Genomic DNA, 72,089 nt, shown 5'->3' with positions numbered 1-72,089 from the left:
GTTTGACTTCGATAACCCTCTCCGCCAGGCTGTCAGATGCGAATGTAACGTTTGAGCCGCCGGCGCTACTCATGTTGTTCGCGCAGGCATCAGCCATTTTTCTCTGCGCGATGCATTCTGGGTCGAGGGAGTCGGCGGCGCCGGCACGTGAATGGCGCAGGAGCCGAATCAGCGCCGGGCTAGATGGGGCGCTCTGCCAGCCCCCAGTTACGTCGGCGCGGCAGTGCGTCGGACTAGAGAAGTTATTTTCGCCAACGTAACGCAGCGTGTGCGAGCGCGCGAGCGCGTTACGTCGCACTAAATTCACGCCTTAAGGCACTTCTCGGCGGGCGTGCTCAGGGCGGGCGCTTGAGCGACCAGCACGCACCGCGACGCGAATCGAAAAGTGGCATGCACCTCCATGCTCCCGGTGCTGGCTCGCTCCCGCTCGCAAGCCTACTGAAATAATGTCAAGTCGTGAACAAAAAATGGTTGGGGAGCTGCAAGGATTCCAAGAAAATTTGGGGGAACCTGAAACAGCTTCCAGCCATTAACAATAGAGCCCACGAGAGCCCCACAGTCCTCCGATTGTTGTAAACCGGAGCCCGCTTCTGACGCGCGCGCTAGCGCCCGTGCGCATGCGCCGACATCTGGCACTGTCAGATGCGAGCGTCGTGGACGCGCTCGGCGGCGGCCGACTTTTGCACATGCGCAGAGTTCTTGTGGCCGACGCGTGGGCACCCAAGGGCGCAGGACGCAAGCCGAAAAGCGCCGACGGAGTTGGGCCTTTCGTTCGTCGCGACGCCGCGGCAACTTCGTGAACGCAGTCGCCGCCCTACTACCACAGCCCGCTTGTCCCCCCTCCACCAGGTGCCGCATCGGGCAGCATTCGGATGCGCCGAGCGTCTGCTTGAGGACGCCATGTTTTAAGGGTACCATCGAATGTTATCGCGCACACACACACATAGACGGGCTGTCAGTCAACTGGGCAAGTAAAGCCTTCGCCTTAAAGAGTTTGGTTTGTTTTGTTTATTGGGGCCTAACGTCCCAAAGCGACCCAGGCTATCAGAGACGGCGTAGTGAAGGGCTCCGGAAATTTGGATCACCTGGGGTTCTTTAACGGTCACTGACATCGCACAGTACACGGCCGTAAAGGATTTCGCCTGCATCGAAATTCGAATTTCGGCTGCCGTGGCCGGGATTGAACCCGCATCTTTCGGTCCAGCAGCCGAGTGCCGTAAGCACTGAGCCACTGCAGCGGGCATTCGCCTTAAATAACACCATCTGCTGGGCTAGTTGGTTGTGATCCATATGTATCTCTTTAGATTCTTCTCCTTCTTCTTCCTGTGTTGTGTTCGCGCTGCTGATACATAAGTTTCGGCTTAAAAATTGAGTGAATAATTGTCAGCTGCAGTTGCCACATACGACGTCCTATTTTAAACTACAAATACATCGCGCGACAATGCACAAAGAAGGAAAGGCAGGCGCTATTCACACCTGAAAGTTTCTTGGAAAAGGCATCGATATTTTCTTTTTTAATATATACTCTTGGCCTCACTTTGAGGTCATAGATGGCCTACTGCACGCTTAGTCTACAAACAGGAGCGCATGTGCTTTCTCAACAAGATACAGAATGCGTTACTGATGGGAACCCGGGTACATTATTTTGTAGTCATGAATAAGAACAACAGTGCGCACGTATATGTCGCTGTTTTTGTGAATATGATATACCTCACATAATTCTCTTGTTAACTGAATTTTATGCCTATACAGAAAAAGAGTGACTGCATTTTTATTTGAGGAACTGGAACTGTTAAGACAACAATCTGTGCAATACGAAGCTAGGTTGTAAGAACGAGAACCTTTTAAATATGTGTTGTGCTGGCGTAGTCGCGTGTTTTCACATTTCTCGGATTGCCCCATAGTGTTCTTGCTTCCAGTAAGAGAGACGAGATCGACCACATTTTCAGGCTATGGTGGAAACTGCGACTCATGTTTTAATTGGCACGTTCTTTTACTTATTTTTTTTTTGTTCTGTGTGTGTTCTGTCAATGATAACGCGAATTTTTCCTGGTTTACTAGGAGCCGAAAACAACACTTCTACCCCATATCTACTGTTTACTTGCTTTATCCGGTGGGACAGCTGATGAATGTACGGTACTGCCGCACACTTCTTCTGTCTATTGGAAGAAACTGGTGGTTCAATCTCACCAAAAGACATAAGCATTCACACCGGCTAGAAGATGTAGGCTCCATTTAAAGGGTAGAAGACTTGCATTTGGCTCTTAATAAACTAAGAAAAATTCCCGGCTATATTTGGCAGTAGAAGCAGAGATCACAAATAAGAAACAGTAAAAACGTGTAAAGTAAAACATGAGTTGCAGTTTGCACATTGTGCGGACCCTGTGGTTTATGTCGCATCTTTTATTTCCGGCAAGAACCATACAGGACAACCCGTGAAATGCTTAAACACGCCGCCAAGCTTGAAGATTTTAGCCTGGGCATCAAAAAGAGTGCTCTTTAGTGAACCATGGCTAATGAAAGGAATCCCCCACAAAAACTTGCGCATATCGTAAGAAGCAAGAAGGCAACAGAGAGCCTTAGACTTTTCCACTTGAACGCCAGCTCTGTCCCAACCAAACGAGAGAACATGCTGAGGATTTTGGATTCCTGTGGTAATAATTTTGATGTGCTGATGCTCACCGAAACTTGGTACAATGAAGATTCTGAGCACTTGGTGCTCCTTGGACATAGACAATTCTTTTTGAATCGGCAGGACAGCCGAGGCGGGGGTTCGTCATTGCAGATACATCTTTCAGGATTCCAGCTATTTAATGAACTTAATACGGCTACTTTTGACTACGAAATTTTGTGCATTTCAAGCGGCAAAAATATGCTTGGAGTCGTATATAGACATTGAAATGGTAATATTCCAGTGCTTCTTGATTTCCTTAGCAATTTGCTATCGTACGCAAATGATAATGGGTATACACTAATTTTAAGTGGCGATTTGAATATTGATGTGCTAAAGTACTCAGGACCCTGTATTGATCTACTACTAGTTCTAGAGTGTAACGGTTTTCGGAATGAGATGACATCGACAACACGAATTACTCCGTCATATGCATCTTTACTACACATATTCATTACTAATTCTCGTGTCGAAGAAGTTATTTGCAATCTTAAGCTCTGACTTTGGCGATAATATGCCCATTGTCTGAATGATTGAAAAACTAACCTATCCAGAAACTTGAAGCTGCAGAGCTAACTCATCGTGATATATTAACACTCACGTTGGAAATTTTTAGGGAGAACGAAATTGCACGTTGATTAGAGCGAGTCGATTACAGATGCCAATGCGTTATAAGACAAGTTCGTACGTACATTTGTAATGTGTTTCCGATTTATTTAATATTGCGTTTTATTACCGGTGAATGTATTTCCAATGAGTCCACTGCTGATGGGCGGATGGAGCCTAGTCAAGCTGTAGTGCAGCAGCTTTTTCTCCGGCCACCTTTTTCGCCTTGTAAAGTTGCGAAATAAAGTTCCTTTGATTTATTGAAAGGATGCTTTTTCTTCCAACCTAGCTCTGCAATAGAAAGATTGTTGTCTTAACAATTTCAGTTCCTCGAATTAAAATGCGTGGACTCCTCCTTTAAATAAAACTGAAATTCTGCCTTCTTTTTCGTCCCATGTCGCTGCGCCATGTTTTTAGACACGGAATGTACCAACTAGCTCAACTCTCTATTATACTACATTATCGCAGCCTTAATATTCGTGCCAACAGAAGGGAATACTAAAAGAAACATTCCGGAAGTCTAAAAATGCACTCACAACTTTTTTATTGAAAAAACAGCGGTACGGAGGGGTAAAAACTTTGAATCATTACAGGCCACACATTTATAGGCATCGTCAGCGTTTAACAACATCACTTCGAGCACAATTCTGTAAACTTTGCAATTTTGTCATGATGGAACGTATACAGGCACTTGAAACTAGATGACACGTGCTGGTTTCAAGTGTGTTTATACTACTGCTACTGGAAATGTGTGCCATAAAACAAGCAACAAATTCATTTTAGCGACCGTTCTAGCTGGCAGTATTTGCAGACACACAAGCTACTCTAACCAAAAATACTAGATCCGCCAAACAGGATTCTAAGTTCGCGCTATAACCCCGAACAAAGCCGAAAGATATATTATAGGGGAAGGAGGTGTGCTGAAACAACTTCAGCGAGGGCAATCTTTCGCTTCAAAGACGTACTCAGTGAGGGCGCACGAAAGTGAAACCTTCGATGTGTTCACGATAGCGAAGCAGCTGAGGCTAAGCAGGAGCAGAGTTTGAACATCAAAAGGGGCATCTTTTGTACATCTTTTCAAGTCGGCACTAAAAGTACGCAGCTGAGGTTCCTAGTCCTGAACTGCTAATTTCACGTCTACCAGATATTTAGACGCCTGAGTAGCCTTTGTTTATCGTCGTCAGATAAAGGTGGTAAAACAATTACCGTGACGGCGCCTGAAAATGCTAATCATTTTATTATCAGAGCTGCAGCAGTAAAAAGCAAAGAAAGAGCAGAATAGACCTTCAATGTTCTTTGTCGTACACTTAAGAGAAGCTAAAAAAGACGCATATAGAGCCTGGTCGGAGCCTTGCCGTTCAAAAGAGCTAAAAATGCCGCGGCCGTTGAAAAGAAGCACGACATTGCATCATCAAAAACCTATCTTCCAGGTTACTATTTGATGACAAAACATGGCTGTACTTTCGTGGTTCAGCATTGGGCGACAACACTTTACGGTGGCATGGATGAGGGCAGTACTGAAGGCGACGTCTTCCGCCATATGCTAGTGGCTGCGGGTTTAAAACCGATGGGGTCCGCAGTTGTGTGGCCTCTCAGCAGAAACGAGATTCCGCGTATCGCAGAGGACAATTTGGTCGGCGGAACGCGCAGGCTCCAGACGGAATAACCCGTTGCCGATGTCTGGCTCGATGGCGCGGGACACGCAAGCTACGACGGGCGCTGACCCCATTCGGGACAGCCATGTGTGTATGTGAATGATCTCGGCGGTCGGGAAGAGACGGCTCAGAGTATCCATCAGGTCTTGCCACTGGTTCGACGCAATCCCGATCGACGTAATGCACAAACGGCACAGCCGCGATGCCCTCCTGAGCCCTCGCCCGAGGAAGGACAGGTCCAGGGGCACGATGAAGCTCTCCAGCTTCAGGCTGTACACTTGCTCCATCATCTGTGAGGCGCATTGCGGAAATCGTGTGTAAGCATTTTTGAACGCAGTTTATAAGCGAAATTATTTTTCGTACCTTGTAAGATTCCACTATAACGATCTATATATGCGCAGATCTCCCGTCAACAGGCTTGCATTTTTTTCCTATTAATCTTCCCGCGATCTCCAAAAGCGTTTCCCACTGGTTTTCTATGGCAGTCTTAACTAGTCCGTGCGAGCGATATAAAAATATATCGCAGCTGATAACATGAAGGGACCATTACCATCAACTTTTCCATAACCGTACCTACACTTTTACAATAGTTAAAATTTTTGTCGGAGAATGTTGGATTTGTGAAATTTGATAACAACACGGCGAAATACTTGGTATGCCTCACAACCTTTGAGGCATGGTAAAAGCCATCATGAGGGTCACCTCGATCCAATTGCTTGCAATGAAGAAAAAAAAATGACGGTGAAAATGGTGTAACTTCTTTTGAAATCAAGTAATGTTTACGACCCTGTCATACATAAGATACTTGGTGCTACATTCGCGTACCTGCAAACGGTCGTGTATTGGTTTATAACGGTTTAACGTCCCGAAGGAACTCAGGCTATGAGCTTCGCCGTACTGAAGGGCACCGGAAATTTCGACCACCTGGGGTACTTTAATGTGAACTGAAATTGCACAGCACATAGGCCTCTAGAATTTCGCTTTCATCGAAATTCGGCCGCCGCGGCCGGGATCGAACCCGCGTCCTTCGTGACAGCAGACGAGCGCCGTAATCACTGAGCCACTCCGGCGGGGTAAATCGTTGTGTATTTCTCAGCAATAGCACTATTATAATAACCAGCAGTTATTCATGCAGCGCTCCAAATAAACGGATATTTCGGAATTCATCTCCTGTAACCTAATAGTATGACAAAAACAAGAGAGAGTGGGAAAGACACATTAAGAACATTTAAACATTTACCAAGTCCAGCTTGAAGCTTTCATGAGTCAATGTACCCAACAAATCTAAACGCCATTCTTTGTCTACAAAATTATGCCAAATCTGTCTCTTTGTGCACAGAGGTGCCCGAACGTATGGAAAGAGCACGCAAATGTTGTTAGCTTAATTTTATAGCGTAGTGCTTTGGCACAGATCTATAGCTTTAGTCTGGCCAAATTTCTACCAGCGCTTACCTACGTCAGGGCCGCTGTGGATTCTTCACCCGCAAAGCCCGCAAGGACAAGGTTCCGGAGCCTGGGTTCACAGGAAAACGCAGCCCCTGAGAAAACGAAGGTCCTGGACGTTCGGCAGATCGCACAAGGTGAGACGCTTCAGAAAGCTGAGAAGGTGCAGAGACTCGAACATCTGTTCGTTGCATGTGTAAGGAGCGTTGCAGACGGCGCAAGTCGATGACCGTGCGTTGACATCGGCACGAACGTTTAGCTCCTCCATCCTGAAGCGCGCCCTTGCAAGCTGTTCGAGGCAGCCTCGTCGACGTAGGGCACACGAGGGTAGGGCAAGTGCGCGCAGACCGACGAGGCCGGCTTCGGCCAGAGCAGAGCAGCAATCGACGTTGGGCTTGAAATGGAACGAAGTGAGATTAAGCTCTCTCAGGCTGACGCATCCTCTGAGGAAGGTTAGGAAACACGCGGCATCCACGGCAGTTGCAGCACATGCACTAGCCACTGTGTGTGCCGGCGAAGACACCAACGTCAACGCTCGTATGCTTTTATGCCAGTCGTAACGAGCTGCTACTTCGAGAGCTGCAAACGCGTCATCTCGGATGACAATGAACAGATTGCAAAAGTTTTCTGGGACAAGATGTGCCGGTCTCCTGTCTAAGACAACGGAGTTCGTTGCCGGCTTTGGGTTCTGCCTAACGATCACGCTCCAAGACATCTTGAGGCTTGCCTCGAACACGCCGAGTAGACTTCAGGGGAGGCGCTGTGGAGTTGCTGCAGCTACTAACGCCATTATTTCCGTTCTGAGGGCCACAGAGGTGAAGTCGTCGGTGAAGGTGAACGTCTCGAAGTTTCCAGCCGTGCCGTCGTGAAAGCTCCCGAGCGCCCTGCATGCAGCTATGCCAAGAGCCCTAATTCGCGTATCAGTCCTACACTCGTTGAAATGCAGTGTTCGAAGGCTTGAACAATGCTTGAGCAAAAAGCACATAAAATTGATGCAACGTTCGCTCGATATCGCTTCCATGTACATGCCTCTCAGGGATTCCGGAAATATTGATCTTGTGTCATAGTCTGGCAGCCTGCGTAGAAAGCTGCCTATATCCGCCTCCGGAAGTGCACCTCCGAGGATTGACCACTCGAGGTACTGCAGACATTGTAGCCTGTCTCGAAGGAGGCGAATCATCGCTGTGGGCAGCAGGCGGGTGTTCACACGGCGTAGTGTAGTGATATTGACGCAGGCATAGGCGCACCACTCCAATGTTTCAGAATTGGCGGCCAGGAAATCATTCAAGTCGAGCTCTGATATTGGCATTGCTCGGCTCTCGTCAAGGTATTCTCGAAGAGAACCGGTCGAGTTGCTCCTAAGGAACCTCGTCGTTCGCAACAGGCACGCGACTCGAGCAAGTGTTTCCAACTCACGCGAACTTCTTTCGACCGCCATCAGGTCTTCGGGACGCAGGAACGTCAAGATGAGAGTAAATATCTCTCTCGGCAGCCGCATAAGGTTACAGGTCTCACTGCAAGGTGCCATTCCGGCAAGCGTCACGGCTTCAGTGGTTTGGGTGTAGTTCACTTCCCTTGCTGGCGATATTTCGTTACCGGCCCAGTGAAGGCAGAATACTCGGGGGCGAAGCGTGTGTTCGCCTCGCGCGTATGCAGAACTGGAGTTAAGCCAAGCTTGTCAGCGAGTACAAGATATCACGGTTCGGCACATGCGTTGCCTTGCAATCGAGCAGCAGCAGCCTATGAGGCAATGTGCAGTAAATGAGCCGGGAACTTAGCGAAGTGTATTTTCGGTTAATGGTATAAATCACATTAATTACCTCGTAAGGACATAACCAGGCCTAGTATTATTGGTTTCGCTATAAAATATGAGTTTAGTTCGGCACAGAAAATTAACCGCGTAGTGGAGAAATGCGTTGACGGTTAGAGCACTTTAAAACGGGGTGATAGCAACAGCCAGAAGGCTGTAAAAAATAATCGCATATATTCGTAACTTCTTTTCTTAACCCTGGCAGATAGGTCTTTGCTATTCTTGTTGCAATGAAATGACACAAGCACCAAAAATCTGACGCTGTGGCAGAAGAGAATTTCATCGCTAAAGTCCTCCCCTCAGATCAGTTCTCTGCTTTGACGCCACGAGTCTATTGTTGGTTTTTACGTACGTTTAACGCTGATACGTTTACCTTGCCTTAGTTGACTAAGCTAACGAAAAATATTGAATTATTTCTTGAGCTTTACTTAACAGTATACATGAATCACCATACTGGCCTATTTCATTTCATAAGCCGCTGTGTTCTCGTATAAAAGAAAACGGTACTGCCGGCTGAATTATCATTAAATAATAATTTATATAGTTCTTATTTCTTTTTTTTATTCAAGCCCGCATTCAGATCCTTTTTTATTGAATTGATCGCAGCATCCTACCCCTCGACTCGGTTTTTAGCCCTCTTTATTACCCGTTCGGGTTTCCCACATTTGTATTAGTTAGTGTTAAATTTCTTTCTCGCCGCTGCTCTCCATTAGTCTTTCCGTGGAAATCCTTAAATGTGTTTGTGGAGTATCAGGCCAGGGCCATGTTACCACCGGCCGACCTCTCCACCTTTTCCTTATTAAAATTCCTTTCTCTCTCTTAAATGTGTTTGCTGTCTATCCATTTCCTTCAGTGTTGTTTAGCCTCTCCCCATTCAAGAGTTCACTCTGTGCTCCCCGCACATGGTAGGAGAATTGACACCAGGGCTCTGAGAGCAGCATTTTCAGCAGAAGAAAATGGAGTTTTTTTTTGCAGCCACTTCGAATACTCTAGCAGGGAAACAGAGGTTTGTTCGGGATCTTTTGGCTTCTGCAGTTTGAGAAATGAAATGTCGTGGTGAAATTTGAGACTGAGCACAACACTGTTCAAATTTTACTCTTAACGACCCTTTGGCGCAGGCATGACGCAGAAATAACTAAAACTCGACTTTGCGGCAACATACGGGGGAATTTGCCATTTGGTGCAGTTAGGTGTAAATGGCGCAAGAATTCCATCACTACGCCCTTGATACGGTGTGCACCACACGGCGCAGTGCGCTGCCCCGTACTACCGGCAGAGCCTAAGCTAATCTCCCAGAAGATATCTTTCCTTATCAGCCAAGAATACAATATCGTCACCATGAATTAAACTGCAACCTCGGTTGCACTTCTCATCTTATGCGTAACACTTCATGCCGGAGGCCATGCGCTTGAAACACTGCACTTTTCAAGATATTCGCAAGCACTTCATGTCTAGTCTATTCCCTAAGCACCCTGTGGGTTATTTTTATGGTTTTTGCGTCTTGGTAGTCTTCTTCCCTCCCCAGGCATATATTTACCTCATTTACCTCAAGTATATTCCGACTTTATTTCTCGTGTGGGGGTTACATGAAACTAAATAATGGGTTGCAATATTACATAAACTTCGTCCCACATAAGATGCAGATGGAGCAAATTTTGCGATTTTAACAGTTAATATTGTCGCGTCGTGGTGGCGGCATGAATGCACTGAGGAAGAAAGCGCATAAAGGCTTCCAGAAGAAACTGTTAATAGGGCTGACGTGCGCCCACAATCAAATGAATGACTCAGCGGCGACGAAAACAAAGGACAAAGCAGGAACAGCTGGTGTGAATGGGTGGCAAATGGAAACGACTAATTTCGTTGGAGGAATCGCTGTTCTATTCGTTCAGGAATGATGGAATTCGGTGTATACGTCACCCCAGACCTAATTTATCAGACCCCCGTTATAAACTTTCCAAGTTAAACCCCACACACGGGGCTGATTCTCCGCTGGTGGAGCTTCTAGCCTTTACTCAATTCCATGTACCATGCGTGAAGAGGTTAATCAGTGCATTCTTAAAAAGGTTAAGCTTCCATCGTCTTGTAGGAATGTGAGATCTGGATGACACCACCAGTCATCCGCCACCCACAGCGCATTTCCGGCTCTCTGCCCGGCAACCATGGCGTCCACCGACGTCATCAATCACGGGACGTGATCGCTGGCTACTTAACCGTCAGCAACCCGCCAGCTGCTTGGGGCATGACACCGCCAGTCACAGGATGTTCATCAACCTGCTAACTTTCCAGGTTCGTTACCTCACAATTTGTAAAGAATTAAGGAGTGATGATAGATTCCTTGTTGCGGTGTCGTGCCCCTACGACTTGAAGCGCTTTTTTGTCAGTCTTCTCCATATTTGCTGTACCACGTTTGCCTTTGATTTGCTATGCCAGCTTATGTTATTGCTGTCCGGCGATGTCGAAGAGAACCCTGGACCTCCCTCTAATAGCGACGACATTGAAATCCAGGAAGCCATCAAGCGCTTAGAGATCAGCCTTACAGCGATACACGCTGAGCTTGAGCAAATTAAATCGATTCAAAATGCACAAGAGAAGCGGATATCTGACTTTTTAAATAGCACAAATAATTTTGATGCAGATAAACAAAGTGTCTCGGGCAATGTATTCAACGCAGGAGTGTCACATAACCTGGAACGTGAAATAGCCGCCTTGAAAGCAGCAAGCGTTGATACGAGCAATCGAATGCGCAGGGCAAATCTTTTGTTCTTTGCGATCAACGATTCCTTCAATGAGCAATGGAAAGATTCCGAGGAAAAAGTTCTGTCGCTCTGTGAAAACAATCTAGACCTAAAACTTGATCCTTCATGCATAAAGCGTGCACACCGTCTTGGTAACTTTTCAACATCAAAAAAGCGCCCTATAATCGTAAAATTCGCTCATTTCAAGACAAAAGAAACCATACTGAGTTGCGAACGTAAGCTCAAAGACAGAGAGTTTGCAATTAGAGAGGACTTCGCTGCTCCCACGCGGTTTGCACGCTCAAAATTTTTGGCTTTCATCCGGCCGCTGAAATGTGCATTTAAGCTCAGCTTTGATAAACTGTACGTAGGAAGCAAGTGCTACTTTTATGACCCCGCATCTGATAGTGTCAAAGAACACACCATGCCTCGCCCCATACGTCACAACGCCGCACCACCTGATAGCATCCATGACAATGGCAATTGACGTACTGCCACACAACCCACCCGGGCTCCCTTCAGCACTCGGCCGCGCTCTTTTCTGGATTTAAACATCACATTTACTAACATACGAAGTGTAATGCCGAAACGTGAAGAACTTCTCTGCTTTATCGAGGACAGCAATACAGACATCAGTCTACTCACTGAAACGTGGCTACACGAGGACATATACGACCACGAAATTTTCCCTCCAACGCTAACTTAACACTATATCGTCGCGACAGACTGGGCAAAAGAGGAGGAGGAGTACTTCTAGCCGTGAAAAGCACCGTATCATCATCGCTCATTAGCCACGACGATATCATAGAACTGACGTGGGTCTGCGTACAATGTACAGGTATCAAAACAGTTTTCGGTATCTGCTACCGTCCTCCTGGAAATAGCCCATCATTCTGCCGTTCCCTCCGCCTTTCACTGACATCGATTCGGAGCAAGCTACCCAACGCGCCTATCTTTCTTTTTGGTGACTTCAACTATCCGACTATCAACTGGCCTCTGCTATCAGAACCTCACAAATCACAATCAAACGAAGCAAAACAGTTCCTTGATTTAGTTCTAGATTTCAACTTACATCAGGTAATAACATGCCCAACAAGAGGCGACAATACACTGGATCTTTTACTGACATCTAATCCAGACGACATTAAAAGCATAATATATTACCGGGCTTCAGCGATCATAGCCTACTTCATATATGCATCTCATTACCTATCAAAAAGAGATCCCCTACCTAAAAGCTTATCACTGATTATAAGAGAGCGGACTTTGAAGCAATTAACCGGGAACTTGAACAGTTTTATTAACACTTTAGTACTATACACTCATCTCGCTCTGTCAACACGAATTGGTAATTATATAAAAACATGATACTTAATTTACAAGCTTCTTACATTCCCACCGTCCTTATAAAGACTGATTTAAACAACCAATGGTTCAACAACCGTCTTAAAAGCCTCCTTAAGAAGAATAAACGGCACTACAGGCACGCGAAACTAGTTAATAGCTGCACGGCATGGGAGCGATACCGTCTTAGTGCAAATAATTATGTTAAAGAATTGAAGGCGTCTAAAAAGAATTTTTTTTCTTCTGATCTGCTATCAATATTAAAGTCAAACCCAAGTAAATTCTGGCGAATTCTTTCCCCCAAAAGCCATACTAAGCAGTTCGAACTCTCAGGAGATGATGACTAACCGGTCGAGGTAGAACAATGCGCGACGGCTCTTAACAAGTATTTTTCTTTAGTGTTTTCTTCCACTAACGCTATTGTTCCTTCCATGCATGACTTCCAGTGACTTCAATGCCAGAAATCGAAATTAATGTCGATGGAATAGCCAACTTAATTAACTCCATCAAACTATCGTCGTCAGCTGGATGTGACCAAATTAGCACCAAAATGTTAAAGAATACTACCGCAATATCAAGTAAAATACTATACCTGTTGTTCTCACAGTCCCTAAGTACCGGCGAAGTTCCTCACGATTGGGAAAAAGCAAAAATAATTCCTATTTACAAATCAGGAGATCGGTCAAAACCAGACAACTATCGACCAATGTCGCTCACCAGCTGCCCGTCCAAACTCCTTGAGCACGTTATAGCATCAAATTTAATCGCTAATCTTGAATCACTAAATTACTTTTACCCGCACCAACATGGCTTTCGAAAACTACTATCATGCGAAACACAGCTCGCCGAATTCACTCACGACATCCTTCAGTACATGGACAATCGCCTACAAATTGATGCCATCTTTCTCGACTTTTCTAAGGCATTCGACCGTGTTCCGCATAATCATCTGCTAGCTAAACTTGCTTTACTTGGAATCCCGCAAACATTACTTATCTGGCTCGAGCACTTTCTTAAAGGGCGCGTGCAATTTACATTCGCCAACTGTTGCAGCTCATCGCATACTGACGTCACATCAGGTGTCCCCCAGGGCGCAGGGTTATCACCGTTGTTATTCTTAATCTACATAAATGATCTCCCATCTAACACAATAACCAAACTTCGACTTTTTGCGGATGACTGCGTCGTTTATAACATCATCCATGCCCCTGAAGACACCATTAAGCTACAAAATGATATAGACATAATTGCATCATGGTGTGAAAAATGGCACATGCCAAATAACCTAGACAAATGCCAACTCATGTCCTTTTCTCGTAAAAAAACCTCTATTAACTGCACATACCATATTAATTCAACTCCCATTGCCCGAACATCCTCTTGCAAATACCTTGGCGTTCACCTGACATCATCCTTATCATGGGTCACTCATATTAATTCAATATGCTCCCAGGCCTCACGCACTCTTGGTTATCTGCGACGAAACCTAACATCAGCACCACCTGAAATCAGACAACTAGCTTATCAGACATACGTACGCCCAAAGCTTGAATACGCCTCATCCATCTGGAACCCTTCACAAGCATACCTTACAAATGAATTGGAAGCCGTTCAAAATCGAGCTGCACGGTTTATCATGTCACAGTACTCGCGTGATAGTAGTGTCACTGCATTAAAACGAGCCCTTTCCCTCCCAAGTCTCCAATCACGTCGCACCGTATCACGCCTATGCCTCCTTCATTCCTTTTTCTACCGCCCTATTAACAGGCACCCTTTGCTGCAGCCGCCATCAAGAATATCCCCTCGCCTAAACCACACTCATCCCATAGCTCCCATGAAAGGCCGCACATCAGCTATGAATGATTCATTCTTTCCAGATGCAATAGCCCGATGGAATGCCCTGCCTGATAATATTGCTTCTTGCACAGATCGAGCAATTTTCCGCACTTAATTAGCGAATCACCTGTGTCTTACGTGATGTATTCGGCTTCATCAAATAATCTGATCCTGTATTACTGTCTCCTTTAATGGTTTTTGTTTGCTCTGTTTCGTTTCATTGCTTTTTTGTTCTTGTTTTTGTTGAGCTGGTACTACATGTTACACACTGTTCTTGCCCCCGCCTTATGTAATGCCCACGGGCCCTTAAGGCTTCAATAAATGAAATGAAATGAAATGTGTTTCAAGAAAATTAAGACGCAAGACACTCTTCCACGCTTCTGAAAGCAGGGATGAAGAAGAAGACGTAAGACCTTATTGAGTGACCATGCCAGTCTGGTGAAAATATTTTAATTAAACATTTTTGTATAAACGTTGCTCATCCTCACAGGGACACATAAGCCAGCAGCGCCTTGTAGAAAGTCGAGAATCTGGTGCAAAATCAGCGAAACGTGAACAAGACGTTGACTGACACCTTCCTGGACTCCATGCTTCTGCGAAGTCGAGCAGTGATAGACGGAAAACACTTGCGCGTGAAGTACTAAGCATTAGATTATTATGAAAAGGCATTCTTGAATTTGTTGCCTCAATCCTTAATAAAAAATTCTAAAATAAACGTAACTTCCACGCAGTGCAGAAAGCACTTCTTCAGTAAATTTTCTGGGGGGGCACACTGTGGCTGAATACGATAATAAACATTCGCTGGTATTGGAGTTTGACATTGTCGTCACAGCAGCCTCAGGCGTAAGTTTTGAGTGGGGTAAAAAAATGGCAGGATTTTCACGTGGTAAAACCGAGTAGACGTGTGAAGGCATGCGCTTAGGCCGATCGGATCATGGTTTTGCTTTGCTGTTGTCGGCAAGTCTGTCGGTAAGTCTGGTGGTCTGATGACAATATTGGACTCAGGTTAAGCTTTGATCGAGGTTATGCTGATCTGATCTGTTCACGCAGCAGATGGAAGTTGATGAAGACGACTATGTGCAGTGCTCTGCGCGAGAGTGTGTTGCAGTTAAGCACGAGGCGTGATCGTCCGCGGCGTTAGCGTAACGCGGTCGTGCAGTGGCCAGAGAAACTGATCTGCTTGCGCCGCCGCCTTTTCTAATCCCAGCCGCGACAATATTTATTTTATTAATGCGAGAGCATTATATGGCCGAATTTCGTACGTAAAACTTGTCCGCAAATTATGTCCGCGCGGTGACGTCACTGTGTTTGAATTAATGTTTAAGAGTTTAATAGTGTTGAGGACTGGATTAATGAATCTTGTATGTGATGTAATAGAAACGATGACGTCAGAATGCTAATTACCGAATTAATTAAACTAAATATCTAATTAGGAAATACAATAGAGAAAGCTTTGATTAGTGAGTTACTACGACTGAGTAATGTTACTACAAATCAGCGTGACTAATTAGCGACTATTAATGAGGGTGACTAATTAACAACTACTATTAGTACTGATTATTAACTAATGCTAACTAATGTGAATAGTTAACACATTTTAATTGGTGTCCCCAATAAACAATTACTAATTAGTGTAAATTCGGCGATGACGTCCCACCAATATCAGGTGACATGACGCAATATTTTGTGATGACGTCAGACCCGAGCTGGGTAACAATCACTGCCCTGTACACACGGGAGGGAAGAGGTGCGATACAAAAAGACAAACGACGCAAAACAGCGTCCGCCGAAGCGACAACGCTGGTTTGAGCAAGAGATATCGCAGGTGCAGACGAAATGCCAAGCGATGTCATCACTGGTTGACCTCAATGTGGTCAGGCAGCATTCCGTTCGTCATGCAACATTCCAGGTGGTGTCATAGCATAAGATGCTCAGATAAGATATTCAAGAATTTTCACGGAAACAGCCTTGGCTGACAGTGGACAAACAGGACCAGAAAAGTAACCAAAAGACATGCTGAAAGCCATATGCGGACATTAAAGAGCGCTAAATGAAGGCACAAAGCGGCAGAAGAAGCGATGAATTGGATGAAAAAAAGAAATCTAATCCTCACACAGAAACAAAGGAGTAAAGAGAAATCGCAAAGGAATTCCTTGATTGTAACTTAACCGTCCGTATTGCGTTTTTTCCATCGAACTTATGTTGCTTCGAAAGTGCACCAAACAAAAGTATGGCCAAGTTTATGATTCATGCGCAGTATAGAGTAGCTTTGAAGATATGGTAGCCTATATATTTTTTTAGAATGTAACACCGTCCATTGAGATGGCAAATATACAGCGCAAGCCACAACACACAGGAACAGAAAGAGTAAAAGACACAGGAGCGCTTTCAGCCGCCGCGGTGGCTCAGCGGTTATGGTGCTCGGCTGCTGACCCAAAAGACGCGGGTTCGATCCCGGCCGCGGCGGCTAGAATTTCTTTGGAGTAGAAATTCTAGAGGCCCGTGTACTGTGCGATGTCAGTGCACGTTAAAGAACCCCAGGTGGTCGAAATTTCCGGAGCCCTCCACTACGGCGTCTCTTATAGCCTTAGTCGCTTTGGGACGTTAAACCCCATAAAAACCAAACCTAAAACCAAACAGGAGCGCTTTCAGTCTTTCTTTTCATACGTGTGTGCCTTGCTCTGTACATACGCCATGCATAACCAACTAGCATGTTAACTCACTCTTGTAAAATTCATGCAGGTGTCCATGTTAGTAAGACGGTATCCTGGACTGCTTGGGTTACGAGTAAAGAATGTTGATGTAAGCGCATCTTCGGCAGACGTGACTAAAAAACAAGAGGACTGCCGGCAACAGGATTTCAGAAGTCATATCCGATGCAGCTATCCATTTATTGGTAGTTGTAGCTTTAAAAAAAATATCCGAAAAGATAACAAAATACTCCACGCCTTCAATCCGCTCCTACCGTGCAATTTAAAATTGTTCTTATCATCTACGCGAGCCGCCGCGGTGCCTCAGTGGTAATGCTGCTCGGCTGCTGACAGGGAAAGACGCGGGTTCGATCTCGGCCGTGGAGATCGAATTTCGACGGAGGCGAAATTCTAGAGGCCCGTATACTGTGCGATGTCAGTGCATGTTCAAAAATCCCACGTGGTCAAATTTTATGTAGCCCTTCAAAACGGCGTCTCTCATAGCCTGAGTCACTTTTGGACGTTAATCCCCATAACACTAACCAAAACCAACCTAACATCCATGCATTTGTTTATTTATTTATTTACAAATACTGCTAATCCCAATTGGGATTGTGGCAGGAGGGCTTAGTAAGGTTAACAAAACGCGGTCAAGCATAATCGGAACATTCAACTGGTCAGCTTGTTAAGAAAAACAACAAACGGTAAAACGAAAATATAACCGAGCTGTGACGAAAACAATCAAATAACACATAAAATAAGCATTATACAAAGAATAACAAAATGTTGAAATATTGCTAGTTGTTATAATACGCAGACAATAAGTAAACAGTAAATATTATAAGCGTGCACTGCAAAGGCATTAATAGTATAGGTGTTTAGTTTATGTAACGCTGCATAGTTTCACAAAAAAAAGCTTGCACATAAAGAAAAACAAATAACCATGGGTATAATAATAACAGAACGCAAGCAACCAGGAATGAATAACTAATAACATGACATACTCTCAACTGCAGTATTAAAATTTGTCAATGATGAACAGTTAGTAATGGATGGATCAAGGCTGTTCCATTCTCGAATTGCTAGTGGAAAAAAGGAATTTTTAAAGCAGTTAGTATGGAAATGATACTCACTTAATATATGGGAATGTTTATGACGCGTTGATCTTGCTTCGGAAAGGGAAATATATTTAGTGGTGTCGAGTTTTAGATGTCGATTTATTAGTTGAAACATGAGTTTTAGTCGTGCAACTTTTGCACGGGTCTGCAATGATTTTATTCCTTCAGTTTTCATTAATTCAATAGGCGAATCGGTTGTTTTGTATTTGTTAAATATAAATCTGACTGCTTTTCTTTGAACGGCTTCAAGTCTGGTTATATCTTGATTAGTATAAGGAAACCAAACGACGTTAGCATATTCGAGAACAGATCTAACCAAAACACTGTAGGCTAAAAGCTTAGTTTGAAAAGGTGCTAATGTGAGGCGTCGTCTAAAAAAAAAGAGTCGTTTCAAAGCTGTTGAGGTGATTTTGTCCACGTGAGCGTTCCATCTGAGGTCATGGGTTATTAGTACGCCAAGATACTTATGATTAGTCACTACAGTAAGTAGTGTGCCATTTATAGTATACCGAAAGTCGGATTTATGTTTCTTTCTAGAAACTGTCATAACAGCAGATTTAGTAGCGTTGAGTGTCATCTGCCAGTCAGTGCACCATTTTGCTATAGAATGTAATGCGTTGTTAAGAGCTTCATCATCCTCTATTGTATTAATTTCGCGGTAAATTACACAGTCATCGGCGAACAGTCGTATATTAACGTCAAGATTAGTCGTCAGATCATTTATAAAATTCAAGAAAAGAACAGGTGCCAAGACACAATCCTGAGGTACACCAGACACAACATTTACTACGTGGGAGGCTTGATGATTAATTTCTACAAATTGTGTTCTGCCTGATAAGTAGTTGCTAATCCAATTAACTATAGAGCCATGACCTAGAGTTGATTCTAGTTTATTAATTAGTTTAATGTGTGTAACCCGATCAAATGCCTTTGAAAAATCTAGTAGTATTAGATCGGTTTGCTTTTGTCTGTCTATGCTGTGGGATAAGTTGTGGACTAATTCTAATAACTGTGTTACTGTCGAAAGGCCTTGGCGGAAGCCATGCTGAAATGGGGAGAGTATGGTTTCATTTTCAAGGAAGACGGTTATGTGTTTTAGTATGATGTGTTCGAGTACTTTAGACACTGAACAGGTGATAGAGATGGGTCTGTAATTAGAAACATCTGTCCTGTTTCCTGATTTGTGTATCGGAATAATTTTGGCTATTTTTCATTCCTTTGGAAGGGTACATTTGCGAGGGATTTATTGAAAAGTAAGCACAAATACTTAGCCATCCATTCGGCGTATCTTTTTAGAAAGGAATTTGGGATGTTGTCTGGTCCTGGTCCCTTTTTTGTGTCTAGATCTAACAACAGGTTAAGTACCCCAGTCTCAGTTACAGTTAGTGATTCAATGTGTTTCGTTGTTCGTGGGGTCTGATGAGGGACTATACCATTATCGTTAGAAAAAACTGACGCGAAGTAATCATTCAGTTCGTTGGCTATCTCAAAGCTTTCTTCTTTTGAGGGTGGGTTTTCAGGTTGTCTTTTAGGATTAAGGTAGCTCCAAAAATTTGACGGGGACGTTCTTATAAAGTTATTGAGGGTGTTATTAAAATAATGTAATTTAGAAGCCTTTATTCGATGTTTCATGCTTTGTATTGCAAGGTTAATATTGGTCCTTGTTTTAGTGCTGGGGTTCACCTTGAGGGCTTTTTTACGGCGATTAACTTTGCGCTTAGCGTGTATAACTTCGCGGGTGATCCAGGGGTTACGTCTTTTTATTTGCTTCCTTCTACGTGGGACGAACTTATGAATACAATATGAGACAGTCGTTTTAAAGCTGTGCCATAAGGATTCAATGTCAGAAGAAGCATCGCTTGCAAGTTCTTTGTATGTGTCGAACTCGAAGAAAAGATGATCTAGAATACTATTATCGTCAGCTTTAGTGAAATCATGAACAAAAGTTTGCGGTCGTGGCGAAGAAAACGTGCTACTGATAGGGACACTGCATAAGATTAGTTTGTGATCGGAGATTCCGTCTAGTATTTCAGTTTTAGTTTTATGAAGTGGAAAGTGGTGACTTAGAAATACTAGATCAAGCGTGTTACTCGAAGATCCTTGTAGACGTGTTGGTTGATTTACAATCTGAATGAGATTAAACTGTAGCATAATATCTAAACGATAGTCTGAAGAAGCGGAATGATGTTGCACTGTGAGCCAGTCAATATCCGGGAGGTTAAAGTCGCCAAGCAAGATTAGTCTGGTACCAAGAAGATGACATTGCATATAGCGATGTAATGCAAGCATGAAGTCATGATCACTTGATGGGCTGCGATAAACGCAACCCACCACTATCGAGCAGGAACCAAATGTCAGTTTGGAAAGGATTGCCTCTACGCCTTCGATATCGGGAAGTACAGTGACTTGTATTTTTTTGTTAAAAAAAAAATGGCTACGCCGCCACCACGAGTTTTTCTATCCTTGCGAATTACCGCGTAATTTGGGGGCGTAACCTCGGTGTCCATGATATCGGACGTGAGCCAGGTTTCAGTCACGGCCATAAAGTCGGGTTTTATGCCAACAAGTAAGCTTTCCAAAGAATCAAGTTTGTTTAGAATGCTGCGAGCATTTATGTTAGCAAAAGTTATTTCTGTTTCTGCTGGTGACGGCGTGGGCGTAATGTTTTTGCATCGCTTTGACTGTTTTTTGGGGGACTAGTAGGACTGACTTTGGTTTCCATTGGCATTACACTGTTCAGCTCATCATCCCAGTAAAAACTCACCGTTAATACGCAACTTATGAAAGACAAGAACAACTTTGTCTCCGTTGTCTTTGTGCTCCTTCGCAGTCTCCCATAATTTCTTTCGTATGCTACGTACACGGGCCGAGTAATCCTCACTGACTGAGTACTCCGATCTCTTCAGCTTTGTACAGTTCTTTAGTATTTTAGATTTGTCCCGTGAGTACACCAGTTTAAGGATAACAGGTCTGGCTTTTTTCGTATTCGTAGGCCGGCCCAGTCTATTAATTCTTTCAATGGTAACGGGCTCTATTTTTAAGATGTTCTGAACAATTCTTCCATTGACTGTTTTTTCCAGTGTGTCGCTGTCCTCACTTTCATCCTCAGAAATTCCATATATTATTAGGTTAGACCTTCGTGAGCGATTCTCCTGATCGTCTATTCTCATTTCAAGTGTCATCACTGTTTTCTTTAGGCTGTCAATCTCGTGCAGACACGTTGATATTTTACTGTCAAGTACGGCCAAGTTTTCTAATTTTGTATCGATGGAGACAAGCCTTTCTTCCTTTATTTCTTTTAGGTCATCTGCTATACTCTGTAGCTGTTTCATTAGCTGCGCAATATCAGGTCCGGGGTTGGTCTCAATATCACCGGCGAGCAGTAGAAGCTCCATGGCATACAGTAAATCACAGAACACTGGACAGAGCAGCCCTGGACACGGCAGCACTACAAGGTAAGGGTCCCTTGACCGATAGCTCTTGCCGTAGCATTTGCTCACCTGTACGAAAAAGACCAGCGGGTTGGTGAACCGCATGCCTGAAGTGCCGCCGTGCCCAAGAAGCCGTCCGGAGTCATCTGTTGCCTTTATGTAGGGTCGTGGCCAATGCACCGCCAGGGAGGCGCTGTCTTCGTCACTGTTCGTCATCGAACCTAGTGTCATCCGGTAGCGTCGGTCGATGCTGATGTCCGCGAGATGAAGCGTATCAGCCTCGTGTCGACCGTGATCGCACACAAGCTGCGTCCTTTCGGGCCTTGACCATCGCGGTTGATCGTGTCGAGCCACTGGCGTCGACAGCACCGTGACGATCACCTGTACGCGTGAATATATCTTATCCACCCACCTAACGTTGTGCGACATTACGGCTTCACTATTGGTTTTATTGGCATTATTACGCGTGAATATATCTCTACCAGAGAAGTAGTTTCATTTTTACCACTCAAAGAAAATATGGCAGAGCTAGTGGCCGATCCGTTTATTAGGGATGCGTTTGGTGTCATTCATTTGGTTTCGCATCAAACAATGCCGCTCTGAAAGTATCGTAGGCTTATACAGGTGCGGTGTGAAGTCAGTATGTAAGCGCAGTATCAGTCGTTTGTTCTGACACAAATATTTTGGCTCTCAAATCTTTGAAATTTCACTGAAGAGTGACAAGCAGAATACTTACACTGAAAATGCTACCTAATCAATTATATTCTATTTTTTAAGACTTTGATTTGCGTCTTTTGCGAAACGTTTTGAGAGCGAAATGCGCACATTTAAGCCGACTCGGGTGCACATCACAATACTTTGCTTACAACAGGCTAAAGACGATACGAAGCATTTTCATGCTTCTAAAATGCCGCATCATTTATGCTCCATCTTGAACACTACTTTCAAGGCGGCCGTTTCCTATACCAGGAAGGCTACGCATGCGCCCTTCATATCATTTACTGAGCAACAAAACTGGCATCACTCTGATTCTGCGGAAGGAAGCGATACACTCGCGGTTAGCCTACCAGTATTCTGCCAGCTCCGGGCCCGTTATGCGACATCACCAAGCAGGTCAGATAGCTCCAAGGAAACCACAAAAGCACTCCCGCGTGCGAATATAGAACTTGACGAAGAAACGTGCTCCCTTCTGTGTTTGCCGAAAGAGATGATTGTCCACATCTTAAGTTTCCTTGGTCCCGAAGACTTGATGGCTGTCGAAAGAACTTCGCGCGAAATGTCAGCGCTGACTCGGGTCTCGTACGTGCTGCGAGCCACGAAGTTTCTCCCGGGATACTCGGCAGGCTCATTCCGAGACTACCTCGACGAGAGTCGGGCGATGGCAATATCTGAACTCGACTCGAATGACTTCCTGGCCTCCGGATCAAGAACAGTGGAGAGGTGCGTCCACAGCTGCGTTAACCTGACCACACTGCGCTGCGTGAACACCCGCCTGCTGCCAACAGCCATGATTCGCCTCCTTCGAGACAGGCTTCATTGTCTGCAGCTCCTCGAATGGTCAATCCTAGCAAGCGCAAGCCACGGAAAAGATTTGCGCAGCTTTTCATGGAAGCTGCCCGACAGTGGCCCCACGGCCGTGATCCCTAAAACCTTGCGCGACATGTACGTTGAGGTGATACCAACCCTGCACAACATCATTTTCTTGCGCATCGTTCTTGAGCATGGCTCCAGCCTTCGCAACTTGCACTTCCACGAGCGGAAGCTTGACACTGGTGTTGAAACAGCCGTGCACAGAGTTCTCGAGAGCTTCCATGACGGCACGGCTGGAAAGTTTCAAACGTTCACATTCACTGACGACAGCCCCCCTGCACCATACGAAGCGGTAAGAACGACCCATGCCTCCAAAACCCTTCTCGACGTGTTTAGGGCAAGCCTGAAGATGTCTTCGAGCGTGATTGTGAGGCAGAAGCCAAGCTCAACAACGAACTGCGTGGTCTTGGACGTCAGGACGGCACATCAAGTGCCGGAAAACTTTTCGAACCTCTTCATCGCCGTCAACGATGACGCCTTTGCCACTCTGGAAGCAGCGGCTCATTGCCATTGGCACTGCACCGTTCGGGCGTTGAAGTTGGAGGCGTCTCCTTCGAAGTCCGTGGGGCCCACAGGTTTCGCCTCTGCCAGGGATGCTACATCCTTCCTGAACTTCTTCACAGGATGCCACAACCTTAGAGAGCTCAATCTTGCGTCATTCCATTTTGGAGTGAACTTCGATTGTTGCTCTGTTCTGGCCGATGCAGGACTCATCGGTCTGCGCGGATTGGCTCTCCCCCCGTGCGCGCTTTATTCGCGCGGGTCCCTCGAACAGCTGGCTAGGGCGCGCTTCAGGCTGAACGAGCTAGACGTGCGCATGGCTCCGAGCGTGCGGCGATTAACTTGCACCGTTTGCAAAACTCCTACAACATGCACACAACAAACGTTCGAGTCGATGCAGCTGCTGTGTCCCCTGGGGCGGCTCACCTTGTGTGACCTGCCGCACGTACATGACATACGCTTCCTCGAGGACTGCGTGGTCTGTGAGCTCAGGCTGCGCAACCTTGGTCTCGGGGGCTTTGGAGGTAAAGAAACCGCAGCGGTCCTGGCAAAGGTAAGCAGCAGCAGACACATTCTTAGACTGAGCCGGCAGAGTTTGTGTGATGGCACTAGCCTGGTAAATTATGGAATGGCTTTTATTTTACAGTTTCTTTGCATTCGTGGTGCTGCGTCCAGAAAGATCAATTTTTGACCATATTCTAGCAGATAAAGCTTGAGGATTGAATGTGCTGAGAATATTGAACACATGAAAGGGCCTAGCTGTACTTGATGCAGTTTGAAATGTTTTGAACATATCTAACAGGCGATGTTTATACTACACGCGTTTTGCATAAATTCTGAAATAGCCTGTTTCCGGTGCATGAAGTCCTGTTATGAAGCAAAGAAAGGAAAAAAAATGCTGGCTGTTTAGCACGGACAGCCATGAAATATAGTGCGAAAACAGGTTTTTACAAGGGGACACCCACAACACGCCGCTGAGAGCGCGATTGAAGGCGCGTTTTCTTTGCTTTTGCAATTGCGCACATCAGGAAGTTGACGAAGATGACGACGAGCAATGCTGAGCGCGAGAGTGAGGTGCAGTTCAGCACGATGCATGATTGGCTGCGGTGATAGCAGTGACCAGCGAAGTTGATAGGTCCTTGCCGCCGACGGTGCGAAATCCTGTCTCGAGAGCGTTTGTTATCTATCCGAGTTGGGCAAAGTCATCCTCATTCAGTTTCGTTTCTTTCCCGCCATTTTCCAGGACCACGTGACAAACTTCACAGGCTTAACTACACCGTGGCGTTTTCTAGGTTTATGAGGGCAGTAGTGCTTTCGCACTATGCAAAAGCACAATTGTGAACAACAGTTGAAATGGTAGCGAGGTGTGGGAAGTGGTCCCGGAATACGTTTACTTGGGGCAGGTAGTGACCGCTGATCCGGATCATGAGAGGGAAACAACTTCAAGAGTAATTATGAGGTTGAGCGCATATAGCAGGTTCTCTCAGATCATGAATGCCAGTTTGCGAACACTCAACAAGAGGAAAATATACAGCAGCTCTATCTTACTAACCCATGGGGCAGTAACGTGGAGGATATGGAAAAGGGCTTAGCTAAAGTTAAGGACAAGGCTGATAGCTGTGAAAAAAAAATGGTAGGTATAACAATAGCAGCCGGAAGCGGGCAGAGTGGGGGTGGGAACTAACATGAGCTAATGCCATCCTAGTAGAAATCTAGCGGAAGAAAAGAGCCTGGGCAGCGCAGGTTACGCGAAGGCAAGGTATACACTAGTCCTTAAAGGTAATTTTGTGCGCTATGGATCCTCATATACTCCACGAGAAGGCAAGCGTAGCTGGGGGCGGCAGAAAGTTGAGTGGGTGGATGAGATTAAGAAGTTTTCTGGGATACGGTGGTCGCAGCTGACAAAGGACAGGGTTAAGGACAGGAGACGCATGAGAGAGGCCTTTGCCCTGCAGTGGGGGCAGTCAGGCTGCTTTCGCATTAAAACACTTCGCCACTCGCAGCGACACTGTCGCCGTTTGAGCTAAGTCATGGAAGCGATCGTTGTAAGCTGTGTGTGGTAGCAAAAGAAGTTGCCGTTTTTTTTCGAATGCTGAGCATGTTGACCCAGGCCGCCGGAGCGGTGCTTTACAAAGGGTTGAATGTAGAAAGGGACAACGCGCCTTCAGCCGCGTTGTTGTGAACTTGAAGAAAATTTGCTCGAATATTTCCTCGAATACCTGCCTCAAAACTCTGGCGTTGCGCATTACAGGTGACAGAGCAGGTACAAAGCCTGAAACTGGAGAGCAGCGTCGTTCCCTTGGATTGGTCCTTCGTCAGACGAGGGCCGAGGCACGCTCCGCAGCTGCGCCGGCTCTGTGTCACGTTGATCGGTATAATGCCGAGTGAGTGGTAACACCTGACTCTCCTCTTGGCCCGTGTCTTTCCGGCCACCGACTACATACACCTGCACACATGGCGACCTGGCTTTGAGCTGGAACGCGTCACTCTCGTCGCACCTCCCGCAGTCGCGCCAGACGGTGACGACGGCGACAAAGGGGCATGGTACATGGAACCATTGCTGTCCTCCGATTTTATTGTCCTCTGCGAAGCGCACAACCTCGTCTCTGTCCCAAGGCCGCGGAACTGTGGGCCACGTCGGTTTTGATTCCGCTGCCTGTTGTACAAGACCCAATTCATATGCCTGAGTCCTCTCGTGAAGGATGCTGCCATGCATACTACACGCAAATTGCCGAGCACTTCGAGTGAATAATCTTCTGTTGTTAAAAGTAACCGGAAACATAGGTTCTTGAGCATGCACATTGGTAGATCTTCACAACTCTTGCGTCATTCTTATCCCTTTTACAACGGCAAGGCTAAGTCTAGGCTTTGCCTGCCTCATTTTAAGGTGACGTTAATCGCTGGACAACGAGCGTTCAAGATCTGTTCTGCTCCTTATGCACTGTGGAATGCTCTACAAAATGCCGGGGCACAGCTCTGACCATAATATGCTCAGTTTAAACTTTACTAAGTCCATTGCTACTAATTGTGCATTTTATGGTTTTTTAGCTTTTTGCATAGTTTTTATGCACTTTAGAAAGTTAAGTGGGCGGATGAGGTTAAGAAGCTTGCGGGGATACGGTGTTTGCAACTGGCGTAGGAGAGAGCTAATTGGAGAGACATGGGAAAGGCCTTTGCCCAGGAGTGGGCGTAGTCACGCTGAGGATGATGAAGACGATGCATTGTATTTATCGGTTTTGTCCCCGTTATCATGCCACAATATATATATGCTTCTGAGGCACCTAAATTTGTGTTGGGCTGGGCACTGCAAGTTTCAATCGAGGGCTCGATACGTCAGCATTAAAGATTTTATGACTATTTTGAAGGTGCCACATCAGAAAATATTTCGATTTTCAAGCTCTAGCCTGGCTCCTCGGTAGCCAAAGCAGCTTGCTGACTGTCAAAAAATCAGAACTTAATTATTCTCGAGTCCTTATCGATTTTATCTTCACGATGAAATTATGACCTTTCTAAAATGGTTTCTATGTACGGCTTCATGCTGCGCTATTCCGGAATCCGACTCGAAGTTACGTCCCCGTTATGTGGATGCAGTACTCTTGCTGAAAGCGGTACGTGTTTATGGAAAGACTGTCAGCCGCAACAGTCGATGAGAATTCACTTGTCATTTGCTTTCTGGCGGAAATAGCAACAAGAGTAAAAACGCTAAGTACCTTCCGCCTGAGAGTGGTATGAACTTTTCGTTGCCTATGAACGGTTCGGTTAACGCTGTGACATGACAAAATTTCCCAGGAATGAGAATTGTGCACGGCCTGTAAACATAGGAAACACGACTGTCAAATTAAGACAACCTCAGATAAAGTTGGTCAAATCATAGCTAGCCTATCTACGCCGCGGTTAACGATCTGTGATACAATACCAGAAATCTTAACCCTGAAGTACAATGCCTGCTTTAGGTTTGGTTTATTGGGGTGTAATTACACGTCCCAGAGTGACTAAGGCTATCAGAACGCCGTAGTGAAGGGCTCCGGAAATTTCGACCACCTGGGGTTCTTTAACGTGCACTTACATCGCACAGTACACGGGCCGGCCTTTAGGATTTTGCCTCTATCGAAATTCGACCCCCGCAATTGGGATCCAACCCGCGTCTTTCAGGTCAGTAGCTGAACGCCATAATCACTGAACCGTCGGGGCGGCTGAAGTACAACGCCTTAATTGTGAAAAAGAAGAATCACTTGTGGACTAATTAAATGACATTGCTTGAAAACAGAAAGTGTCACTTCTGGCTAAGCAAACTGTCTTGCCTCGTGTTAGGTCTCAACGAAGAAGTAATAAACCACCAGTCCTAATCATTGATTTCATTCGGAAGTCAACTAGGGACACAAAGAACAAAGGATAGCAAAAAAGAAACTCCTATCAGCCACAGTCAGATAATTTCATGTTGAAAAATTTGCCTGCCCGAAACCACGTGTTCGTGAGCACTGCGGGGGAGTGGACACGTGCGAATAGATTTCTTTTCTCTTGGCATTGAAGCACCAAGGTACGTATGAGGAAACATGAGGGCGAGAGCCATTGCCTGATAAAACGCGCCGCCTACTTCTACAACCTTGTAGTCGGGCTCAAAAACGGCTCGTATCTTCCCTATAAGCACATTATTGATTTGATTTTGTTTCTACACTTTTGTTTGCCTAAGGAAAGAAAATTATGTTTAGTGTGTGCTATCCTCTGTGGTCACAATCGCCGAGAACATTTTGGAGCAGGCTTTGTAGCAGGGGAAATTTCGATTTGGAGCAACTTCGTCATTTTTTTTAGCAGGAGCACGACATTGAGATATAATGCTGAGATGCGATTATACAGGATGTTTCAACTCACTAGTCCCAACGTTTAAAAAACAACGCTCTGCGTGCAGATCTGAATCAACAGTGCCGGGTTGTAGGCGGCCGTTTTGACCAGGCCCACATATTTTTTTTTTTAAATGGACCTAGCTTGCCAGTTTCTCGTCAAAGATAAATTTGCTGACAATTGTATTGTTGATGCTGGTGCTAAACTTTATTCCTGAAAGCTAGAGAGAAGGTTGAGAAATGCCATTTTCGTTTTCGTCAGCTTAAATTTAGTGTCTCCATTAAGATTAGAAAAGTATTTCGAGACTGTTCACCCCGGCGTCGCAATTTTAGCTGAAACCCTCACACCTGCTCTGATTGAAGGCGTTTGGAGTCGGATAGTCAAAAGAAAAAATTACAGTATTGCATTTGTCTGCTTAAGAGCGGAAATGCGAAATCTTTTCCGTGCCCTCTCTTTCTTTCTCTATATTTGTTTTGTTTTATTACTTTTGTGTGCATTATTTATTTTTATTTTATTTTTAATTGTTATTGTTTACTTCATTACATATACGTTGTTTACCAACTGCTGCTTAATCAGCTTTTACATTTTACTTTATTCACCATTTACTTATGATTGACAGTTCGTACGGACAATTTCCGTCCATAAGCTTCCGCCTACAACCATCCGTCTACAACATCCGTCTACAACTTCCTCGAACGCCACTCATGGGCCAAAAAACACTTACGTCTTAATAAATAGGCCGCCACCAGTCACGGCAAGGGTCACCGCAAGCGTTCCGGCATGAACACGGGAACTGAGATGCTGCGAAGGAGTGCTCACGCCATGGTAGCCACCAAAGCCAGCCTAACCACGCCGTATAGCACAGATAACTTCCGGCAATCCAATGTGGCCTAGCCGCTTAAGAAGGAAGAGTTCTGTCCCACATGCATGGCTTTTACTAAAGAACAGTACCATTTTCCTCCGCTTATGGTCTCGGAGATGCCAAGCGTGTGCCACGTGCTTCACTGATTCTTAAATATTTAATTTAAGGGACATCAAGGACTGACAAATTGGCCTCCATTGACAGTTCATCTTGTTCTAACGACAAAAGCTTTCACTTCGAACGGAGCTCTTTAGACAAGACAAAAAAATAAAAACAGGTGTAGCCAGACCAGGCACTTTTGAAAATAAACAGAGCGTCGTCGTTTATTTAGGCGCGAATCCCACAGACTAGGCTACAGTGCCATTTCCTTCAAAACAGAGATAGCAGAGTTAATTCGAACTATACGGGTCGAGTTTGAATCGAGTGACGGAAAAACATTTAAATGCAACATCCTGAGCAATCAACACATGTTTCGCTGTTGTACGAGCATCAACAAAGTCGGAAAGTGATTCAAGTTTTACTGGGAACCCAAAAATATTAATCCTTTATGACGAGACTCTGTTCGGATGATTTTCCTGCACTGACACTAACTCGGATTGTTAATTGTCGGGTTTAACATCCCAACGAGAGATATGCTATGGGGACGCTGCAGTGAAGAGCTCTGGATAAACTTAGGCCACCTGGGGTTCCTTAACCTGCACTGACATCGCTCAACACACAAGACCGCTTGCGTTTTGCATAGTTGGGACTCAGGTAGCAGAGAAGGGACGAGGACGTTGTCAACGTGGTATATAGGAAGCCGGAGGGCGCTGAAGGACACTTTAAAAAGTTTATTTGCATATACAGGGTATTTTCTTTTGACCTATTACAGATTTTTAAAAAGAAGGCGCTGATAGTATCGTGAATGCTGTATTCACGGAATGTATATTCGGCTCGGCGGACACAAGATAAGGACATAGCGATCAAATTTATTTAATTAATAAGCCAAATTTTGTTAATTGTGTTTTTAAATCCTCATTTTACGCTGCATATTGCAATCGCAATATTGAAGACTGTAAAGACTCGAAGCTAATACAATATGCAGCATGTCCCTATGCGCAAAGGATAATGAGATATTCGTGGTGGAATTTTCAGCCTTTTGGGATCCGATTCCGGAACTGAACTCTCAGAGTGCGCCGGAAATACCGCCCATGGTACTACGTAAGAGATTGACGAAATGATGACAACCGACGACGCCAAGGCTAGCTGCGACTGCGGCAGGCAGGCGCTCTGGCATAGTCACTGCCTCCGTGAGCAGCACGCGCTCTTTTTTCGTCATTGGCATTGAACATAGATACAGGTTTTCTGCCGTCAGCGGCTTCGAAAAAGCAGCCCGGTGATAACGCGCGATTTGCCTTTCCGCTCTGGCTTGAACAAGAAAGGACCGCTGGCTTATCGGCTTGCGATTTATTATTTTTCACCGAAATCTCCACTGGTCCGCTGCCGGCGGTCGATTCTCTTACAAAACAAACAATGTTTCTGCAATATTGTACAGATGCCGTAAGAAGTAAATTGAAGGCGATATTAACAAAAATATTTAATCATTGCCCGGCATCCTTGCATGCATCATTGAATACATATGTGGAGCCTAATTGTGACTTTGCGAATGGCACTGTGCACCAACAAACATAAACCACTACGCTTAAGATTTAAAAAACTAAGTAGTGTTTTTAAAAAGTCGCCTTCTATTTATATTTGACGCCGAGTGTACATATGAACTCAAAATGCGCGTTTGAATGGCAGGGCAGCTGCAACCGCGATACTCGTTGACCGAGAAGGTGCAGATGGTTGTCGCCTGTGGAAAAACAAATGGCAACGCTCGCCTCGCCTTAAGAGTCGACGCCTCCGAGAATCCTGGCCACCCGGTTCCCTCACATACGATGTTCGCTGAAATGCACAAACTGTTATGGAGCACGGGATCTGTGCTTCATTCAAGCAAGGCAAAGGAAGTTATCCTGAGCGAAGAATTCCAGATAAATGTTCTCGCCTACGTTCCTGCATACCCCGAAACCAGCACGCCGTTGGATTCTCCCGCTATTCAGTCTCGAGAGTGCTCAAGAATCAGTTTTTTTCCTTGCTACATATCGCTGAATGTGGATCTCAGTAAAGACGATTATAAAATGCGGTATGAATTCAGCAACTGGGCGTTGATCAAATGCTACGAAGACGCAAGACTTTTTTAGGAAAGTTCTGTGGACGGACGAGGCCCACTTTTGCTTTGGGGGGGATTGACTTAGGGAAGTCAATCTGGTCTGATCAGAACCCGCACTAGCTCTGGGAACACCACCACTAACTCCGGCGGTCAGTGAATGTCTGGTGTGGCATTTACTCAGATGAATAGTGGGACCGTACTTTCTGGAAGAGAATCTAACAACTAAGTCATGCACAGCGAGCATTCCAAGTATTGCTGTCAACGTCTTCATGTCCGAGATCATGTTAAGTCAAGTCCATGGCTCTTGCTTTCAGCATTACGGGGCGCCTGCGCACTTCTCTTCGCGTGCAAGGGATTGACTCGGCAGTAACTTCCCCGGTCAGTGCATAGGGTGCGGTACAATCATGTTCTGGCCACATAAGGTCACCCGACCTAATTCCATTGGACTTCTTTCTTTGGGGTTAAGTCAAGAACGAAGTCTACACAGCTGAACCCGAAGACGTAACAGACCTCAAATAAGGAATCATCAAAGCATGTGCGAATATACCCCCGCAGGTAGTGAAACGAGTGCTGCAGTCCATGAAGGAGAGATTCATGGCGTGCTTGGCGGTTGAAGGTAAGCACTTTGAGCATTACTGATACACAAAACCTACCCACCGATATACGACGGAGCAACAGTCATCATTTCACGTCTTTTGGAATTACTTCGGATGAAAAATAATAAAGGACAAGCAAACAACTTGCACACCGTTCCTTTCTGGGCCGAGCCAGAGAGGAAAGGGAAATTTTCCGCGTTATCACCGTGCTGCTTTTCCGAAGCCACTGGTGGCGGGAAATGTGCCTTCAAGTTCAATGCCAATCACGAAAAAAAGAGCGCGTGCTGCTCATGGAGGCAGTGACTATGCGCTCTTCTTGAGCGCCTGCCTGCCACAGTCGCAGCAATAGCCTCGGTGCCTAGGTTGCCGTCAGGATTTCTTGAATTCCGTGCGCAGTATTGTGGGCAGGATTTCCTACGCACTATGAGCGTTCAGTTTCTGAATCGGATGCAAAAAGGGCGAAAATTCAATCGTGAATGTTACACTTAAGGACATGCTGCAAATTGTTATTAGCTTTGAATCTTTACAGTCTTCAATATTGCGGTTGCAATATGTATTGTAATGTGAAGCGTTAAAAAGTTTATGAACAAAATTTGGCTAATTAATTAAATAAATTTGACCGCTATGTCCATATCTTGTGTCCGCCGAGCCCAATACACTTTCCGTGAAGGCGGCATTCACGATAATATCAGCGCCTTCTTTTTAAAAATCTGCAAACTGTAAAAAAAATTGCCGGTGATTAGGTTACTTTCTAATGCGAAGTTTCAGCGCAGCACCTCAGCTGTTCCAGCTTTTCGATAGATTGAGGCTAAGAATTTGAGCATGACATGTGTTTACAATTACAGACACCTTAGTATTTTTATTCCTTCCTCAAGATACACTCCTCTAACAGTTTTTGATTGTCATGTATGAAGTTTTGTGGACGGAGAAATAGATAAATATAAGCTGGACTTGCTGCTCCAATGCCTAGTTCTCAAAGAAGAGGTCTATGCAAGTATTTTGGGAGGTTGTAACAGCCGGGAGAGGCGTCACGAACGAAAGGAACGGGGTGTTCTTCCAGATGAGTGGTAAGGAATTTCTGTTTGTTTGTCTTTATGTCTACATTAATGTCCACACCTACCCCGGCAGGCGGCAATTAATGATTAATCGCGATAGCTCGCTCAGCGAGAGCTGTCAGCGCTAACGCATACGGCTAGCCCACATCTCTCTCTCATCACCGTACGTAGTACCTATAAGCGCGATTCAAGCGTCCACTGACCCAGGGAGCCCGTTATGCGCACTTCCTTTCCTTGGACCACAACGCGTTAGCAAGCGATCATTGCATCCTCTCCATTACAGTACCGTGCAAGCAAAGACAGGCCCGTCACCTAACGCACAAAATCACCAACTGGGATGCTGTCCGCTCCGCAAAGGCGGCCCTCCCTGACGCTCCCATTATAGACATCGACCAGTGGGTGGCTTCGCTCATGAACAATGTCTCCATACACACGCGAACCCTTTTCACAACATCAGACACGGCCACCCTCGACACTCGCCTGGCGCACCTATAGGAGGCCCACCATAGCATCCTAGAGCGCTGGAAAGGGCAAAAGCTCAATCGGACCCTTAAAAAGCGGCTGGCCGCGCTGCAAACACAAATTACTGAGCACGCTGAGGAGCTCTGCCGATCAAACTGGGGTCAGATTTGCGATAGTTTGGCTGGCAATCTGTCCTCCAAACGTAGCTGGCAACTTCTCCGTCACTTAATTTACCCCACACAATCCAAAACAGCCACACAACACCACGTCACACGCCTTATACACAAGACCGACCTTCCTCCTGACGCACTCATCAATATACTCAGAAACACACATACAACTCCCGGTACCTCAAACCCCCTGCCTCCCTATACAGGTGCCCCGAATGCCATCCTCGACGCAGAGATCGCGGAAGCAGAAGTCAGTGCGGCCCTCCTGACTCTCCGTTCTAACTCCACCCCAGGAGTTGACCGGATCTCTAATGCCATGCTCCGCAATTTGGACGATCAATCGATCACTCAGCTCACGAAATACTTCAACAAATGCTGGCAGGAGGGCACTCTTCCCCAATCCTGGCGTCACGCCAAAATCATATTCATACCAAAGCCCCACAAACCTCTTACACCCTCAAATCTCCGTCCCATTTCACTAACCTCATGCCTGGGCAAGCTTTTCGAACACGTCGCACTCGCCCGAATCACCCACCGCATGGCGGAGCAAGCCCTCCACCCGCACAGCATGGTGGGCTTCCGTCCCCATCTGTCGGCACAGGACGCCATGCTCCAACTCACACAAGACATTTTCGATCCCCTCATTTCGGGTCACACAAAAGCTGTCCTAGCCTGGGATCTCTCCAAGGCCTTTGATCGCCTAGACCATCAAGCGATCATGGCAGCCCCCTCCCCCTTGAACATAGGTGAACGTATGTACACCTATATTCAAGCATTCCTTACTAACCGCACGGCCGAAATTCACTTCGGTCCCTACATATTCCCCCCATACACCCTTAGTGGCGCTGGCACCTCCCAGGGATCCGCCCTCTCCCCTTTTCTCTTCTATGTCACTCTCATTCCCCTTGCCCGCAATCTACAAACCATCCCTAACCTTCTTCATACACTTTATGCCGATGACATCACGCTATGGACCACCCATGGCAGTGATGGAGACATAGAAAATACTCTACAATCGGCAGCTAACCTCACCCAAACACATGCGCGGAGTATCGGACTCTCCTGCTCTCCGCAGAAGTCGGAGCTCTTTATCATCCGCCCCACAACCCGAAACTGCCCCACAGCCCCCATCATGGTGACACTGGAAAACCGGCACATCCCGGAGGTAAACAGCCTCAGGGTACTGGGCCTCCACATCCAGAACAACGGGGAAAACACACTCGCCATACGGAAACTCAAGCAGACGACGGTGTCGATATCCCACCTAATCCGCCGCGTTTCTGCACACCCCCAGGGCATGAAGGAGCAGGACCTATGTCGTCTCATTCATGCCTTCGTCCTCAGCCGCTTTCTCTTCACGCTTCCCTACCTGAAACTCCAGGCCGGGGAAATCTCCACCCTGGATGCCATGATCCGAAGAGCATTTAAGACAGCACTACACCTACCCCCAAATACCTCAACTGAAAACCTCCTCCAACTAGGCCTGCACAATACGGTAGGGGAGCTTATCGAGGCCCACCGACAGGCTCAATACATACGTCTCGCGAAAACAACCACCGGCAGACACATCCTACACATCCTCGGTATCCACCTACCGGCCACGGATCCCACACAGTTCCAGGTCCCCAGCCACATTCGCCGCGAATTATTTATTAAACCACTACCCAAAAACATGCATCCCACCTACCACGAACCCCACCGCAGAGCTGGCGCACGGGCACTCCACAACCACTATGGCAAGGAACGTATGCCGTTTGGGTGGATGCTGCATGCACGGGCGAGGACGCGGTTGTAGCCATCACGAACCCCTCCCTCCAACCGATTGCCTCCCTTCACATAACCCCTACTGCCACTTCGGAGGAGGCCGAAGAGGCCGCCATTGCCCTGGCCATCACACGCACGGAGGCCCGATATATTCTATCCGACTCTAAAACTGCCATACTAAATTTTGCTCGCGGGAGAGTTCACGTCCCTGCATTTCGCATACTGAACTCCCTCGCCGCACACCCACCCCGCCACATGGAGTTGATATGGGTGCCTGCCCACTCCGGGAATCCCGGAAACGAGGCCGCCAACGCTTTAGCCCGAGGTTCTCTCAACCGGGCACCGGCGGCCTCCGACCTGGGGTTCTCGCGGGAGCGCATGCACTCATTCAGTGAAATGACGCAGGCCTGCAAAGCCAAGCGTCGGCTCTGCCCTCCACCCCATCCCTCCCTTGACCATTATCATCAGACACTTTGGAGGCGACTTCGAACACGCACCTTACCCTCCCCTTATATACGCTCGCGCTATCACCAAGTCCACACAAACCCCTCTTGTACCCTCTGCCACCCCCCCAAAGCCGCTCTAGTCCATATCCTTTTCCTCTGCCCGGCGGATCCTCCCCCGCGGGGCCTGGAGCACCTTACCACCTGGGAGGCTTGGGAGACCCTACTGCGTTCTGAGGACCCAGCCAAGCAAGCCATCGCCACCGGCCGGGCTGCCAGCGTCATGAGCCTCCGGGACATGAACGTTTGAGTGCAGTGGGGCCGTGCGGGGGCCCACGGACCTGTGTGTCCCAAACTCCCCAGTCGTAAATAAAGTTTTCACCACCACCACCTTTCCTCAATATAATCGGAGTGTAAAACGTTCTGACTCGAACGCCAATGAACACAACGGACGCCGAAACCCTATGACTTCAGCGCCGCGTTTCTAGCACAACTTTGTCAATGCCAACGCATGCAGCGCTCATCGGTCATTGCCTCTACGTAGCTTCAAGCACGACTGAGGTGTACACTGTTCCAAGAGGACAGTTATGGCCTTCCCTCTGGTTCAGGTGTCCACCGACATGTGTGAGACAGATAGTGCTCCATTTACTTTGATCAGAAACCAATTTACCCATTTTGACCTCTGCTTTCCATGCTCCCGCTCCATTTTTTCCCCAGATTAAAGCGCGACTAAGGTGTACACTGCTGGTTACAAGGGATAACGGACAACGTAACCAGCAGGATCCTCTACTCCGCTCCCTACCTTCGCACTACGAAACAACAAGAATTAAGAATCGACACCATCGTTAGAAAGGCTACAAAGCGAGCACTGGGCCTCCCAGTGGCCACCTCCAATGCTAAGTTGTCGGCGTTGGGGGTGATCAACTCCTACCAGGAGTTACGGGAGGCCCACCTCGTGAACCAATATACGCGACTCTCGCAGACGGCATCCGGGCGCCGCCTGCTAGACCGCTTGCACATCCAACACGAGTGCACTCCAGAGGAGACGTGTCGGATTCCAGAGCTATGGCGTCACAAGCTCTGGGTCCCTCCACTCCCGCGCAACATGGACACACATACACACGAAGGCAGACGAGAGGCGCGTGCTCGGGCCCTCGAACACCAAGACGGATCCAAACAGGGTGTATACTACGTTGACGTGGCAGGGCCGTCGCCCAATGGATTCTACACGGCCGCAGTAGTTCACCAGGATCAATGCGTTAACGGGCTCTCCTTTCGAGCTCGAAATTCAGCACAGGCTGAGGAAGTAGCCATTGCGCTTGCCGCCTTGGACTTGAATTCGAGGGTAATCGTGACAGATTCGCGTCGAGCCTGTCAACACTACCTGGCTGGCGAGATTTCACCTTTAGCCTACAGTATATTAAAGCGCGCAGTGAGGGAATCGGACCCTTCGCCCAAACGCATAGTTTGGACTCCAGGCCATAAGGGCGTTAGAGGTAATGAGGCTGCGGACGCGGCTGCCCGAGCGCTTACCTACCGGGCACCTCACCCAGGCTCTTCCGGCTCGGAGATTGTGCAACCGCCTCTGCGGTTCAGAGAAATTCTGGACGACTACTGCGAACGCCATCGCCTTTTCCCGGTCCCTGCTAAGGGCCTGAGTAAAGCTGATGAGCGAACTCTGAGGCGCTTGCAGACCAACACTCTGTTGTGTCCTGCAATAGTAAAACATTTCGACCCCAAAATTGATGGGCGCTGCCCTCACTGTGGGGAAGTTTCCGATACCTTCCACATGGTTTGGGCCTGTCAAAAGAATCCTTCCCTTCCCCCCAATCCTTCCCCTTCCCGAGAGGCATGGGAGGCAGCCCTACTCAACTGCTCGGGGCTGGAGTCTCAAAGGGCTCTAGTCCAACGGGCGCGAGTAGCGGCCTCGTCCAGCGGGGTCCTGGACTAAGGACTCCACCTATGTAAAGGGCCATTTTTGGTCTGCAAACTCTGCTGTTGTTTATTAAAAAGTTTTCACCACCACCTCCATTTTTTGCCCAGATTAAAGCGCGACTAAGGTGTACACTGCTGGTTACAAGGGATAGCGGACAACGGCGACGGCGGCGGGCAACGGCGACACCGCGAAACGCAGAAACGGGAGCCAAAGAGCTGCGTTCTAAAACACCCTGTATACATCATATGAAGAATGCAGGGCTCGGAAACACAGACAACACGAAGTAGACACCACATGCGCTAGCTTTCAACTTAGCTTTCAACTGTTTCATTGAAAGTTAGCGCATGTGGAGTCTGCTTCGTATTGTCGGCATTTGCACAGTGCACGGTTCGGTCGTCACGATATGCCAACCCCATCATTGTAAGTACCACCGCGGTGGCTAAGTGGTTACGGCGTTCGGCTGCTGACCCGAAAGACGCGGGTTCTATCCCGGCCGCGGCGGCTGAATTTCGACGGAGGCGAAATTCTAGAGGCCCGTGTACAGTGTGATGTCAGTGCACGGTAAGGAACCCCAGGTGGCCGAAATTTCCGGAGCGCTTAACTACGGCGGTGGTGGTGAAAACTTTTATTTTCTGAAAAAGAGTTTGGGAGCCACAGAGTGGCCCCGCTACATGGTCGGCGTCCCTAGTCCGGCACACCGCATGACGAGGCCCCGTCTCTCGCCCGTTTCACCAGAGCCCTTTGGGACTCAAGTTGAGGAGGGCAGTCTCCCATGCCTCTCTGGAAGGGGTAGGGGAAGGGGGGAGGTGGGGATTTTGAGTACATGCCCACACCATGTGGAAGATATCACAGGTCTCCCCACAGTGTCCCTCATAATCTGAGTCACTTTGGGACGTTAAACCCCAATAAACCAAATCAAACCATCGTTGTAAGTGCTTCGGTAAGAACTCTTTATAAAAACCGAATTTATACCCCAAAAAATTGAGTTATGTGGTCCCACTGTGAATACATGAAGAAGTGTGGGCAAAATAAAAAAATAATAATAATGTCCACAACCCTACCGTGCAAACAGACAAGTATTTAGTAGCATCCTCCCAAGCGCAGTCATGAAGCTACGAAGGAAACTCAAACGAAATTCACTACAGCGAGCATGAATGAGCTCCGTGAAACAGAGGTATCAGCAGTAACACGTGGCAAACCTTAATAGTGTGCAACTATTTGCCCTGAGGGGCAAGTAATGGTGCGGCCTTTTTTTCTTATATGCACTCGTCGTACTCGTTTCGGACAATGATGACAGCGGCGCCGAGGCAGATATGCTAAATACATTCATTCCTTACACTAACAGTAGGCGGTAAAGGGTAAACAAGTGAAACGGCGGATTTGGACTCCGCATATGGACTTCGTAGTCATACATTAAGAGACGGAGCCGTTCTCATGCCTGAGCATTTTACTGGCCGACCCTGCTGCGCTCGGAGGACACGGCCGTGCAGACCATCGCCACCGGCCGGGCAGCCAGTGTTATGGACCTTAGGAACATAAACACTTGAGTGCAGTGGGGTCGTGCGGGGAGCCAGGGGCGTCCCCGAAATCCTCTTCAAATAAAGTTTTTCTCTCTCTCTCTCTCAGCGCGTATCTGCGTCACTTAGGATTCACCGCAGTTCTTGATTGTTGGAATAGCATTTCGACGCAAGTTCATAAAACAGCTTCGATTTTAAGCAGCGTGTAGCAGGTGTAACGAAATGGCGCAAGCAGGCCGCAATTGGCGCAGTATTCTCACTGCTGTATCTTATATCAGTACATGTGCGAATGGACAAAGGTGGATGCGCGCCTCGGTTCTGTGTTTGTATAGCATGTGCTTTCATTCATCAATCAGCATTTGCCAGTCTGTGCCCGGGGTGTCGTTTTCTTTCCTATGTCTCCAGTTCTTGTCGTGTTCGAGCAGCGCTACCTGTTAATAAACCTCAGGTGGTCTATAATAATAGCAGCCCTCCACTACGTCGTCCCTCATAGCCTTAGTTCGGAACGTGAAACCTCAAAACCCAACCAACCAACCTTTATCGCTAAGTGAATATATTTTAGGCCCTTCGGTGGTGCCTCTCACATTTCTATGCATCTGTTCTAAAATAGCGGCCTCCCGAAGAAAAACGCTTCGCAGAACCGACCAATACTTGGATTCAATGAAAACACTTTGGTCAAATCCCCTTAGGGCTTCACGCTTTACCGCGAAACGTCAGTCTAAATGCTTCGTATCACCGTTCTAGTACAGTGTGCATGATCGACGTGAGCACAAGTGGATCTATTTGTAACTCAAAGCATTATACAAGAGGACGGCAGTTACACTCGTTCATGAAATGCCAGATTTCAACTTGCCTGCATCGTAAAATTGCTTCCTAACATCTTCTGCGATGTGCAGCCTTTGCGTAGACTGTTTCAGCGTTTACTGTGCTGCGCCACGTCTAATGCGGCAGCGATCTGTGAATTACTGGCGAGTTCAACAACTAGAGCTCGCGAAATGCACGCTGAAAGTCGCCGTGACAGCCAAAATGAATATATGTGTGTTCAAGAAGAGCATCTCTCATTCAAGCGGTAGTCAAGAGGTACCGCGTCCGGCTCATGACGCCAGGTTCATCGGTTCGATTACATGCTCGGCTGCCGCTTTTTTCCCCAAAGGCTTCGTAGTAGAAGGAGTATGACCACTCCTGCGAAGGGCGTGCGCTGCTGTCTGTATAAATGAATTGGGGCGTTCTTGGAATAAGGAGTGGAATATTGGAGATGCGTATACTCTATCGGAGGACGTTAAGAGTACTACTTCATTTCTATCAACGCATAATTCGGTAAACGCTCATTTCTTTTCTCTGAGTTCTGTGGACGATGTACTGATACCCGTGCGCCATGATTTCTCTTATAGGCCTTCGTTACTTTTGGTGTCAAACTTGGCTGTTTAGCAGATAGACTTGCATTTGTGAACCTACTGCAACAACCTGACAGGCTCCCTCTTGGTTTCTTTTTCAACTAACGTGCGCTTGTGCTCACGCGCTTACTGGTTAACGCACTTGCCTGTTTAGCCTCACTGGTTAGTTACACCGACCAATTAGGAAGTATCTTGAATAAAGCTTCAGACTTTCAGTGCGTAAACTGCATTGCATGTTTTGTAGCACATTTTTATGTTCATTTGGCCACCATAGTGCGGATATATACTATTTTAGCTGGCTAGAAAAAAAATGGCGATAGTTTAAGCTCTTTCTACAAGGGTACAAAGGGATAACATTTATGGGTTCCGTCAGCGAGTCCACTTGATCTCATTTGCATATCCCTTGATGACATGCTCCGCTAATGCTACCAGACTACACCTTCTTGGAATTTTCTCTAGTTTTTGAGTATTAAGTTGTTATTCAAGAACGACCATATTTGTTGGCTTTACTCCCCAAGGTCCCAGAAACAGATGTTACACTATTCTTCCAGACACTGAAAAATGTTAGAAATGGAATTGCTGTGTCTCTGCCCTTCGCTCGAGCTTACATAATTCGTGTTTTAACTGTATAGAAGATAGTGTATTGCTACAGGCCAGCAGGCTGAAAGCCGCAAGATTCCCTGATTCCGTTTTTTCGGCAACCTGTGAAAAGTTAGTGTGGCTGGTGAGGACGGATTTCGTCAAATCAAAGAAGGTCAAGGCATGTAAGAAAATCGTGGTCATTCTCTACATACACAAAGAAGAACATAATCTAAAAATGTAGCGGGAAGGTTTGAAGTTGACATTGTTTTTCGGCAGCATATATATTGAGCGGGTCTCTGCCGTGCCGTTAGGAACCGCAATGAAAAGGTTTTAGGAGTGAGTCCGTTCAAATGCCAGGTTTCACACAGACCACCGTCGGTGGATTGCGCATGTTCTGTAGTTTATGAACGTCCACTTTCATACAAAAAAGTCTGCGTGTGCGGATGAGTTGCGATTGTTGTTGATCTTGATATTGCTGGACCAATGCTCTTTGCTCTGTATTTCCACGTGATTATTGTGTATATATATTTGCTCCTTTCAATAAAGAATTCAGTTTAGAGTCAGCTTTCGTCTCTGTAGTCGTCTTTGTGCTGACCCCCCCCCCTCCCCCTGATGAGGATAGATTACACCACGCTTGCAAATAAAATGCACATGTTTGGCGTTATTATTCAAAACACGTAACACCCTCAGTAATTTGAAGGAACAAACAGCGCGACGAAACACGGACACACGTAGAAAAGACACGTGTGTCCGTGTTTTCTACGTGTGTCCGTGTTTCGTCGCGCTGTTTGTTCCTTCAAATGCATTACCAACTAGCCCGGAACCTTGCTCTTCTGACCCTCAGTAATGGGTGTTATTACGGTGTGAATTCGCCTCTAGAATATTCAAAGGGTGTTAAGGGCCGACGATATGTCATCAGGTGTTTCGGCCTAAAGGTAGGCCTCATGCTTTTGAGTGAAAAGGTACATCACTTCGCAATCATTTATACAGCAGATCTAATATCAGTCCAAGCCCCGCACTCGAGCGTTCATGTTGAGTTCGCGGGCGGCGGTGCATGCACGGTCTTAAGGGGTTCCAGTATTCTTACTGGGAAAATAAAAAGATGGCTAGAAACCGACGCGCGGCGCCAAGGCAGGGAGGAAGCGTGAGCGTGACCGGCGGTGGCATCCGATCTTTCACGCGAAAGCTGGAGAATAACGATGTTCAGCGAAGAATTATCTGCTTGCATGGAGACACTGCAGCATAGCAAAGAGATTGTACTTGAGACGCGCGTTTCTAGGCTGCCGCCTGCCCGTCTAGCTGCCAATCAAGATGTTGAGGAAAACTTCACCATATTTTTATGATGATTCACAATCTATGACCATTATCATAGGTACATTATTAGACCTGCCTGATCTGCCATTATTGAAAATAAAATCTTCCCACTACAAACTCAAATCGACCTGCCATCACGGGAACGAGCAAAGTAGCATTGTGATGCTGCCATCAGAGCTCATGTAGTTTTCCACCGCATCTGAAGAAACAGCTGTCGTTAGTCAGCGCGTTTTTACGAGTGGTATTTGTTGGCAATCGCAGCGATTTCTGCGGCCACCGATAAGTCCGAATACCCAATGATAACCCTGAAAATAATGTTAAAATGTTTAAAGTATGTTTTTCAGAACGACACTGAAAGAGAAACTAGGTGTCACCGTCAGGTGGCAGCCGGAAGCTACTTTTCTGCCTTAACCCTCACGGCGGTGCGTGCGCCGCTGCGCACTTCCACGCTTGTTGCAACTCACTACTTCGATTGTAAACAGCAATGAAATGTGTTGTGGTTTGCGTGCGTTTCTGCTTGCAGGAGTATACACGTCCGCGTAATGCTGACGTAAATGGCGCAGGTACATTTCGGCTCTCAGTAACGTTTCACTGTGCGCGCATATTTGTGCAATGCTTAGGCACAAAGGCGGGGGACCTATGTCGCGCTTGAAAGGTCTAAAATAAGGCTTGGGTGGTTTTATTCTACGTGACTACCTAGTGAAGTGCACCAGTTACGCAGCACTCATGCCGAACTCTTGAAGGTGATACGAAGGCATAACATTGTTGTGCATGTCCGCGCTATCGTTTCTAAAGGTAAGCAATACTCTCGCTGATATTCCGAAGCATATAAATATAATGTGGGAACTCTGCCCTATCTTACAGCTACAACTTTCGTCTTTAATGCTGCAAAAAGTTTTGAAGGCGCTCCTTTCCGGCTGGCAATCTAAATGCCGTCGCGTCGAGTTTCTGAGCTGAGAATTGCCACAGAAAGGTTGGGGCAAGTGCTTAGGTCTCCACTATTCTTGTTTTGGAATAAGGAACCATACCATGCGTGTGCCTGCTTGCGTGTATGTTGCGAAACCAATACTACTCCACATCTAACCGCTCATCGCGTGGTCCGTGCCGCGCGGGCCCCCCTGCTCCTCGAGGAGCCGCCGCCGTGCCTAACAGATGATCTGACGTTAGCCTCTCCGTTTCTACGGCGACGCGTGACGTCAGCTTGCTCTCTCCACCGCAGCCAGGAGGAGAAGGTTGTGCCGCGCTCCTCGAGGAGTCTCGCCATGGAAGTCACCGACGAAGAGTCCTTATCTGAATCTAGTTGCTCTACTGCTTCTGCATTGTATTGCTTTCACAAACAACTAGGTTTAACCAGAGCTAAACCACACCAGTTATTTTAGTAGGTGCAGAAGGAGGTTCATTGCAAATTTAGAACGCAGCCCTTAGGCGATCGTTTCTGCATTTCATGGCGTCGTTGTCGCTGTTGTCCGTTGTAACCACGAGAGGATAAATGCGCAACCTCATCCCCTCCTTAGCAAGAAACAAAAAAAAAAAAAAACAGCGCTGCGCGGACGGCTGTCGCCGGCGGACGTCGTAATTCGGGGGAGAAGGAACCGCTGGAGAGCGACTAGCCGTGTGTGTGTGAGTGCCCCTCTCCAACCGCTCGCCGACGCGGCGCGCTGGGATATTACCGTCGATTGCTCTCGACTGTCCGAGTCGTTCCTACGCGATGTTGACAGAGAGGGCGTAGCCTTGTGTGCGCTAAGAGATGCCCTCCACCTATTCCCTCGTGGGACGGGGGCGGCGCCACGACAGAAAGTTACAGATGTTCCTCGAAGCCACTCCTGGCCTTTGAACAATGAGGACGCGCGCCCAGCGCGAAAAGGAGAAGGCGACTCCATAGCCGACACTGTGTATATGTACACGCCTGCCTTGGCGCGCAGAACAGCAAACGTGAAGCGAGCCTATATAAGAAGGCCGTCGACCGCCCTCGCCGCCGTTAAAGCTTCAGTGAACAAATTGTATTTTGTTTGTGTGCCTCTCTCTCTTCTGGTAGTGCACTTTAAGGGCAATAATTATTTTGTATTGTAATCTCTCCAAGTGTAACTTTGCACAAGTTACATTTTGTTAATCATTTTGTATGTGCCTGTACTAGTGATTGTGAAATCCTCTGTATCGTCTCATTGCTGTATAAACATTGTTTTGTGAACCTTTGGCTCTGACCCATTCTCTGACGGAAGCAGAGTTCGGATGCCAGTGGAAGCGACAGCTGATATAATGCCAGTGATGCAAAGGCGCGTCTTGCTGTCGAGGAGACGATGGTGACGCATGCTGACGTCCAGATCAAAATGCGTCAGGAAGTAGGAACCGAGGATGGGTTGATGTACATCGGCGACGATGAAGACTCATCGAAACGTGCGCCGCAGGCCAATGTCCAGGGTGAGGGATCGGAGACCATACGTTGCGATGGAGGTTGAGTTGGCCGCACGAAGAGTAGGTCCATGTGACTTGGAAGCACGGTCTGCCTTGGAGGACGGCAGTACGCTCACTTCGGCACCAGTGTTGACGAGGAAGCGCAGTCCAGAAATGCGATCCATGACGACGCAAAGGCGGCCAGGTTGAAGAGCGAGGTCACACGCCGCCGTCAGTGATCTCGCTGCGCGTTTCCCGACCAGTTGCATGGTGGAGTGCAGTGGCGAGCGTTGTGCTGGAAAGCTCAGTGATATCAGCAGAGACGCCGACGGCGAGGACTGGTTGATTGCGGACCACTCGGCAAAGACGAACGGCGGCGAGGTGTTGAGGATAAACCGTGCGGGGCATGAGAGGACGTCCAAAGGGCATCGATAGAAGCGGCCAGCTGATCGATCCGGGCCTCTAACCGTGAAATGACGGAGGTCTCCGGTGGAGAAGAGAGGGCGGCGACGGAAGGAGAAAGCGCGTCGTGGACTCGATCAGCGAGCTGGGTGAGGTGGTCAAGGGTCAAGTCGCCCGCAGCAGCTAAGACGAAGCGGGTGGACTGCGGCAAGCGTTGCAGGAAGAGCTGCCGCAACAGTGCGCCGTTCGGGTCGGCATTGCTTTCGCCCAGGAGCTGCCGCATGCAATTGAGTAGCTGGGAGGGGCGGCGGTCTCCAAGCTCTTCATAGGTGAGCAGCTGCTGGAGGCGCGCGCTCTCTGGCGCCGTGGTGCGGTCCAGAATGCGATGCTTTAGTCGCTGCTACGGGGTATCGCCCAAGGGTGCAGCGATAATGTCCGCTACCTTTTGAGCCACCTCAGAAGGTAGGTTGGAAAGTAAATGACGATACCGAGATGCCTCCGAGGTGACGTGGTGCAGATGAAAGACGGCTTCCACTTGGGCGAACCAGCTCTTTGGACACTTGGGCCAGAATGTTGGTAGGCGAAGCTGGAGAACTGCGACGTCCCGTGGGCGCAAGGTAGCGTCAGGCGGAAGGTCGTCTGAGGGCGGTAGGTTGCTGGGGTCGGTCATGTCTTAGGCCGGAGTCACCACAGTTGAGGATTTGCGGGGTCGCAGCGGAGCACCAGAACAAGATGACCAGCGTGGCAGACTTCTAGTTCCGAACAGCCCGTGCCGGGCTTGCCGGGCGTGCCGGGCGTGCGCTCCAAGCACGCGCTGTCCATCTTTATTTACTTCTATCGCGGGAAAGCCGATCTCAGCGCCAGCGCTTTATAGCGTCACCGGGCGCTATATGATCACAGCGGAGTTGAAGGAAAGTGGATCTCGTAGCGTGTCAAAAGCAAAAGATGTTGCACAGCCTCACGGAAGGGACGTAAGGCTGGACATTGAGGAAAAGGACAGTGCCGACGCAAGAGAAATTGAAGAGGATGACATCATGATGTCCATCTCATGCAACCAAAATGAAAAAACTTGAGACTTTCAGTCACCGGAAGCGGACGCAAATAGTTTCCAGACGCCGAGTTGTGCGTTTGTGTTTGCAGCGAGCGATCCAAACGAGTCTCGTACTTTCGCACTGCACCGACCTTAGTACCAGTCCAGAAATCAGCAGTCGTAGCGGGAACCTCGCAACTGAATGCATGGACGACCGCGATCCGCAAATGGTTGAAACGCGTGAGAAGCATGACGAGAGTTGCCTGCCGGCCCGATGCCCGGAGAGAACACTGGTTCGTCAGCGCGTAAAGAAGCTCACGTTCTGGACGACAGTGGAGTGCAGAATCTTCCAGACGGCATGAGGGTTGTCGTCATTTCATCCTAGTAAGATCAGGTCGAAAGTGCACTCAGAGAGGCTGAGGACGAAGAATGCAGGCTGGAGGTGTTAGTAAAAGCATCAAAGACAAGCTAGAGCCAGGTAGCACACGTGAATGAGCTGACAATCGGGATAATATTGTCAGAGAACAGAAACCTTTGTAACATAGGCTTTGGAAGTGGCACGTGCTTCCAAAGAAGCAGCAGCTAGCACGGGAGTATTGTCACCGAAAGATGAAAGGCGGGCATAAGAAAGAGCGGCGCCGCCGAAAAGAGAGGAAGGCGATGCTCACGAAAAAAAAGTTGGCACCATCGGAAGCATCAGCGTCACTGGCAAAATTGCGGCAGAAACATCAGTTCCGTTGTAAGCCCTGAAACTAGCTTCAGAATCAGAACTAAAGAAGAGGCATCGCAGAAATGGGCGAAGCACATACGTAAATGTGCCGATACAGACGGACGTGGGTAGTAAGATGAATTGCAAAACAAAGCATAAAAGCATTGGCTGTCTGCAATCCATGTGCCGGAAAAGTCAGAAAAAATGACGCACAGTTGTGGTAATACTTTGCAGGGTGGCGTGCTACCAACCTAATATAACTAGCATCGTTTATGAATGTAAAGCTTAATGTGATGTGCCGCATTTTGAGGCTGTTAATCTTCTTTGCACTGTTCACACTTCTTTTTTCAGCAGGAAGGTGATGCTCACTGATGCGAACAATTTCCAACAGCTCATATGGACCCAATATTACTTTGTAGTTTCACAGTGGAGTCAACGTAAAATTTAATTAAGCTTGAGTGGCCTGCACGTGACAGCAGATATGGAAGGCAACTGCTTTTATAGTCGTTATTGCATGCTGTCAGTCAGTATTTACAATTTTATTCTACTAAGCATATAAAAAGACGCCGCCGCGGTGGCTCATTGGCTATGGTGCTCGGCTGCTGACCCAAAAGACGCGGGTTCGTTCCCGGCCGCAGCGGCTAGAATTTCTTTGGAGGAGAAATTCTAGAGGCCCGTGTACTGTGCGATGTCAGTGCACGTTAAAGAACCCCAGGTGGTCGAAATTTCCGGAGCCCTTCACTACGGCGTCTCTCATAGCCTTAGTCGCTTTGGGACGTTAAACCCCCCAAAACCAAAACCATATGAAAAGATGCAATAGAGAGGTTCCATTCTACTGTTCCGGTCACATGTAATGCATGAGGATTACTTTGAAATATGCTGCAAGCATTGGATGAAGGAGCACTATGCATATAAAAAGTCCAGGTTTTAATTTGCTCAAAAAATAGTGCTTTAGACGGAGATTATTTCATGCTGCTTGTGTAGATAATGTAGTCTTTCAGTGAAGGCTGGTCTGGTAAACAAATCATTTTGCCCAGGCAAAATGTAGAAGTGCAGTATTAAACAGTTTATGAACCTGAATAAAAAACTGCCTTTAATATAAGCCTGTGTAATTTTGTATATATGACGTCACCTCATTTCCACACGATTGGAAACGACTCTATAGATGTGTAAGTTGGTCTTGCTATTATTGCACTTTTAGCCCCAAGCTTTTCCTTGTTTTCTAGAAACGGTAGCCTAAAATTTATAGTGCTTAGCGTTTTCGTTATTTCCAGGGCTTTCTCCACTAATTTAAACTGTATTAGAAGGCGGCGACCGTGGGATGCACCCCGAAATGCCATCACAGGCGCAGGCTTCCTGCTGCTTACAAATAGGAAATGAATTGACAGGTAATATATGCTGGGAAAGCCGAACATACTGAAAATCACAGCTGGCGACATTGCTCATTGACACCCAGGTAATCACCTGTACTGTGCGATGTCAGTGCACGTTAAAGAACCCCAGGTGGTCGAAATTTCCGGAGCCCTCCACTACGGCGTCTCTCATAGCCTTAGTTGCTTTGGGACGTTCAACCCCATAAGCTAAACTAAACTAACTTTTTCAAAAAAAAAGTTCACACTGTGGGCAACAAAACATATAGTGTACCAGAAACCACAGCCATATTGTTACCAGAGGCTGCATAACTCCTTAGCCATCCAAGAAATCCGCCTACTGGGAAGGTAAATTCTCAACGCAGAAATGAAAACGCGTAAATGATGGAATGGAAAAGCAGCAAAACCGAGCGGAGGGGATGGTGAGGGAATAAGGTACTTTCACCTAGAGGCGGCAGATCTTTCGCAGAAAGGGTAGAAGGACACACGAGGACTTGCACAGCCGGCACCTTCAGCCAACCCACGCTTGAGCAGGGGAAGCCGAGGAAGGCCTGCGCGTGCTGTCTGTCGAACCGCACGGCGGCGCCAGTAAATGGCCAACAGTGCAGCAATATCATTTAAAATCGAAGGTAAATAAAAATATGGAGAACTAAACGCATGATGATGGAGAGAGGGATTTGTTCAATTGCAGTTTATTTATCTCCTTTTACTAGTTTTTATTTCTTGCACGTTTTTCTTTTTCTCGTATCACCCTCCCAGTAGTCCTGCATCCGAGTTGCCTACAACTTTTTTGTTCTTTATGGTTCAGAGCATGAATTTTTTCCTCAGAAGCCAGTTTCCCTGTCATTATGTGAGCGTATGCTATTGATTAAGTAGCTGTCATTTGAGACGTTTTGTTTTTTCTGCATAATTTTTCTGAGTTTCATTCTTATTAATGGCTAGAAGGCTTCATTTGTGGCATTTTTTTCATGTGTCTTCCTTTATCCCTGCCTTTTGTTGCAGTTTACATTTTCAGACATGAACTAAATAAGCCTATGACTACGTCGTACTGAGCTCTGCGGCCGGAAAATTTATTATATGTTTTCTTTTCTGTGCATGTCAAATGTATAGTACGTACGGCCGCATTCTGTATGGAGACTGCCAGGACCATTTCTCTAATATGGTGTAGCATGTGGCACAATAAATACGGTGGTAGGTTTCTTTCTCCGATTGTTTGCTGAATCCTAGGTGTTCAATCGGCAGTAGTACCTGCCCCTGTACAAAAGTTGACAAGGCCCCTCTCACATGAAATATTTATCGCAACATTTCGATGCTGCCTACACTTACAGAAAGACTACGGCTCACACCGTAGGTTCAAATTTCGCTCTGGGTTCAGTATGGAGGTTTACGCTACAGAACGCACTAATACACTTGTATGGACCGTATACAGAGTGTTTCGTATTATTTCTAATCCTACCTGTAGCATACAACTCAACTCAACTCAACTGAACTGTTCTGTATTTGTCTGAGTTGTAAATAAATTCTCTTGCGCAAACTACTGCCTTCTTTTGGCTCAAGGACAGACCATAGGTTAGCTTATGACAGTCTGCGTTTTCAATAAGTAATTTAACATCGAAACTTGCCTGAATTGTAATCTGCGGAAAACTGCATTTGTTTACGTGGAAAATGTTCGTCTAGGCGAGTGGAGCAGCAAATTTTACAGGATTTTTTTTTTTTTGCGCCACCGCGAGACCAACCCCAGATCCGAGCAAGGATATTAGTTCCTGCGCAGTTCGCTAGACGCTGCAGGCTTTGAAATCGGCTATCGGCTAGCCTAGATGAAAATTACGCGCGCATACGACTCCAGTTTCTCACTGATTCCGGGCAGTCCATGTGAAGTGAAGTTGGTTGGTTGGTTTATGGGGTTTAACGTCCCAAAGCGACTAAGGCTATGAGAGACGCCGTAGTGGAGGGCTCCGGAAATTTCGACCACCTGGGGTTCTTTAACGTGCACTGACATCGCACAGTACACGGGTCTCGAATTTCTCCTCCAAAGAAATTCAGCCGCCGCGGCCGGGATCGAACCCGCGTCTTTCGGGCCAGCAGCCGAGCACCATAGCCACTGAGCCACCGCGGCGGCTGAAGTGAAGTGAAGTTTATTTTGACATCGATTTGTCAGAGGTGACGGGACAAAAGGCAATTCATTTTTTGCCTGACCTGGCCCCCGTCACCCGTTACATTGCTCAGGGGGGTGGCAAATTACACAGTAAAGTACAGAAAGGAAAAACAAGAAAAGTAACAACATCGCATACGTACTACATGAATTATATGTAAAGATCAATGAGTTACACATAATTAACACAGATGCAATGAAAAATGAAGGAAACAACAACGCATAGTTAAAATGTCTGTGGGACAAAACAAAAAATTGAAATAGCAAACAATGAGATACACAGAATTAACATACAGGCAAGGGGAGAAATAGCACGCAAACCAAAAACAATGAAAACCGCATCGCATGCCTCCTACGTCTTTAGGACAAGAAAACCAAAAATAGCGAACCTGGACATACACCCAGCGAATAAAAAAAAACAAAAAAAAACTAGAAACTGGACACTTTATGGAGGAGACAGGGACAGAAGGTACATTTTAACATTGTTCTTGAAGTTACGGGGGGAACGAGGCTGCTGCAGAAGTTCCATAATACGTGGGTGTTTATTAAGTAAATCAGGAATTAAGTAATCAATGTGCTGCATACCATAATTCGTTCTCAACAGAGGCATTTGAAAATGACTATACCTGAAATCATAGGGTTTATTGTTAGGGAAGTATAAAGCATAAAAGGAAACTGGGTCACCGGTGACTTCACGATAAATATGATATGCAAGCTTTAGCTGTAAGAGTCCATTTATCTTGAGTAAATTATGTTTTAAGAATAATGGGTATGTATGTTCTAGCGGACCTACATCTTCTATGCAACGCAGAGCTCGTTTTTGCAATCTCTCAAGTCTGCGCAAGTTTGTCTTCGTAGTGGTGCCCCAGATTAACAGACAGTAATGTAAATGAGACTGTACTAAAGCAAAATACAACTGACGTTTAATAGAGCTGGGAACCAAATATCTCACTTTATACAAAATGCCTAGAGATCTAGAGATATTTGTGTGAACCTGTAAGTTCCGGTGTTGAATTATTGATAAAAAAACGCACACTATCATAAGCTACCTTCTCGTCCGTCCTTGAGCAGATAAAGATCAGCGGTTTGTGTAGGATACTTTTTACAGTCCGGACAGATAAATACGGAGCGTCGTGTTTATGTACCCACGGATAGTGCATAGTTATCCTTTGCAATAGAGCATACTTTGTGGCGCTAGAAGTGTAGCATTATCAATACTGTGAGGGTATAAGCTTGCACCACAGGGTTGAAAACTTTGCCCTCTTTATCACGGTGTGGGTTTAGACTTGGACAAAGTAACTTTGTACTTCTTGACGTAGCATAAATATACCTGCTAAAGGGGCACACTTGCACCTTTCATGCTATATGCTGTCCTCAGGCTAACAGTTTCCCTTCTTAGAAATGCGTAATGTTACACCTAGTTGGCTTAGAGTTACTCTTCTTATGGCAGCGCAAGTCTAGGCTACTTGAAGCGTAACATTTAACTGTTTGCGAGAGCATAAACACTTAGCCGCCGAGAGACAGCGTAACCTTACGCCAAAAAACGTATAAGCTTAGCGACAAGTGACTTACCCCCCAACAAGACTAAGATTAGAGAAACATGCTGTTGGGAAATTTGGCGTTGCAGGAGATAAATGAAGTGGACGCAAAAATTTAGACAGGGACCGAGACGAAACACATACGACGACTGACAAGCACTATACTACCAACTGTTTAGAGGGGTGTGACACACGGAATATGAAGCAAAGAAAACAAGCATGCGCGAAGACCGTGGATGCACAAACGTCATGCAACAGCTTTTCGATTATGGCAAAAAAAGAATTAAGATAAGCACGTTCAGCGGAATAAATCTGCAAAGAAGCATCACTCGCGCAGCGATCAGACAGCCTTTTATTGTGGAAGGCCTCCAGCACAAGCCGAGGTTTTGCATTAGCGCTCCTGCCTAAAATCTTATTGTTGTCAAATCTTGCCCTACGCATGCTGACGCTGGAAGAAATGTTCCATAGAACATTTGACGTACTGTCGTTATTTTCTAAATTTTTCTCATGCTCCCGAAGCTGGTCATTAATGCAGCGGCCATTTTTTTTTGCCATAATCGAAACGCGGTGGTATGACGTGTGTGCCTGCACTGCCTTTGCGCATGCTCGTTTTTTTTTTTGCTTCATATTGGTTTGGTTTAGGTTTGGTTTATTGGGGTTTATCGTCCCAAAGCTACTCAGGCTATGAGGGACGCCGTAGTGGAGGTCTCCGGAAATTTCGACCACCTGGGGTTCTTTAACGTGCACGGACACCACACAGTACACGGGCCTCTAGAATTACGCCTCATTCGAAATTCAGCCGCCGCGGCCGGGATCGAACACCGGTCTTTTGGGCCAGCGGCTGAGCGCCATTACCACTCAGCCACCGCGGCGGGCTCTTCATATTCCGTGTGTCACACGCAAATAAACAGTTGGTAGTAGCGCTTGTCAGTCGTCGTATGTGTTTCTTCTCGGTGTTTGAGTAGATCTTGTGCCCACTTCATTTAAGACTGAGATCAGAACTTTTTTTTAGAGTGTACGCACATTTTGCCACGTGTTAGAGCGCGGCCTGCCGTGTATGTAGTTTCTTCGTATGTTCTTCCTTGAGTCGAGGCACATCTTCGGATGAATAGACTCATGTTCGCGACGACCTCTCTGTCGTTCCAACGCAGCACATTTCTGTTGTCCACAGTAAACATGGCAGCGAGCCAAGATACTGAGCGCAACTAACATCATGGCTCCCTCCGCGAGTGGAGGAGAACGCGCTTCCCCTAACGCACCAGCTGACGCTTGAAGTTTCAATCGGCTGCGCCTACCATCTGCGCGCACTCAAGGTCCAGCCAAGCGCATCCTTCAAATCCAGGCAGACCTTAGATTCCGCACTGTAAGATTGTGACGGAAAATTCTTCGCAAGGCGAGATCTGCGAACTGATGCCCCCTAATAGTGGAAACTACGTGGAACTCTTGCCACCGCCGTTATCGTCAACCGCAATGCCGCGCGTCATCTGCCGCTCCGGTGGCCCATCCCGTGAGCTGATCTTTTTTACTCGCACCAGTACCTGATCAAACGATTTTAAATAGCAGGACCTGTTATAGGGCTTTTTGTGCTGTGAAACGATATATACAAAAAAAATTATTTTGGTTATTATCCGCTATGTTTGCAATGGCCCTGCAGTTGCACCGCCGACAGCTGATGTTGCTGGAAGTTGGTTGGAAAAGGCAAATTTTTTGGACGAAGAAACTAAAGAAAAAACAAGCGAACGAGAGTATGGGAAAAAATTATTATGAGCAAAAAAAATGAAAGAACGAACAAGCACATCATGGATGCTTCTTTGACGCGTCACTATCTTTGACCGGACATTGACATTTTGGAAAAAATTTCTTGCTCCACCTTGAAAGGTTCACGAAAGCGACAAACAGGTTAATTTCGTGAAAATTGTAGGGAAGCCTTTAAAGGGCACTTCTTCCTCTTTATGGCGAGGAGTGAATCTTGTTGCGGCTGTTGACATTATACATTTTATCTGAAGAAGGGTTGGTTTGGTTGGTTTATGGGGTTTAACATCCCAAAGCGACTAAGGCTATGAGAGACGCCGTAGTGGAGGGCTCCGGAAATTTCGACCACCTGGGGTTCTTTAACGTGCACTGACATCACACAGTACACGGGCCTCTAGAATTTCGCCTTCATCGAAATTCGGCCGCCGCGGCCGAAATCCCGCGTCTTTCGGTTCTTTCGTGCGTCTTTCGGGTCGGGCGAAAAAAAGAAAGGACTCTACCGCGCAGTGTGCACGCTTTGATAAATTATTCTAGCGCAGTTTCTTGGCAGAATGCAGCTGGTGCTAGTTTAAAACTTTGATGTAAGTTAATTCTAGATATTCAGCATTATCTCAGAATAGGCAGAAGCTCGGATGAAGGCTTGATCGAGGTTTCATAATATCTAAACTAGCAAGAACGAAAAATAGGTGGCTCACTTTGACCTGCCAGGATATGAGCGGTTCGGCAGTACCATAAATGTTGGGCATCTCTGCAAAATACCCGAAGTGGGCAGCCTCGCTGATGAAACACTTGAGCTACCTGAAATGTTCCGGGATAATAAAGTTAAAATTACGTGGGAAGCACTGAACAGACTGGCAATTGGAGTTCACAAAGGATTAATACACGTTTCTTTGTTACCACCTTTTCTTTTCTTGATTTTTATGACTGATATTGAAGCTATGCTACAGAGACAGAAGGATACAGTCTCTCTTATAAGCTAATGAAGCTATCGCGGAGGAACGGGTGCACGTTTTAATAGTGGGTGATTTAGAAGTCAAAAAAGAGTATGAATGAAATAATCGGAGGAGCACTTTGGGATGCACAGTGCAGTTTTTACAAAAACGCAGAGAAAGGGGTGGATTGTCTACTGAAAACGGCAAATTTTATTCCGATATTTGTCGTCGACACGTGGCGCTGCAGTTACACTCTGGAGGCTACTGACACAACTAAACATGCACTTTTGTATTGTAAATGTAAAAAATCTAATGATAAAAATTTCCCGAGAAAATTCTCACACTTTCGTGCTGCTTTCTGTGAAAATCGCATCGGGCTTGTGTCCGTAGTTTTGGAAGAATTTATTTTTACCTTTTATGCTAAGTTTTACACCTTGTATACAGAAACGATGCAGTCTGAGCTGATAATCAGTTATATAGCCCCTCGTGAATATCTCATGAGGTGTATCTGATGCTCCTGGGCTTAAAATCAGCACAAATAAATTAAATTTGATAATGTTGGAAGATATAGTTGAATAGGTTACCATGATTATTGAATACTTAGGGTGGAGAAGCACAAATATCTCGGCGTACGGCTAAACAAGGGTAACGTAAACGTGGGAAACCACGAAAGACTATTAGGACGAAAGGCAAAGGAAATTCCAGAGTAATATGAAGACCAGACAAGTCTGGAGCGTATGAGTTATGATGCTCAGACGTATTTCAAGGCAGTAATTACCCTGGAGTATACTTTTGGGGAAATGGTTGTCTTCATGAGATGAGAAGTCAGGTCAGGTCTCGAACTCAACCATGGAGTTGTCAATAAATAAGTGTTATGTGGCCGCGGTAATTCTGCAAATTGTCTTTCTTGGCGGAGATTGTTTTAAGTGCGCTAAACTCAGGGCAAATGTTTCCATGAAGAAGTCTCGGAAGGATAAATGAAAAGTGATGGTAGCTCAAGAATGAAGTATTTGTAAAGTAAGAGCATTTACTCGCAGTGCCGGAAAATGAATCCAAACTTACCCGTCACATAAGACGACACAAGAACTGGGTAATAAACAGCGCTGAACGCAAGGCCGACGAGTCAGCGGTAGTGAATGGGTTCTCTTCGATGGAATTGAAGTGGACTGTGTAGACAAAGGGGACAAAGAAAAAAAACGGCATTAATTTGTTAACAACTGCGGAGGCTTCTTCGCGAATGGGTCACTGCTTTCGCGTACTGCGCTATTTTGATGGCAATGGAGAAGTGCCGTCGGGCAACCGACTGCGTGCTATTGGCAGTTCGCTTGCAAAATTTCTTTGGGACGCCTGGTGCAAGAAGTCGTATACAAATGAGCAGCTCGTCCCAAGATGCTGCGTCTCGGAGAATTTAGACTCGCGTTCTGCGGCCCAAGAGAACTCTGCCTCAGTGCATTACGACACAGTAAAGTTATTGTTTTCCAATTGGACTCAACAGCTCGAAGAAGCTGCCTCATAGAGATGGCCACGATAAAATGTTGTTGTTGGTACTCCTGCTCAGAAAGAGCGCATGCGACTACCGATCAATGTTTATAGCAAGCATGAGTTTATATTAAGCAAGAACGTTTTTGTCGCTGTCTGTAACTGACAGCTACGGCGCCATCAACAATATCAGCATAACCACAAAAAAGAGACACCAACAATAAGCCCCGTCGAAATGACCAGGACAAGAAGCAATAAACACGAACGAATGTAGGTGAGCCAGAGTGTGTGGCAGCGGCGAAATTTATTCCCGTTTCCAATTCCAGCAGAACTAGATATTCTTTCCTCACGGCATGAACCGACCAGAGCAGCCTAGACACGTAGTACTTCGTTCTACGATTACAAACAACCGAGCTTTTCACGAAGCGACAAGCATGCCACAAAATGCACTCGAACGGGATATACATAAGAGCATTCGCAACTTTGTTAATCCTCTAATCGGCTTTCGCTTAGCGGTCGCTTAGTGACCACCACCTCTTAGATCTTAGCGACCTGGTCGGCTGTGTTAGAAACCTTCTTTTGCCACCCGTCCGACCTGCGCAGGTGGTCTCCCGCCGCTCCACTGCGGTTATTTGCATGAAAAGGTTCCCAGCGCAGCCCCACACTATATGGTTGACATTCGCATACTCTCCGAAGCTTTTTTCATTCTGCACAGCATATCTGTGGGTGAATTTTAGCAATTACTACTAAGCTTTGGACCCTGGGTGTTTAAAGCCGCCAGCTTGGTTCAATCGCCTTGCATGAGCGCGGGGCTGGAGTTCGAATTCCCTTGTACCAGTTTGACAGAAGATTCTGATTTTACTAGAGGCGGGTAGACATTCCTTCGTTCGCCGATCTGGCCCAGTGCCTGGGGAACAGCCTGCCCAGATATTGAATTCTCGGGCTGTGTTTGTGACCTTTTTTTTTCCTGAAATGTTTTAGTGTGCGCGCGTACATATACTTTTCATTCGAGATTCTGGGGGTGGGAGGGGGGGGCGGAAGCGAGGGGTATTTAATATTTAGTTCTGCGGCGGCGTGGTGTATTCTGCCTCTGATAGAGTTACTTATCGCAGATTTTTGAGTATCTTATTATGATAATTCGCGGTGACATTTTTATGGTCATGTCATTGCTGCTTCTTCTGCCTCTTCCGTAGATTTCCCTGGTATTGTAGTAGCTGCTATGCTTTCAGCTTGCTGGTCAGCTATAGCCACAAATATTCGGCGCGACGACGTACAGCACAGATTTGTCTTTAAGACTAGTGTCTTGATTTATCACGCGGGCTTTGATTCTGCTGTTGCTCTGCGAAGGAAGCATGGTTCTTGTTATCGGTGGTTTCTCTATACAACCCCGTATTTCCACATAGAGATATTTGAATTGAGGTGCGTTCTGTCTGCACCTTACGTTGGGACTTTGTAGGATATTTTTCCCTGCTTTAAGTTTTGTATAATCGCTCTATCTAGTCTTTCAAATGCGCCTCAATGAGTTCTGTCCGTTCATGATGCGATTACTACTCGCATTGCACTGCAAGTTGTTGTATCCGAAGTAAGGATACAAATTCCGTCCAGGTCACATTTTCCACCTCTAATATTTAGTTTATCAACACTGACGCCCACGAACGCTGAACTCCAGTCGCTCGATGAGAAAACAAGGGGAACAATAAATCACTTCCTCCACTCGCTGTGCTATGTCCCTCGCTGAAAACAGCAAAGAGAGCGCACCCGTAGATACAAGGTACACAACTTCGTCGAATGTTATCGCACAGGACCACCGAGCCCCGCTAAAGGATGAAAACACTGCAGATGAGAGCGTCCCTGCTTTCCCTCTGCGCGGAATTAGACCTAAGCCAAACCGCTCCGCTGGCTTCCTGTTCGTGCGTGTCGTCGACACAACCATTTTGCTGACGTCCACATATGCACAGGGCACTAATTCATAGATCACGACTGCCAAACTGCTGGCGGACTACACCTGGACACGTAAAAACCACGTACTTAAGAGTGCTGACGCATAGTACGGAATGCGGTACGTCTACCGCTGATGCTGTCGCGGTAGTTGCTGACGTCATATACCATGATGCAGGCCTGCTATTCTTGCTTTGGGTGGCCGGAGAGCCGTAGCACGATGGCTTCGTCACGGGATGTCGACGTGAGAAAATTTCAAGGCCGACTTACATGCTGAAAGTTTTCGGGAATTTTATTTTTAATTTTCTCAGGAACACGACCATCTTTCGGCTGAAAAAAAATAAGCGTTGGCAGTCTTTTCAAGAGATACTAGGTACGTATAAAATAAATTTGCTACTATGTCCATTGAAGATGGCGATGACAATGAATTTTTATGGCGCAAGGCCATCTGTGGCTAAGGAGGGTCACGGCTCAAGATGTTTTTCCGTCTTCTCAAGGCGGATTCAAATACCCATTTCCCAGCAACTAGCGTTGAAAACGCGAGCAACAGGCCAAGGGAAAGCTTGCACCCTTTGTACAACCGGTGGATACCCGGCGGCGCTGGGGATCGAACCCAGTACCTGCCGCATGCGAGACGGGTGCTCAACCACCCGGCAAGGCCTCTGCTGTGGTGCATCCATGGATGAGCAGTGCTTAGAATGCAGAAGAAATTGCATTACCTTGGGGACTTTGCTGGCAATGATTTTTCAGGGGAGCTCTTAGCATGCATTCGTGCATGCATAAGCAATTGTTTTTTTTTTTCCGAATGTAAATCTAAATTTTGTTACCTAGGAATAATAGGAATTATTTTCCTCCATAATTTGTTTGATTTGTGCAATAGGCTTAAAGCACACTTAGGTAAACCCTAAATCATTTATTGTGACTCTGTAAGTAGAAGTATTCAACTGAACGAATATCAGGCAAATAAGCGTCGCATTAAGTGGCCGTAGTAATATTTCCAGGGAAACATGGCACCACTGATTTCATTTCATAAATTTATTTTAGTTCACATGCACCTCAAATGATTCCTAACTTTAACAGCCAGAATACTTCGACTCAAACTGATACCTAATTGGTAAATTTTTGTTCCATCTTCTCTCGTGTGCTACGCGCATTTTTCTGAGGGCAAGTTGCATACACTCATAATGATGCGGGTGAAAGTCCGTATGCTGTCCTGATAATTCGCCAAGTGGCATAAACGACGTTTTTTATGCTTCGTACCAGGATAACGATTATATTCGCGTTGATAAAGTGGTTCTGGAACAGCCGTGTGATAATAGACAGCACGCATGCGCTGAACCGCACTATCATATCTTCACCAACTAGCTGGGCGCCATTGCCATCCTGCATGAGCGGGAGAAGCACGCGCGGTTCACCTACTAGTATTTCAGTCTCAGCCTGCCCGTTCCGTGATATCGGCAGCCGCGGAAACTAATATCCCCAAAGACCACTGAAGCACTAACGGTGGCCGCCATGGCACCTTGCGACGAACGCTGCCTGCTTCTGTCTCTGCCGATGGAGATGATCACCTACATCTTCGGTTTCCTGTGTCCCGAAGACCTGATGGCCGTTGAACAAACTTCGTCTGTGTTTTCAACACTGGCTCAAGACCCCAGCGTTCTGCAAACCACAAAGTTTCACCCAAACAGCTCGGCGGGCTCTCTTCGAGAATACTTGGACGAGAAGCGGGCGGTGGCCATATCTGAATTAGACCTGAATAACTTCCTGGCAGCCGACTCGAGGACGGTGGAAGGCAGCGTCCAGATATGCGTCAATCTAACCACACTGCGCTGCGCGAACACCCGTCTGTTGCCTACAGCAGTCCTTCGCCTCCTTCGAGACAGGCTTCGTCGTCTGCAGTTCCTCGAATGGTCAATCCTTAGATATCCAGTCGACCAGAATGACGCGGGATTTTTATGGAAGCGCCCCAGAGATGACATGCCGTCACAAATCCCTGAAACCCTGCGCGGCATGTACGTTGAGGTGTCACATAGCATGGTCAACAACCTTCTGTTGTGCTCCACTCTCGAGCACTGTTCCAGCCTTCGCAATTTGCACTTCCACGAGATAATGCTTGGGGGAACACTCGAAACAGCCTCATACAATGTGCTCGAGAGCTACCACCGCGGCACAGCAGGGAAGTTTGAAACATTCACCTTCACCGACGACCGCACTCTTGCAGCCCACGAAGCCTGTGGACGCATGCGGTCCAGCACACGCACCCGAAAGTGTTTTCGGCTTGTTCAAGACAAGTTTGAATATATCTCGGAATGTAGTCGTGAGGCAGAATCCGAGGCCATCAACGAACTGCGTGGTCTTGGACCGGAGAACTGCACATCAGGTACGGCGAGATTTTTCGAGTCTCTTCATTGTCATTAATGATGACGCGTTTGCAACTCTCGAAGCAGCGGCTGGTCACCACTTGCACCCTAACACGCGAGCGTTGACGCTGAAGTGTTCCACGTCAGAGACAGCGGCCCAGAAGTGTTCCGCAAGTGCCGCCGATGACACGTTTTTCTTCCACTTCCTCAGAGGATGCCACAGACTGAAAGAGCTGAATCTCGCTGCGTTCCATTTTGAAGGGAACATCGATTGCTGCTCCCTCCTGGCTAACGCCAGCCTCATCTGCCTACGCGCACTGACCCTGCCATCTTGTACACTTCGTGAACGCGGGCGCCTCGAACAGCTCGCCAAGGCGCCCTTCAGGCTGGCAGAGCTAGACGTGCGCGCTGCTCTCACTGAGCGGCCACTGACTTGCGCCTTCTGCAACGCTCCTTCCACATGTACCGAAGAGGTGTTCGAAGGGCTGCGCCTACTGTGCCCCCTTAGGCGTCTTACATTGTGCGATCTGCCGCACATCCGCGATCTGCGCTTCCTCAGGGGCTGCGTGGTCCTTGAACTCAGACTCCGGAACCTTGGACTAGGGCGCTTTCCAACTGAAGAATCACTAGCGGCGTTGACAGAGGTAAGGATTGTTGGCGATTTGCCCAGACTTATCCTGTGGTGTTTGTGTCGTGCCTACAAAAGAGCCTCTCCTCCAACTTTCAACTGAGACTAAGAGGGACGCCGGAGACGAAGGCTGCGAATATTTAAAATCCTCTGAGGTTTTTTTAACGTCTGCTGACATAGCACCGTGCACGGGCTTATATCATTCGGCCTCCATCGAATTCATGCTCGCTCTGATGCAGAGTCTACATAAATATGTGTGCGTCGAAAATATAGCAGCTACAGGTTGATACATACATCTCTGCAATTAAATTCAGCAATCGTAAGCGATCTGTATTTCCTAGGTTATGAATGTTTCAAACGCGAGTAGGCCAAGTTCTGTCGTTTTCGCTGTACAGTTAAGAAAATTATACCTAGAATTTCGACATCAGGGAGCAATGTAACGCAGCTGAAGAAGTATAATAATAAAGATAGTGAAGTAAAGATAGGGAAACGCTGTTCATTTATATTCATGCGTAACAAATTTCAGAGAAAAAAACGTACCGCAAAGTCAAGACAGCGACTCAGATAAATGGACACACAGCTTTCTCGGTCTTTTACATTTTTCAGCGCTATGGTTTTCCCCTGACTCATGAACCAACAGTCCGAAGCATCCACCTAGAAAAATGTCAGCGTGCAAGTATTTTGAAATGAAAGAATTCTATCAATATTGCCGTAGCCATTGCCAAGGCTACCAGAATATTGCCATATTAAAAGCTGATAGCGTCGTAGGCTTTATCTGGTGATAAGCTTATACCTTAGCAGCTTCATCTCCTGCACAATGTTTCATGGACTATGAGTAGTGGTTGCTGTCATTAAGCGTTCGGCGCAGACAACCGCTCTGAGAAACCGAAAACTGGGTGTAAGAAAAGGTATAATGCATTATTTGCCTCCCTTCTCTGTGGGCACCTGAACTTCGCCGAAAGGAATGGTAGAAGGAAGTGAAGGAAAGAACTGTGAAAGGGGCGCCGTAGTGCATGGCTTTAGATAAATTTCGCTCATCAGGGATTCTTAGACTTGCACTTGCATCTTAAAGCACACGGGGGTCTCTGCGGTTTGCGCGCATCAAACGCAACCGCGGCGGTCGCCTTTAGCAGAAGGCAAAATCCAAAAGGCACCCTTGTGTCGTGCGATGGCATTGCACGTTAAAGAATCCCTGGTCACTGATAGGTATCCAATGCCCTCCACTACGACACCTCTTTGATATTTCACTCCCACCTTCGTTCCTTCCCTTATTGCGCACTCGAGGTGTGAATTGAGAAGTGAATTCCTGCGCCGTTTTCTTTCCTAAAATCACATTGTCTTTTTACCAAGCGTCGATGTTTGGAAGGCATTCTATGCCTTCCGCAGCTTTTCCTCTTGAAACAGCAGTACTCTCCATGCGAATCATTGCAATGCCTGTTACAGGTAATGGTGCAGGTGGAGAGCCTGAAATTGGAAAGCAGTGTCGTCCCCTTGGACCTGTCCTTGCTCTGCCGAGGACAGACGGACGCTCCACGGCTACGCCGGCTCTGCGTCACGACGGCAGGGATAGCGTCGGAACAATTTTCACGCTCGCTGCACAACTTGCGCCTACTCCTACCTGCTGCGGAGTCTATCCATGTGCATGGTTGGATACCCGGCGTGCCACCGGTGCGCTTCGATATCATCGTACCCTCACTCATTGACACAGACGGCGCCTACTGGAAATTGTACACGGAATCTGCGTATTCTGCTGACCGCACTGTTCTTTGTGAGACGCATGATCTTGTTTCCGTTCCGAGGCCGCACAACTGCGGCCCACGCCGCTTTTAAACCCGGTGGCATAGACCACAACACCATGCCTTCAGACTTGCTAGCATTGGGGCTAGCATATAAACTTCGCCCAGAAAGTAGAACCGCTAGAAAATATTTCTCATCTGCCGCCAAATCGTATCCACCAAGACAAGCGTCTGAGTTTTTGAACCAGAAAATGGTGGACATGCTTGAGAGTCACGATGTTGTGGCGTTGCTTGATCGCCAAAGCTCCGGTCGGGCTTCTCGGCATCATTCCTCTCTAGCCCTAAGATTGTGAAAACGAATTTTAGAGTTGTGTTCTGCGCCTTATTTATTATTGCAACCTCTTTTAACCTCTTTTAAATTTCGGCACAAGTATCTGTGAAAATGGTGGAAATTTTGAGCTGACTGATAGTGTCATTTTATATGCATTGTTTTTATCGTTCGCACTTTATACCTGATCGCGAGAAACACAAGTTGCATTGTTGTCTATAAAATCTGTGGAGGGCCGGACACAGCATTTCATTTAATTCGATGGCTGGAAACGATAATAGCATTTTCTGTGTCGCTTTTGAGAATGCTGTTGCACAAGATGCTCATCATATCGATGTTCCAGCCGCAAAACCATGCCAGCCTACGCTGCTACCAAAGAGAAAAAAGTGGTGCAGAATTTCTTTCGTTCGTTGCCATTAGGGCCTTTCAAATATTGTCCTTGAAAAAGTGGTTTCAGTATGGCTTTTGTCGCGCATGCCTTCAAGCGGCGTACTTTGCCACGATTACGTGAACAAAGGTGCGCAAATCAGTGTGCAGATTTCACAAGGTGACGCAACGCATCTCATCCGCGGCAGAAAATGGTGCTTGTATGCGATATCTAGTCCAAATAAAATAGTGGTGGAAGTGTTTTAACTGACTGAGCATGTTGCTCACGCCCGCGGCACCTTGAACAGATGTGCTTCGCTGGCCGCTCCTTTAGACCACTCGGCCACGGGTGCAGCCTTTAAAATTGCGTTTAATACTGCAAGCGTGGGGCGTGGTGTGCTTTGGATAACGTCTTTATCAACAATCAATCGCTTCCAAACGCAGCTTGCATTACGTCACACGGCATTCTGAGAAATCTGAACCAGCAACGCCATATGACGAGCATGGGGCCAGTCACATAAAACGGCGGGACGTTATGACCACAGCGGGAATGTAAAAAATACGGCTCGATAGCCCATTCCCCACGCCTCGATTGCTTGTATCGCCCGTCAATTTTTTCCTTTTATTTTAAGCCTTCTGAGTATTCTTTGAGTGCTTGAGGCGACTGCAGCACGGACGCAATGCTTGTATGCTCTCCGTTTATTTTGAGGTTCACCGGCCGGCACCGTTCGCGGAAGCCATACCTTTCGTAACCTGACGTCATGCCGCACCTGTCCACATGGTTTTCACGCCATTCCATTACATGTGCCATTGAGGCGTAAACTCGGGGTTCGGCGGTGCGACGGTAATTATCATTGATCGAGGGAATCCTGACATAACTGAAGAAATTAAATCAATTGCACTAAGAATGCAAATTATCGAGCAGGTGCTCAAAATGCTTCCCCTTGGGTGGCAAGCTAGGCATGCAACCCCTCGACCGCGAAGCAGGTCGGGGTTGCGTAAGGTAAAATGATGCACTGTGCGACTGCTTCACACCGCACAGTTGGCTGCAGAACCTAAGACATCAACGAAATTAAGATGACAAATTAGCGTCACCAATTAATGTCGCCAACTAACATAGCGTAAGCCTACGACCAACCAAAAACCGCTTGACTACTAATGTTGGTTTCAGAGGACACATCATTTCAATTTTCATAACGTAGACAGTCATAGATACGCTGGAAATTAAAATCAGTTCATCTATTGATTACACACGAGTCGCCAGTTGATGAAGCTTACGCGTAACATGACGTCACTTTATTTCATTCGAAACAAGTATTTCTCGTCATTTTGGAACCGAAAACTCTCCACTTAATGTTGGGGTCCACTTCGACTTCAACCTAAGTGGATCCGGTTCGAACAGATGCGTATATTTCTCAGCGGAATTCCAAACGAGGGTAATTGTAGTGTAATGCAAATATATAGCGGTTAGACCGGAATATTTAATGTCATTACGTTTGGATGATATTTGAACGTTTTCGAAACTATAATAAATTGCCATTCGAACTGTATGCTTCCTCTTCTCCCACAATAATGAACTGAAAGAAGCAACGTACAATATTAATCTCCAGACCGTCGATGGAAACATGAATTTCGCATTTTATCTCCGATCTGGTAATCGCGGGAAAAGCAAAAAGTATTACTCTGGATTTCTTGGGCACCACCGCATGCTCACTTTGCAATTCTTAGAACCAATTGACTGATGCCGTCGTTGAACCTTCATCATTTTTCTCACAGCTAGTGCCCCACCTGATAAGCACGCCGCTTCATTTTTTTCGTGCGATACATGAAATCCGCATTGCCCCTGCATCTAAGCGGTTCGTAAAATCTCTCAGATTGTTTGTTTCCATTTCTCACGTTATCAGTTTGTCTGTTTTTTCTTCATCTGCAGTAATGGGCAAAACGATATAGTTTTAGTGTCCCTTACAAGCGCTTGCGTACTCTATACGCAACACTTTGCGAGATGTTATAATGTATGCTATGCCGGCGCTTTTAGCATAAGGTACGAAAAAGATAACGCAAATTGCAGTAGCTACATCTCCTGTGGTAGTAAGAAAATATTTTCGGACTTTTTTTTAATACATAAGCCAGGACCAGCCCAGTCGTACTGGGCCGGTAGCCAGTTCAGCCTAGCTGTGTTTGCACGTTCCCCTCGCCAAAGAGTGCCGAATGATCTGAGAACACAAACCTGAGACGAGGAATGGACACTATTGTCACTTAAGCTGCCACCTTGCAAAGACTTACCTGTCCAAAGCCGAGTGACAACACAGACTAAACTAAACAGCAACCACCGAGACGGCGAGGCTGGCACAATTTCTCTTCACGGCCACAGGTGCGTAAGAATCCATGCAAAGGCGATCCACTTGAGAACGCCACATCTTGTTAGACTTAGGAACGCCGCAGCCGCCCAACTATATGGAAAACAGTCAAAATTTCATGACTAATTGTATGTGCTTCAGGTAAGATGGAGAAAGGCGAAAGCCTCAAGCGACACTTATAGACCCGAGCACACTAGAAAACATACGGACGAATTCCCCCTAAGCGGGCGAACTATCGCCGCCTACTTGTCAACGTTAATCTACAAGCTTACGTAAGAGCCAGGCACACAAAACTGAAACTTTAGTGCATGCTAGCCTTCAGCATTGTCTCCAACGAAAGTTTACGGGACGTAGGTGTGCAGAAACAAATTTATTCAGGCGCATTCACGCAAGCTAGTTGACTGAAATGTGCATAGGTTTGGTTTTGTTTAAGGGGTTTTAACGTCCTGAAGCTACTCAGGCTATGACAGACGTCGTAGTGAAGGGCTTCGGAGGTCTCGACCACCTGGGGTCCTTTAATATGCATTGACATCATAATTAGCCTTTCTGAACATAAGCGGTGCATACGATAACGTGAACAGGGAACTCCTGCGGAACATGTTAAAAGATGTAAGTATTGGTCATGAGGTAATTGATTTTCTACCTACCGAGATAATAAAGTTGAAATCACATGGGAAGGGATAAAAAGTACAACTGTGGGAGTGCATAAAGGATTAAGGGGGCGTGGAACCGGCGACATGGCAATGCCCATCTCAACTGTTCTTCTATTAATGCAGGTTTTATCTGCGTGCCAGACTACTGGAAGAACGTCTTCGGAGCCTACCTTCATGGACGACGTGTGCCGGCTCAAGGACGAAAATCTCCGTCCTTTTACTTAAACGGAAAACGTTATCAGTATGATAGCGATTCAGGGGGTGTGGTCGAGCTGTGACCACTGGGCTCGTCCCTGAAAACAAGGCCGCTGAGTTTGCTGCTCATAAACTGCCAGAGCATTAAAAATAAAATTGATGAATTCTGTCTTCTCGTTCAATCTACAAATCCATCAATTGTTCTTGGTACTGAGTCATGGCTCGATTCGTCTGTCTTGAATTCTGAGGTTTTCCCTTCCGGATATCAGTGTTTTCGTCGTGATCGTTGCACAAGAGGCGGGGGTGTGTTCATTCTCGTTGCTTCGGGAATACCATGTGTAATGTTAGACTCTTCTACTGTTACGGAGTCTGTGTTTTGTAAATTAAGATTATCGAATGGAAAAAGCCTGAAAATTGGGGTATTCTACCTCCAACCTGGTTCATCGCGAGCAGAATTTGAGCACCTGTCAAGTATTCTGGTCACTGTTGAAGGTGATCCTATCTTGTTGGGCGGTGACTTCAACCTCCCTGGCATAGATTGGTCAGCCAGTTCCCCGAGAGACAGTGCTCAAGGTTCCTTGTACTCGACATTTTTCGATTTAATTGATTCATTTAAGTTCCATCAGTGCATTCATGATGTGTCTCGCAATGATGGCTCTGGGAATTTTCTTGATCTATTGCTGTGTAATACCCCGAACGTTATAACAGATGTTAGAGTACTGCCCGGAATAAGTGATCACAATATAGTGATAGCCGACATTTCAATTGCAAATGTTTCTGTAGCAAAGAAACTCATGCGAAAGGTCTATGTATTTAGTAAGGGAAATTATGATAGCATTAACATAGAGTTAGAATCATATTTTTTGGTTTTCGATACTTTGGCTGATGAACTTAGTACTGAGCAGTTATGGACCATTCTAAAAGAAAAACTCTCACAGCTACAAGACATGTTCATCCCCACGCAAATTATATCTCCCAGAAGAGCTAAAAACAAACCATGGTTCAACAGCCAGTTACGCGCTCTCACGAAAAGAATAGAGCGGGTTTATCTGAAACTTAGTAAAAGGTGTTGCCCTGGGAATCTAGCTTAACTAAAAAGGTTGAAATATGAGTTTAAATCGCTAGCAGAAACAGCGAAACTTTCTTACTTTTCTTCACTTGGAGACAGGCTGGTACAGGATTCGAAGCAATTCTGGAAACATGTTCGCAGTCGCAGCGAAGATGGCTGCTCGGTACCAACGATAAAAAGTGGTGATACGCTCATTGGAGACGACGCATGTAAGGCTGAGACCTTCAGTAAATATTTCATGTCGGTATTTACTTCATCCCACTCGCGAGCTTTAAAGATTCCAGCAAGTGCTGTTCTTATGCCAGAAGTTATCTTTAGTACAGCAGGAACTCGCAAGTTATTGCGCGATGTGAACCCTTCGGTTGCAAGCGGCCCAGATGATTTACCAGCAGCAGTCATCAAAAATTGCGCTGATACATTGTCATTGTATTTTACTCGATTATTTGAAAAGAGTTTGCAAGAAGGCATTCTGCCAAAAGACTGGAAATTGGCTCGCGTTGTGCCCATCCATAAAAGTGGACCGAGAAATTTGGCAGAAAACTATAGGCCAGTGTCTCTAACAGGTATAGCTTGCAGGACAATGGAGCATGTAATTTACAGTTCTATCATGTCGCACATCGTTAAACATAATTTACATAACCCTGCTCAGCACGGATTTCGCCAAGGTTTGTCTTGCTCTACACAGTTGGTTGAGTTTACTTATGATATCGCAGTTGCTATTGATAAACAAAGTTATTGATTGCGTTTTTTTGGACTTCCAGAAGGCATTTGATGTTGTTGCGCATGATCTCCTTGTTTCTAAATTACGCAGCTACAATTTGAATGAAAGAGTCATTGTATGGATCTCTGAATACCTATCCCTACGGCGGCAGTGTGTAGTTGTTGGTGGTCGCTCCTCGAACTATGGTTCTGTCACTTCAGGCGTCCCCCAGGGCTCTGTTCTGGGGCACTTCTTTTTTTTGTTGTATATAAATGATATTAACGCTGATGTTACTTTTTCGTTCACAAGGCGGGCTAGTTGGTGGTAGACAAAGGAGTGCATATTGCAACTGCCCAAAACGACGCAGGACGAAGAGAGGAAAGCACAGGACAAGACGCGGAACTTCAACTAAAGTTTACTACGGGAAAACCACATTTATACAGGAACCGTAATCACACCTGATAAACAGCCGAAACCATCAAATAACACAGGCACGAGGGCGCACGTGGCACAAGTTCGCATCTAGATAGTTGAACTCTTTCTTAGATAAATATACTGAAGTGGAGCTGATGCAACGGTCATTTTCATTTTTTATGCAGTAGGCTTCGAAGATTTCCCTGCTAAGCTGCGTCGTCAATTTTTTTAAGACAATTGTGTCGCGGAACCTGGGTGTGCAATTACTACAATGGCGACAATGTTTTGCCAGTTCCCCGCTTCCCGCCAATGATTCAACAGCGGCGCGATGCTCCTGAAGTGTGACATTCAGGCATCGTCCAGTTTGCCCTATGTAGCAATTCCCACATGTGAGGGGTATTTTGTACACCACCCCCGTTTTGCAGGGAACGAACCTGTCTACGTGCTTAGTGCGGCACTCGTTCTTCGTTGCCCACCTTCGTTGCTCGTTCTTTTTTGCTCGTTGCCCACCGAAGCACAGCCCAAGTGAAGAACCGCAACGCCGGAGACCCGTGACAATGCCATACATCCACCAGATCTCCCATCGCCTCAAAAAAGTGGCCATGAAATGTGATGTCCCGGTGGTATTCACGGCGCCCATAAAGCTTGCGGGTATGTGGAATATGGTGCAGGGAAGAGGAAAAAAGAACGAGTGCCGCACTAAGCACGTAGACAGGTTCGTTTCCTGCAAAACGGGAGTGGTATAAAAGCGGTGATAAAAATAAAACATGCAACTATCGGCCCATATCTCTGGCGAGCGTGTCTTGCAAAACACTCGAGCATGTCATATATACTCAGTTGATTGGCCATCTACAAAACAATAACTTTTTCTGGTCCAATGTTTAGGGGAATCCCCCAAGGTGGAGTAGATTTGTAATAAGGGAGTAATTACTCATTGACATCCACCCGAGCGCAGCCATACGGCTACAATGAAAAGCTGTAAAGCTGTAGCCGTATGGCTGCGCTCGGGTGGATGTCAATGAGTAATTACTCCCTTATTAGTAACTTTTTCTGTTCGACACAACATGGATCTAGGTCCGGTTTCTCGTGTGAAACACAGCTCGTAGAATTCACCCATGACATTTCCGTTTCCTTAAATTCCGCTGGTCAGATAGATTGTAATTTTTTAGACTTTCAAAAAGCGTTCGATTTATTTGCTCACAACCTGTTAGTACAGAAGCTTTCAGATTTAAATATCCCTACTACACTCCTAACCTGGATAAAGGCATATCTTATCGGAAGGAAACAATGCGTAGTTTTCGACGGAATCAGTTCTTAAAATGTGGGCGTGACTTCAGGTGTTCCGCACGGATCTGTTTTAGGTCCTCTTCTTTTTTTAATATTTATAAATGATCTCACTAGCAACATTTCAAGTAAAATCAGACTTTATGCAGACGACTGCTGTATATTCGGAAGCAGATGCCGCTATTTTACAACATGACCTCAATTCTGTGTTCTCTTAGTGCGAAAAATAGAATATGGCGCTGAATCTCTCCAAATGTAATCTCATCCGGTTTAGGAAAAAGAAAAAAATTTCCAAACAGACTATTTTCTCGGCAGCTCCGACATATCTGCTGTTTCAACTTATAAGTACTTGGGAGTCTTTTTCTCGGCTGACCGCTCATGGAACACACATGTCAATTATATAACGGCTAAAGCCAGCCGCACATTAGACTTCCTTCGACGGAATTTCAGGGATGCGCCAATTCCACTCAAAGAGACGTTATTCATGTCGAAAGTAGGCCCTGCACTTGAATACGCCTGCACCGCTTGGGACCCGCATACAAAAAATAATATTGAGGAACTGGAGCGTGTTCAAAAACGGGCTGCTATGTTTGTCTCCGGCGGTTTGAATTTCGAAGAAAGCTCTTCTCTTTTGCGCGACAAGTTGGGGTGGCCATTGCATGAAAAAAGGAGAAAATATTTGAGACTCTCTTTCTTTCACAATGTTCTTAATGGAAAAACTGGTATTCCAAAACAGAAATACATACACGAGCCAAGTAACGTTCCCGCGCGCACCGACCGCCCACTAAAAGTCAGCGAGTACAATTCCCGAATTAACACACTCAGATATAGTATTTTCCCACGAACAATACATGACTGGAATAGTCTGCCTGCACAAATTGCTGCTTCCACTCCCACATCTTTTTACATTGCTTTGCAAAACCACCTGTTATGACTGCATTAATTTAACATGACTGTTAGTATTAGTGTAGCAATAGCTCCTATCCTGGTGCATTGTGTTCTAGTTTTGTGTTTGCTAAAACAATGCTGTATTTTGAAGTTCAGTTTGTCCGCGTCTCTCGCGGACGTGTTTTAGTTTCTGCAACGTTCTTTTCATTTTTGCCTTTAATCCTATAGTCCATGGGTTTTCTCAGTATATTGCATCATTTGCCCCAATTACTGTATTTTATCTGCTGTTTCTTTGATGTTTCCCCCTACAACAATGCCCCAGTGGGAGCGCTGTAGGTATTCTCTATAATGCCGCCGCGGTGGCTCAGTGGCTATGGTGCTCGGCTGCTGGCCCGAAAGACGCGGGTTCGATCCCGGCCGCGGCGGTTGAATTTCTTTGGAGGAGAAATTCGAGGCCCGTGTACTGTGCGATGTCAGTGCACGCTAAAGAACCCCAGGTGGTCGAAATTTCCGGAGCCCTTCACTACGGCGTCTCTCATAGCCTTAGTTGCTTTGGGACGTTAAACCCAACAAACAAACAAACAAACAAAACAAAACAAAACGAAACAAAACGAAACAAAACGAAACAAAACGAAACAAAACGAAACGAAACAAACAAACAAACAAACAAACAAACAAACAAACAACAAATAACAAATAACAAATAACAAACAAATAACAAATAACAAATAACAAACAAATAACAAACAAACAAATAACAAACAAACAACAAACAACAAACAACAAACAACAAACAACAAACAACAAACAACAAACAACAAATAACAAATAACAAATAACAAATAACAAACAAATAACAAACA

At 46.4% G+C, this 72,089-nt stretch overlaps 2 pseudogenes; both read left to right on the top strand.

Moving 5' to 3' along the window:
* Positions 1-22,615: 22,615 nt before the first annotated feature.
* Positions 22,616-58,934, top strand: LOC149344241 (uncharacterized; annotated as a pseudogene).
* Positions 58,935-59,760: 826 nt separating this feature from the next.
* LOC149344240 (uncharacterized) lies at positions 59,761-63,066 on the top strand (annotated as a pseudogene).
* The last annotated feature ends 9,023 nt before the right edge of the window (positions 63,067-72,089 follow it).

Source organism: Amblyomma mixtum, chromosome 5 (assembly GCF_055824585.1).
Source record: "Amblyomma mixtum isolate Tamu chromosome 5, ASM5582458v1, whole genome shotgun sequence".
Lineage (NCBI taxonomy): Eukaryota > Metazoa > Arthropoda > Arachnida > Ixodida > Ixodidae > Amblyomma > Amblyomma mixtum.
Note: the sequence above shows the minus strand (reverse complement) of the source record. Positions and strands in the feature narration are given on the sequence as shown.